The 70,605-nt window shown below is 42.0% G+C and overlaps 8 protein-coding genes across 18 annotated transcripts in view; 1 reads left to right on the forward strand and 7 right to left on the reverse strand.

The window, feature by feature from the left end:
- Window positions 1-15,005: 15,005 nt before the first annotated feature.
- On the reverse strand, window positions 15,006-16,852 carry LOC120427619 (uncharacterized). Its single transcript, XM_039592499.2, has one exon. The coding sequence runs from the start codon at window positions 16,706-16,708 to the stop codon at window positions 15,215-15,217; it is 1,494 nt and encodes a 497-aa protein (XP_039448433.1). The 5' UTR covers window positions 16,709-16,852; the 3' UTR covers window positions 15,006-15,214.
- Window positions 16,853-16,876: 24 nt separating this feature from the next.
- Window positions 16,877-18,582, reverse strand: LOC120427618 (uncharacterized). Its single transcript, XM_039592498.1, has one exon. The coding sequence runs from the start codon at window positions 18,526-18,528 to the stop codon at window positions 16,951-16,953; it is 1,578 nt and encodes a 525-aa protein (XP_039448432.1). The 5' UTR covers window positions 18,529-18,582; the 3' UTR covers window positions 16,877-16,950.
- A 4,780-nt stretch (window positions 18,583-23,362) lies between these two features.
- On the reverse strand, window positions 23,363-24,098 carry LOC120427627 (uncharacterized). Its single transcript, XM_039592511.2, has 2 exons — window positions 23,940-24,098; window positions 23,363-23,881 (listed from the first exon to the last, which is right to left on the reverse strand). The coding sequence occupies exons 1-2, from the start codon at window positions 23,943-23,945 to the stop codon at window positions 23,441-23,443; spliced, it is 447 nt and encodes a 148-aa protein (XP_039448445.1). The 5' UTR covers window positions 23,946-24,098; the 3' UTR covers window positions 23,363-23,440.
- Window positions 24,099-25,009: 911 nt separating this feature from the next.
- Window positions 25,010-27,526, reverse strand: LOC120427614 (uncharacterized). Its single transcript, XM_039592495.1, has one exon. It carries the CDS (start codon window positions 27,524-27,526, stop codon window positions 25,010-25,012), a length of 2,517 nt encoding a protein of 838 aa, XP_039448429.1.
- A 31,428-nt stretch (window positions 27,527-58,954) lies between these two features.
- LOC120427621 (protein suppressor of underreplication) lies at window positions 58,955-61,554 on the reverse strand. Of its 2 annotated transcripts, none has more exons than XM_039592502.1 (3): window positions 61,334-61,554; window positions 60,296-61,262; window positions 58,955-60,218 (listed from the first exon to the last, which is right to left on the reverse strand). In XM_039592502.1, the coding sequence occupies exons 1-3, from the start codon at window positions 61,466-61,468 to the stop codon at window positions 59,008-59,010; spliced, it is 2,313 nt and encodes a 770-aa protein (XP_039448436.1). In that variant the 5' UTR covers window positions 61,469-61,554; the 3' UTR covers window positions 58,955-59,007. The 2 variants fall into 2 exon arrangements, with proteins under 2 accessions (XP_039448436.1, XP_039448435.1); XM_039592501.2 differs by having other exon boundaries at window positions 58,955-60,236; window positions 61,334-61,548.
- A 1,073-nt stretch (window positions 61,555-62,627) lies between these two features.
- LOC120427604 (uncharacterized) lies at window positions 62,628-63,575 on the reverse strand. The gene is made up of 3 exons (XM_039592481.2): window positions 63,222-63,575; window positions 62,928-63,133; window positions 62,628-62,863 (listed from the first exon to the last, which is right to left on the reverse strand). Exons 1-3 carry the CDS (start codon window positions 63,410-63,412, stop codon window positions 62,685-62,687), a joined length of 576 nt encoding a protein of 191 aa, XP_039448415.1. The 5' UTR covers window positions 63,413-63,575; the 3' UTR covers window positions 62,628-62,684.
- Window positions 63,576-64,951: 1,376 nt separating this feature from the next.
- On the reverse strand, window positions 64,952-65,986 carry LOC120427603 (nurim homolog). Its single transcript, XM_039592480.2, has 3 exons — window positions 65,555-65,986; window positions 65,189-65,493; window positions 64,952-65,129 (listed from the first exon to the last, which is right to left on the reverse strand). Exons 1-3 carry the CDS (start codon window positions 65,879-65,881, stop codon window positions 64,994-64,996), a joined length of 768 nt encoding a protein of 255 aa, XP_039448414.1. The 5' UTR covers window positions 65,882-65,986; the 3' UTR covers window positions 64,952-64,993.
- A 216-nt stretch (window positions 65,987-66,202) lies between these two features.
- Window positions 66,203-70,605, forward strand: part of LOC120427602 (epsin-1) — a 24,456-nt gene continuing 20,053 nt past the window's right edge. For 2 of the 10 annotated variants that reach the window (XR_005606923.2, XM_039592477.2), the window contains exon 1: window positions 69,830-70,382. The gene's annotated coding sequence lies outside the window, so the exon portion shown is untranslated. Of the gene's footprint in view, window positions 66,381-66,473; window positions 66,491-69,819; window positions 70,383-70,605 lie in introns of those variants that run through there. The other 8 variants (XR_005606924.2, XM_039592478.2, XM_052709419.1 and 5 more) reach the window with 7 other exon arrangements.

Genomic DNA, 70,605 nt, shown 5'->3' on the forward strand with positions numbered 1-70,605 from the left:
GCGCTCGGAAGCAAAGACCAAATGAACTCTTCAGCGCGTTTATGACCGACATCGAGTTGATGTCCCAGCGATTGAGACGGCCCATGAGCGAGGCGGAGATTTTCGAGATCGTGGTTGAAAACATGAAGATGTCGTACAAACGTCGCCTGGCCCTCCATACAGTGGTCTCCCTGGAGCACCTGGCCCAGTTGTGTTACATGTTCGATACCCTCGAAGGTCAGTTGTACAACCCTCAAGCCAAAAACAAGAATCCCTTGGTCAACGAAGTGCTCCTGGACGACGAAGGACTTCTGCTGGAGGAAGAGTTCGGGACTGACGGCGAAGTCGATGCCATCAACGCCGCAGGCGGAAGAACGAACCGATTCCGTCAGTCTGGATCGGACCCGGCGGAGAATGGTAAAGCGACCTGCTGGAACTGTCGTAAGGTTGGGCACACCTGGCGTGAATGTGATCAGCCGAAGTCTGTTTTTTGTCACATTTGTGGCCACCAAGACACTACAGCGTTCCGGTGCCCCCAGCGACACAACATCCGTGCGGTACCGGCTGCGAAATCAAAAAACGATTAGGCGAGGAGATCAACGGGAACCAATCTCCCCAAGAGGCCAGCTGCCCGGTTCCCAGCATTAACTTTCAATACTTCAACGAAACCTGTCTCATCAACACCCGCTTCAACCGTTGTCCACATCTGACTGTGTCGGTTCTTAATCATGAGATCGAAGGACTGGCAGACACGGGAGCAAACGTGTCCATTATTAGTTCAGTACCGCTAATCAACCGTCTAGGTCTGAAGATTCAGAACTGCAGCATGCAAGTGCGAACAGCTGATCGAACTCCGTACTCCTGTCTGGGATACGTAAATATTCCGTTCAAGTACCAGAGCGTTACAAAAATCATCCCCACCCTAGTGGTCCCGGAAATCGCCAAGGATCTTATACTTGGAATCGATTTCCTTCGTGCTTTCAACTTTAAATTGACCGCCGATCCTGAAAGTGCTCCTTCTGAAGGAGTCGTTTCAACTCTCATGGACAACGAGCTGAACTTTCTATTTGCCGAAAACCACTTTGGGGAAGATGATCAACCTGTATGTTTCCACTTGATTCCCGGCGTAGAACCGATGGCCCTATCGGAACCGATAGAGGCCGATCCCAGTCTCGACATGCCAACAGTTGAGATCCCTCCTGTAGCATTCGAAAAGCCGACTGACGTGGAAACGCAGCATCAACTCACTACAGAGCAAAAAAATCTGCTGTTCGAGGCGATTCAACAACTTCCGGTTACCCGCGAGGGACGACTCGGCCGAACCCATCTCATCAAACATCCAATCGAGCTGATTCCGGGGGCGACAGGGAAGCGCATACCGTCCTATCGATGGTCTCCGGCTGTGGAGACGGTCATCGATGCCGAAATGAATCGTTTATTGAACCTGGACGTTATTGAAGAGTGCGAGGGGTCAGCGGATTTCCTCAACCCATTGTTGCCGATCAAAAAGCCTACGGGAAAGTGGCGCATTTGTTTGGATTCGCGCCGCCTCAACTCGATGACAAAGAGAGATGAGTTTCCCATCCCAAACATGTCAACCATCCTCCAGCGAATTCAGCGGGTCAAGTACTTCTCGGTAATCGACCTTACCGAATCATACTACCAGGTTGAGCTTGAGGATGAGGCAAAAAACAAGACGGCCTTCCGGACGAACAAGGGGCTATATCGGTTCAAGGTTATGCCGTTTGGCCTGTCCAACGCGCCAGCAACCATGTGCCGGTTGATGTCCAAAGTGCTCGGTCACGACTTGGAGCCATACGTCTATGTTTACTTGGATGATATAATTATCACCTCCGAGTCTTTCGAAGAGCACGTTCGCTTGATCCGGTGCGTAGCTGAACGATTGGCCGCCGCAGGCCTGACCATCAACATCCTTAAGTCCAAGTTCTGCCAGACAAGTATTAAGTATCTTGGATACGTGCTGTCAGAAGACGGCCTTGCCACCGACGTCGCCAAGATCCAACCCGTACTCGACTATCCCGCTCCGCGGACAGTTAAGGACGTGCGACGGTTGCTAGGACTGGCCGGTTTCTACCAGAAGTTCGTGCGCAACTACTCCGAGATCACTACACCAATTACCGACCTGCTGAAGAAGGGGCGTAAGAAGTTCGCCTGGACACAAGAAGCTGACGAAGCGCTCCGGAAACTGAAAGAAGCCCTAGTGTCTGCCCCAATCTTAGCGAATCCTGATTTCTCCAAGGCTTTCATCATCGAGACGGACAGTTCCGACCTAGCAATAGGTTCCGTATTAACCCAGATTCAGGACGGCGAACGAAAGTGCATCGCCTACTTCTCGAAGAAGCTGTCAAGTACGCAGAAGAAATACAGCGCCACCGAGCGGGAATGTCTCGCAGTGTTGCTCAGTATCGAGAACTTCCGGCACTTTGTAGAAGGAAGTCGATTTATCGTCCAAACGGACGCCATGAGCCTAACCTTTCTACAAACCATGTCGATTGAGTCCAAAAGTCCTCGAATTGCTCGGTGGGCGCTAAAGCTATCGAAGTACGACCTCGTCCTACAGTACAAGAAAGGTTCAGAGAACATCTCCGCCGATGCGCTCAGCCGGAGTATCTTCAAAATTGACTGGGAGTTGCCAGATCCTTACGTCGAAGGGCTGAAGAAGATGATCGAACAACATCCGGATCGCTACCGTGACTTTAAGATCGTGGACGGCGACATCTTCAAGTACATCACTAATTCAGCGTTGTTGGAAGATCCAACCTTTCGTTGGAAGCGCGTAGTGCCGCTGGCTGAACGCCGGAAGTTGGTCGAAACGGCCCATAACGAAGCTCACCTTGGTTACCTTAAGACCCTCGGCAAAGTACGGGAACGATTCTACTGGCCACGGATGGCAAGTGACGTAAAACGGGTCTGTTTCAGCTGCCAAGTCTGCAAGGAGTCGAAAGTGCCGAATCAGAATGTGCAACCGCCCTGTGGCAAACAGAAAATGTGCTCTAGGCCGTGGGAGATGATCTCGATGGATTTTCTGGGTCCATACCCCAGATCGCGCCGCGGAAATATCTGGATTCTCGTAATCTGCGATTTCTTCTCGAAATTCGTAATAGTACAGTGTATGAAGACCGCGACAGCACCGGCCGTCTGTACGGCCCTCGAGAATCTGGTGTTCAACCTTTTCGGTGCTCCGTCGATCTGTATCACCGACAACGCGAAGGTTTTTCTATCGGACGCATTCAGGAAATGTTTGGATCGATACGGTGTCTCGCACTGGAACCTAGCAGTGTATCATCCGGGGCCGAATCCGTCGGAAAGGGTAAACAGGGTCATCGTTACGGCTATCCGGTGCGCGCTGAACAGGCAGGCTGACCACCGGGATTGGGACGAAAATGTTCAGCAAATCGCGAAGGCAATCAGGACCAGCGTCCATGACAGCACCGGTTTCACGCCTTTCTTCATCAACTTTGGCCGAAACATGGTTAGTTCCGGCACTGAATATGATCATCTGCGTGACCACGGCGACGGAAAGGATCCGGATCCGGTACAGCTGAGCGAAAACCTTCGAAAGCTCTACGAGCTCGTCCGCGAAAACCTCCACAAAGCTTATCAGCGGTACTCCAAGCCATACAACCTACGGTCGAACGAGAAACACCGATTCCAAAAAGGGGACTGGGTTTACAAAAAGAACGTACACCTTTCCGACGCAGCGAAGAAATTTGTCGGGAAGTTCGGAACCAAATTTACCCGCGCTCGAGTCCGCGACGTACTCGGAACCAACACGTATGTGCTTGAAGACGAGGGTGGAAATCGTATTTCCGGCACCTTTCATGGCTCTTTTTTGAAAAAGGCCTAGCCATTGAACTGTCCTCAAATCAACGGAGAAAATTCCTTCAGCTATGAATGTGCGAATGCCTCAGCACGAACCAGTTCGCAAATCACGCCTAAACAAAACACTTTCGAGGCTCTATGGCAAAATTGTCCAACGTCGAGATGTCAGTTAGCTGTTTCCTCCGTTGTTGACCACTTCTTCCTTAAATCAGCAATAGTTTTATCCAAACCATCCTCTTTAGTTTCCCGTTAACCTAAAAATAAAGTAAATTCACCTCTGTTTAAATATAGTTACAGAAAAACAAGCCACCCAATACTTATCTTCAAAATCTCCAGTAGTTTCCGTAGAATTAGTTCGAATTTGTTGATAAAATTTGATTTCATTCTCCTTCAAAATTTCATTTGACAGATCCCAAAACTGACAGCATTCATGTTTTTTTTTTCGCAGGGTTGTGTTGTTTGTAAGCGATGTTTTGAAATTGCAGTACTAGAACGATTTGGGGTGAATGTTGCGTGCAAGCTTTAATGAAAGTGTATAATTAGTCTGAATTGGATATTTAAAATAAGTTTGTTCAGTTTTACTGAAGTAATTGGTTAAATGTTGGGATAAATAAGTTTTGCAGATATTTATTTGCAGTTATTTGGTTTTTGGGATTAAAATATTTTCAGACATTTCTGAAGTCATTGGAATTATATAAAGATACAGGCTTTCAGATATTTCTGAAGTTAATAAAAAAAATTGTAGGAAATAAGATGAATGAATGAACAAGAATGAGTGACAATGAATAGGAAAGAATAGTGAAAGCACGCTACATGGAATGACAAATGAGTTGAAAGACAGCAATTACTAAACATCCGTTTACTTTTGAATATGTTCTAATATTAAGTAAAGATACAATAAGAAAAGTTGGTCTGAGACCGTAAATGAAAAGATATTAAATTGGATTGAATTTAAATATAATTTAATACACGCCAAGGGCAAGATAGCGAGTGGACCTCTCGAGAGGTTGAGTCGTAAAAATTAGTAACAAAACCTAACACAAAAAAATTTTGAAATTTTTTCAAAATTTCAAAATTTTTATAACTTAGCATGGGCGAATGTAACAATCATTGAAACAGCCTAATTTGCGTGAGCGTTCCTCCCCTTTAACAGCGACAGCGCCGTTGGTGGTGGTAGGCCAGACTACTGTAATGAGTGCTCTCACAACCCCTCCCTCTCACGAGATCCGATAGCTCCACGAACAGCTTACAGTGGCACTCTCAAATGTTGGGCTAAAATGACTTGGATGTATTGAAGTTGATCTGTAGTATTTTTCAATACTACGAATGAGCCAATTCTGAGGACCACTTGGCACGCTCTGATTGGCTGTCTTCGCAATGGAGATACTACATGCGTAGAATGTTCACTGGTGTACGTGATGCGAAATAGTTGCTTCGGGTTCCCCACGATCATTCCCATTCCCTCGAGCCATTTCTGTCCGGACCGTCAAAAAAGTAAGTCGCGAGTGAATAAGTGGTGCCCAGAACAAAACGCCTACGGAAAGCGAGCCATTGTACAACAAGATTTGGCCCACCGGGCGATTCCAATTATACTGCCGGTCGAATAAGGCGTTGAACAAGTAGTTCTTGTAGAGTTAGCTACCCACCGTTTACCGTGGGTTCAAATCTAGGGTTCCAGAACCCCGCCAGCAGGAACCACCCGTAATTCCGTTCCTCCATCGACTCTACGTGCACCGCAAGTTCACCGCAGCGACTCGATACGCCCCTCCGTCACCATTGGGCGTGAACACGGCTCCAATCATCAAGCGGAAGTCGTACGGTTGCTTGGGACAGCTGAACGCCCCTCCTGGGCGTGGCCTAACCCGTGAGTTACTGGCCGGTTGCAACTTCTTCCTCCTGCAACCCCCGTGTCGCCACCTGTGTGTGGGCTGCACCACGCTACACCGTGCCGAAAGTCATCGCACGTCACATCCGCGCGGCGCCATTTTGACTGCCAGCCTCGTGCGAGCTAGGACTCAAACCGCCGCCGCCGCCGCCAACTCCACCGGTAGTGAAACGCACAGTGAGTGTAGTGTGACGCGTGTGTGGTCAAAAAAACTGAATATCCGCGCGCGAAATCGAAAACGCCGACAACCGGCCGAAGATACCCGGCGGTGAACAACCGCGACCCGGCTCGTTTGTGTTTGCCCTAGAAGGCTCCCATTCGCGTGTGCAAGTGTGCGAACGGTACGCGTTCCATCGGCCAGAACGTCTCTCGTGTCAGAAGAAGCCACGTGCGGCCAACCGAGCCTCGAACTTCTGCACGCGAACCATCTAGCGGCCGGCCGAGCTTCGCGTCCTGCGACTCCAGAAGCCACGTGCGGCTAAACGCAGCACACGAACCGTAAGGCAACCGGCCGATCGAAGGCGATCGACGCGTCTAGCGACTCCGGAAGCCACGTGCGGCTAAACGCAGCACACGAACCAGCTCGCAGCATCCGATCAACGTGTCCAGCGATACCAGAAGCCACGTGCGGCCAACCGCAGCACGAGTACCATCCAGCAGCGGGTCGGTCGTAGGCGATCGAAGCCTCTCGCGACTCCAGAAGCCACGTGCGGCCAACCGCACCTCAAGCCGCAGCACGTGCGCCGTCCACCATACACCTCCAGCGTCCAGGTCAGATAGCCATAAGTAGCCTGTAAGAAGGAAAACAAGCGAGTAGATCGTTGACGTCAACCGATACCTTGCCCAGCTCAGGAGCTCGGGTTAGATTCAGGAAGCTTCCACACCTGTACAGAAAATTAGAAAATAAACTCGCTAAACGGAGGTTGAAGGTCCGATTCAGTAAATGCTCGATTCGATTCTTTTAGTTTTAGTTTCGCCAACGTTCTTCGAGTGTTGATCTATTTCGGTTTCAGTTTATGATGCTCGGTGTTTGTGGTCCGTTAGTTTTTTAGCTTACCGTTTGGGATTGCCATTGTGAGAGCGAGTGTTTGAGCTTCCTAAAACCCGCCCTGAAGTAAGAGACTCTGCCGGGTCATCAAACGTGCCCCAGTAGCCTCCTAGGATCTAGGAGTGGCGCTGCTCTCTGGAGCTGAAGCTGCTGGAGTTGGGGTTTGGATCACACACAACGTTACATATCTTAGCAGGTAAATTGACCATGGAAAAAAAATAAAAAAAGTATGTGATTAAATTATTACAGTTCTCTTTTTATATTATCTTATTATCTAATAATAACAATGCTTCTAAAAGCGTTAGGAACAAATGGTTAAAATTTTACTCCATTAAAAAAAAACTGGACAAGTGACTTTCCTCTTACAAAATCATATGAAAAATTAATTAGGCTTTGAATGCTCGAGAATTCATATTCACTCATTTATTTCAGCCCTGTAATGGCGTCATCCATACAGTATGTCACGCGAAAACCAGCCAAAATCAAACCCCCCCCCCCCCCCCCCCAAAATATTAAACTTTTTTTAGCTATACTTTAAGACTGAATTTTCGGTATTCAAGAAATAGTCTAGCGTGACGTCACAGTCTCACGTACCCCCCCTCTCCCCCTTGTCACACTTTGTCACACTTGCGACAACCCCCCCTCCCCCCCTAGAGCGTGACGTACTTTGTGGATGACGCCTAATGGATAGTTAACAGTCAAATTTGACCCATTATATTAAGCAACTTGACATTTGACAATATTTTACGCCAAGTAACACTTTATTTTTCTTATTTCATTTCAGAACCAACTCACCTTTGGGGATTTTAGAAATCAAATCATACATAAACGGTATGTAAATATTTTATCTACACACACATTATACAGAACCATCATCCTCCCAGGCGAACTATTTAAAAGAAGATCTCACGTAGAGCCAAAAGTGATGACCAAGATTTCCTCCGACCTAGCAATTTGGCATAGTTGTAGAATCCTACAATCAAAACATCCCCGAGAAACTCATAGAAAGAGAGCTACAGTTAGCCTTAAAATCCCAGACACGGGACCAAAGAGCACCAAAGGAGCATCAAGGAATCCATTCCATTTAAACTTTATGATCCTTTTATTTGAATTTCCTGTGCAATGCTTACTCTAGCCTTTTTCTGTCTGCTGCTGGCGATAGCTGTAGGAGGAAAGCATTTTTCATTGGACTCCTTTTTTGTTGTTTCAGTATCCCCTCACTCTTCTCTATGCTGCATCCGCACTGAATGAGACTATGCCGCATTTTCCTTTCAGTTGTTCTACGTCGTCGTGTGTACCGCATACGGAAAAGCTTTAAATTTCATCCAGTTCCCCAGTGTCTCTCAAGCGACAGCAGCAAGAGCAACATACACAATGTGACACAAACTCATATATATAGTTTATGCTGCTTGCTCTTTTATTTTCCCGACCTCCCCCAAGGGAACACGACGCAAAGGGAAAAGTGACTTAGGAAGTTTTGTTACCATTTTTTTTTTTGTTTTACTCCTCCCTTCAGTTTACTCCACTGAGATACACTTTTTGGTGATGAAAATGAGAAAAGTGAGGAAAAGTGGTTGCGCCCTATACAACCTAAATCGACCAGTGCAAAACTGTGTGTGGTATTACTGTTGTGTAAAAGTGCTCCGTACTTGTTCAGCAGTCAGGACACACAAAAGTTAAACGCTCCTTTTTGCACCGCTCAAATAGCTGCCACTCAATGCTACATTCCGGTTCTGTGGCTGCCTTTTCCAGTTTGGTAGCTTTTCGCATATATAGCCAATGCACATTAGCATAACATCATAAAACTTTATTAAATATTTTAGTTGCTTGCTCTCTGCTCATTTATGGTAATTTTGGTTCGGTACGAACCCATACAAGTAGCTCTCTCTCTCTTGCTATTTCCGCATAGTTGCACCTCACCTTTGAGTTACCATGGGAGCTTTGGCAAAATTTATAGATCGAATCATGGCGTCAAGATGTGATGCTGAGCAGTGAGCACAACTAAAAATATTTACTAAATGCTTACTTTTTTTTAACAACAGTAAATAGAAACAAAATTTATCTATATTTGATAAGAAAGTGTCAAATCCGTTATCAAGTTTAGTTAAAGTATTTTTCCCCAGTTCTTGAGTTATATTCAGTTAAACAGTGTTTAGAATTATTTCCAACAGTAGTCATAATTCACTCTAAAATCTTAAATCACCTCTCCCTTCACGTTTGATGTAATAGTATTCGATATCTGCTGAGCTTGCGGCAGCAATCAACTCACTCAATCGACGGATCAAGATCAACGTATGCGCTTCAACGATTTGTTACGTGCTTTCCGCGGATTCGCACGTGATCGCAAAACGAATTTAAAAGAGCCAAACCCAAAAGGCGTCACGACCGTACGCACGTAAATCTTTTGAAACCTACCGCGCGAGCTCTAGTGACTTTATTTCTGACAGTTACTTATGCAAAGTGCTGAAACGACGTGGAACACTGCAATCGACGCTGCAAGTAAGGTGCATGTAATTATGCAATTATGAAACTGTTTGAGGGCCGCTAGGGGTGCGCATTTTTCACAGTGTTTTTCACACTTCCGCCAAATACAACAGTTCTAGCTTGTTCTTGTCACAGAATTAAACGTTGATTTATTCGGTACAGTCAATCCAACTTGATTGCCGACTCGTTTGGCTTCGAAAAACAACTTATCAACGCAAGGATTGCACTATGGCAACACATTTTGGTGCACTAATTCAACATTACGTGTCGCTTGGCTCACACAAAACCATCGTTATCTGGATCCGGCCGGGACCGCGGGTTCGCGAATATCCCAGAATCACTAGCAAACACTTTGGCCGCCTCCAGCCAGTCAGCCAGCCGACGGTGCTCGTTTTGGAGGATAATAACAAATTTATACAGTGTGCAAATATTGAATTAATATGTATCACGATGACGGGGATGCATCCCAGAGATTGGCCTTTTCCAAACTAGACAGAACACCCTTCAAAAAGAGGGGACTCCAAAACGTTGCAAATTTAATTCCGCACTCATTGTTCGCCGGGCTGGGTGCTGGCTGAATGGAAAATGGCGGGATGCTCTCCAAAATGATATGATTCATTCGAGTGGCACCCCTTATGATAATCATTATTGAACTAGTGCCGTACGCCGTGCTGAGCTGCAGCAAGCCTTTCCAGAGCTGCTGATGATGGTGCAATTTTGTGGAATGCAGATGTTTGTGGCAAACAGCCATCTCAGAGCTTTATTATAAACTGCTGAGTATAGACGTATGTGTGTACACAGCCAGACACCCTTCCGACTATGTAGCATAGACCGGTGATGTGGATTAGGTTGTAGAATGATGCACTAATTCGATAGTTATTCAGCATGATGGGGTACAGTTGATCCAACTTTGTACCACTTTGTAACTCTGCTCTACAAAGTAACTACATTGGCGGCTAATAACTTGTCCGATCGATCAAATGAGATTATCTCAGCAGCAATTTTATCAAATCCAGACCCATCCAGTATTTCACCGTTAACTCATCAGTACGGGGTTCCCCTCCTTTCGCAAGCGACAACCACGTGTTTTTGGCCACAAAATATTCACACGGTGCGGTTCCAATGGTGACTTTTAAAAGTGTCCTACACACCCAAACTCACATAAAGCATTCTCACTTAAATGGCTGGCAAAGGGCGGAGCCCCAGATCTAATCAAATTGCTGCAATATTGGTACCCTAGGCCGTTAGTTCCAGATAAAACCGCTCTGGTTTAGCCCACTGCCGGTCGTCGTCGTCGACTGAGGGAACAATCGCACAGAATCGTCCTCGGAAAACAAGGGTCGGTCATAAAAAACGTACCGCCAGGCTCTGGCTTATTCTGGTAAAGGCAGCATCAGGAGAATCGCCCATTGTTCTGTAGACCGGCACACAGACAGGGCAATATAGTCGCAGTCGATAAAATTTCATTGTCAGAGTGTGTTTTTTCGCACACACAATGGAAGGTCCTTTGGAACGGTTTGGGGAGAAAAAAAATCGTCGTGCCCATGATTCCTTGCCGCATTTGCGTAATTTCGAGCATTTTTTTTATTTGTGGTCTCCAAAACACCTACAAAACCCATTGATTAAAAAAAAACATAAAGCAATACGTAGCCTTTAAAAGCCTTTTTTTATTCATGCTTGTTTTGAAAAACGTTGAATATTATTTAAAAAATATATAAAAAGGGTATGCGTAAGGATACTTAACAAATAATTAAATTATAATAAGATCCAATCTAGATAAAATAGCTTAATATGCCTTTAAAAGTAAAATTATTATTGATTCAACTAAATTACTCCAAACAGTTTATTTCACGAATTGTGAAATCGACGATAGCGATTGAAGAGTACGTCGTCTGCGAAATGGGTTCAAGATAAAAATTTGCATGCTGTCTGCTATTCATTCGCCGAGGGTTTTTGGTCCAAGTGTTCAAATGGTGAGAAGACACTGGGTTTTTTTATCAGTCATCATTCTACTGTGGTTCAAGGCATCACACCCCACCGAAGGTCCGCTTGGACTGACCACAGGCTAACGCCTTACTTCGGCTCTTAGATGTCTAGGTTTATTATAGTTGTAAAATATTACCACCAATTTTATGTAGACGCTGTTTAGTGTAAGGCCATCCTGACAAGTTCTTCTTTTGAAAAGCTTATTTTTGTCTGGACACATTCCCTGCCGGGAGTAACGATTTCAGTTTTATGTAATTTACATATACGAGTAAGCATTAACAAGGATTTTTGTAAATGTTTTTTTCGATATTTATATATTTTTCAAATTAAATTCATGTTTACTTTAAGTGGTAATACAATAATATACCATCTTCTATAAACAATTTAAAAAAAGTTCTCGCGGAATTTCTACATAATTAAAAATGGTTTCAACTTTTCTCAGATTGATAATTGTTCTGCATTTTTTTATGGTAGTGTAATGAGTTGAACAATAATTTTAGTGCCTAAAAAAATTCCCACATCACAAATGATTCGTCTAGAAACTTTAAAATTAAAGATGAACTTAAAAGACCTTAAATGACCTGATGAACCCTCTACAGTTCAGAGAACACCTCAAACATTTTCCCAGTTGCTGTGAAAGTAGTCACTGGTGTGGTATCCGCCCACCCATCCTGCCCGTTCCGTTCCGGTGGGCTGCGGTTTTAGTCCGGGGAGCGAAGTCCTCCCGGTGGAACACTGGGCCACAGGAGACGATCATTAATCACGTCACCACATGGAGAATAGCCTGTCCCATTTTGAGGTCATGTCGAGGAATTTCAGGTGCTCACTTCTTAAATGATAGATTATGATGTTAGGAACAATGTTTTCTTAGACAAGAAAAAATAATAAAATACTTTCTCGCACCCCCTAGTCGATTTACTGAAAAAAGTCACTTTTTTGAACAAATTTTCTAAAATCGCTTGGAATCAATACAAAAACTGTTTCGATCAGGTGTGTATTATCTTCAAACGATAGGTTTTTGTCCATAGATTAAGATGCACTATCAATATTGGACCAAAATTTAAGTTTTTGGACTTTCTAGGCGGATTTGTGTCGAAAAAATCGCATTTTTTCGAAACTTTTTTCAGAAATGTTCATTTAATTTAGGGTAGCATATTTTTCCCAGTAAAACCAATACATGCAGCTTGTAGGAAATTTCATGGCGAACATTTTTCCCTCTGAGAAAATGCAATTTCGACACTCCAGAGCCGAGATATTTGAGTTTTAGTGAGGAAAAAAGTGCCAATTTTCAAAATTTCTCAGAATTCAGAAGCAAGGCCTACTAATTACACGATGTAGCAAGCATATGTCTCAAAGGTCAGGGTATGCTTTTTTATAGTAATTTTGGCCGCTGAATCCGAATCTGAAATCAAATTTCGTGTAAACAGTGATGTTTTGGAGCTACACCCTTTTGGAATGCTATTTGCGTGTTTAAGAGGCAGTTTTTGTAAATGCTCGGTTTGTTCTAGAGGTCGTATCGAGGTGCTCCGATTTGGATGAAACTTTCAGCGTTTGTTTGTCTATACATGAGATGAACTCATGCCAAATATGAGCCCTCTACAACAAAGGGAAGTGGGGTAAAACGGGCATTGAAGTTTGAATTTTCCGAGGATTTCGAATATGACAAAAGGGAGACTAAAAAGTGCCGCTATGGATGCCTACAGGACAATAACTAACGTTGTAAAATGTTTATTATAGAAAAATCGAAAAACTATGCGAAAAACTGCGATTGGCCAAAAAGTTATTACCGTAGGCTTATAGTCCATGAAATTCCCTAACTTGGTGTTGCTGGCTGTTGCAAAAAGATATTGAGGTTTAAAAAACCATTTTTTACAGTAATTTGCAAAAGCTATGAGAAAAAGTCAAACCAATCCTGGATGTCTATGGCTCATTTTGAAGTGCTTCAAAAGACCTTTCGAATGCATCTAAGAGAGTTGGAATTGATGAAGTTTTACGGAAATGCGAGCAATTTTAAGATTTTTTATGTTTTTTTCGACCTCAAACTTCAAAGCCCGTTTTACCCCACTTCCCTTTGTTGTAGAGGGCTCATATTTGGCATGAGTTCATCTCATGTATAGACAAACAAACGCTGAAAGTTTCATCCAAATCGGAGCACCTCGATACGACCTCTAGAACAAACCGAGCATTTACAAAAACTGCCTCTTAAACACGCAAATAGCATTCCAAAAGGGTGTAGCTCCAAAACATCACTGTTTACACGAAATTTGATTTCAGATTCGGATTCAGCGGCCAAAATTACTATAAAAAAGCATACCCTGACCTTTGAGACATATGCTTGCTACATCGTGTAATTAGTAGGCCTTGCTTCTGAATTCTGAGAAATTTTGAAAATTGGCACTTTTTTCCTCACTAAAACTCAAATATCTCGGCTCTGGAGTGTCGAAATTGCATTTTCTCAGAGGGAAAAATGTTCGCCATGAAATTTCCTACAAGCTGCATGTATTGGTTTTACTGGGAAAAATATGCTACCCTAAATTAAATGAACATTTCTGAAAAAAGTTTCGAAAAAATGCGATTTTTTCGACACAAATCCGCCTGGGAAAGTCCAAAAACTTAAATTTTGGTCCAATATTGATAGTGCATCTTAATCTATGGACAAAAACCTATCGTTTGAAGATAATACACACCTGATCGAAACAGTTTTTGTATTGATTCCAAGCGATTTTAGAAAATTTGTTCAAAAAAGTGACTTTTTTCAGTAAATCGACTAGGGGGTGCGAGAAAGTATTTTATTATTTTTTCTTGTCTAAGAAAACATTGTTCCTAACATCATAATCTATCATTTAAGAAGTGAGCACCTGAAATTCCTCGACATGACCTCAAAATGGGACAGGCTAATGGAGAAGCATAAATAACAGCAACACTTATGAACACACACGTTCCGCTTTTTCCGGGGTGAAAATCGCGAGGACTTTTCCGGGGACAAGAATTTGACCACAGTGCGGTGTGCGGTGGCCACTTGGCGAGGGCAATGGAAGCAGCCGGGTCACTGCCTGATGTCAATAGGCCTTCTCACGGGTGTGTGGCCAGCGCCGATAGTGTGATGATTCTTTGCCGTCCGCAACGCTCCGTGCCTAAACCTGTGAGGACGGTACTCGGAGAGAGGTACGTCCATCATGCCCCAGCTGACGTGCCCTGGGAATGAATAGATAGGATTTCACGACACGGTCAGGGTACAAGTGAATGTCATTAATATTGCTTGTCCTTAAGCTTGAGTCTGCAGCTGACGAAAACATGTCAAGTGTGTCAGAACTTGAATTCGGATAAATTTAAGCTATATCGAAAAGCTGTGGTAAAAAAAGTTCGCCAATCCATTGAAAAAAAAAAATAAACCACAGCTCGAGCATTCCACCAGAAAAAAAATGTTCTTGTTTACATTTGATATAAATTTTCTCCAAGCTCGAATCGAATTCAGCCAACCCCGCTGTATTAATGATCCTTATCATCGTCATCTGCCAGTTTTTCTCGATTCTTTTTTTTTCTTCAAGCCGAACCCTTCTGACGTGAGGAATAACGGATGGAAAATCCAATCCATGGGTCGTCGAGTTTTTCTGCAGAGATGTTGGCTAATGTAAATAAACCGGAACAAGAAAATGACACCCTTTTTCGGCACCAATGCTCGGGAGAATCGAATTCCAGGACAGCTGATGAAAATCTATTGATTGGGCGAATTTTTCCATTGGTTTTTTTTTTCGGCAGAAGGGACTTTCTTTTGATCGTCTGAGGGATTGAGGTTGGTTTTTTGCTTATCTTTTTATTGCATACAAAAGTGGGACAGCTCTAGGGGATTAACCTTGTGGATTGGTCCTTTTTCTGAGCAATTTAACTATCGGTATTGTGGGTAGAACTAATTTATCAGACCCTTATAGATAAAAGTCTCGATTATTTTAACTAAAATTCTTTAAAATAAAATACAACTGTTACAACTCCTAAGACTGCCCATTTCCACACTCGGTGATTGCATTGCTCAAATATGTTACCTGAGCACCAACTTGGGCAGAAGTGGAGTTTAAACAAAAGTCGTATCGCGAAGCACTATAGGTCACCTCTTTCCTAAACACCGTTTGATAGGTAGTCATTTGATCTACATATACTCGACGTGCTGTTAGATAATCTCTCGCACGTTGTATGCATTCAACCGCTTGAAATAGGGCCATTTGTGTCGTATCCTTGGTTAGTATTGAAACACACTTTTCTACAGATGTAAATTCATGTTTCAGGTCTATAAGTGCCAATCGAAATGCACAGTTTAAATTCGTAGCTACTTCTTTCAAATCAAACACTGTATCCCAAACACATGTAGTAGATTGGCTATAAACCGTTTGAGAAATTTTGTCAAATTCACGCTGATACTTGGTTAGGCATGATTCTTGAATATATCCCTGAGATATACCACGAGTAAGGTTTTTTGATAAACTAACAACCAACTCTTCACTTTCGTTCATTAATACATGCGTATAATTTTCTCTTACCACAATTCTTTCTGCTTGCTCAATGAACTTGTTGACATTTTTAGTAACGGACTCTGAAATGCTCTGGACGATCGATATAGTCTCTTGAACGCATCCACAGTTTACTTTTTCATAAAACTGTTGCAGTTGTGTCACAACGGTCTCGCCCTGCGTTGTAATTTTGCTCTCAACATCGCGAAAATTTGCTTGCACGTTGGCTATCACATTGGTTTCAATATAAGGTCGAACGCGAAGCAGATTGCTTCTGAGAGATTCACGTTCTTTATTGAAAGCTCTCCGTATCCCTGTAGTTGAGAGATCCGGTGACACCTCGAGTGACACAACACTTTTCATTACAGATTCAAGTTTAGGAACAGATTCTTCAAGAACAACACCGTAGTTTTTCACTATTTCGTTCATCTTCAACATTGCTATGTTATTCGAAGCTCTGTTTGTAGACATATCATCCATTAAATAGTTATTTTCTATCGCGATTTCATCTAGAGTCGCCATAAATTTACTGTGGGTGTTTCTTACAATTTTATAATTTCTATTGCCCAGTATTTCTCTCACCTGCTGCAGCTTTATCATGTGTTCATTCCTTTCAACTTTAGTCTGCTGAATCGTTGCTGCAACATTCCTGGACAAAACCTGAATATTTCCAGATGAAGATTTCGGCAGATTTTTCAATGCAGTATAAATGATCGATCCTGAATCGACCATTCCTCGTATAGGCGCATGGACACCTGCCGCAATGTGGTTGTACTCTGAAGCTTTTTCCAACTCCCGTGCTGATGTTCGTAAAATTTCCAAATTTTGCAAAATATAATCAGAATTGGCAACAAGGTTACATTTACAGTTCGAAACTCGCCCGGGTACACTCAATATTTTAGCATGTTGTGTAATGCCTCGTTTTGGACTAGATTTAACGAGTGACATTAATATTGCAAGTAGAACGACTATAGTTTTCATTGTGATTTCAAACACGACAACCGATACTTTAAAGTCTCCAACTGATAATGATAGTGCATGCAGAACATTTGCACCTACAGCATGACGATTATAACAAGATGATGTCTTCAGTTGAACAAACAGTAAAAATAAATATAGACGATTGCGAAATTAAGACAACAGTAGGAATTATTCAGAACTGATTCAATTATTATTTATTCATTTCATCCATGTTATAAATCAACAATGTTTTATGTTGCATTTTATTTACCAAATCCAATTGTTAGTTTTCCGTACCATTTGCGCATCGGTGTTACTGTTGGTACAATATTCAAGCATTCGTTGATTAGTTCATACAAACGGAATGATTGTGCGTACGACTGATGCAGTGTGGTGGTGAGACAGAAATTGTAACGCTCGGCACTGTAGGATACTTCCTTCTGGAACATCCGCTGATAGTCCACAAGTTGTTGCAGTGGTACCTGACGATTGGCCAAATATGATCGGGCCGACTCCAAACATGCAACTGCTTGATTTTTAGTGATATCTGGGCTGTTTCTCGATACCATATTGGTGCAACGTTCCACGATGGTAAATTCATTGTTCAATTCAATAACCATCAATCTCAGCACATAGTTCAAATTACTAGCAACTTGTGATAGATCGGAAGCCGTATCCCAGACGCAAGTGTACAATTGACTATACACATTCCGAGGGATTTTATCAAACTCGTAGTTGTATCGAGCAAAACATGTATCTGCATTTTTAACACGCTGTGTCATTGCCAATGATATCTGATGGGTGCTGGCAACCAACATTTCTTCAGTTCTGTTCAATACTTCATACGGTCCGGCAGCAGCAACTTCCAGTTTGTTGACTTCATTTACAAGGATATCTATGTTGTTTGCAACGTTATCGGCGATTCCTTGAACCACAGGAACTGTTCTGTTGGTCGTCAAATTCATTATTTCACTTGCATTCAATGCGTTCAACTTCCAAACTCCAACCAATACGTTGCTATATCTGTCCGTTGTTTGGGTCCGTACTCCTTGCAAACTTCGCCGGAAATTGCTCAAAACGTTACTTTCTATATACGAAGGCACTCGTGAGAAGCTGGCATTAAAGAGCTGGCGTTGCTGGCTGACAACAGAGCTAATACGGATTAGGAAGCTGTCCACTGTACGAACACGATTGACGACAGAACGAATTTCTGGAACCGCTGCATCTCCAATCACGATGTACTGTCTCAAAACTGCATTCAGATCTCTTATATCGTTGACAGGCACCAATGCATTTACCGCAGCCGGAGATTTTTTAGAAAGGCTTTGAATTTCCACAGCCGCTCGCTGAATGTTATCCAGTATAAGAGATACATTACTCAAGTGGATGGTCAAGTTGTTCAGCACATCCATGAAATAGTTGGTGGTGTTATCACCCAAAACCAAACGAGTTTGATTTACCAGAACTATATGGTCTTCATTGAGATCAACCGCTGTCTTGATGTTTGCACGCACTGCATTGAAAGCCTTTTCCGGATCACCGGAGGAAATTTTGGCCACGTTTGACAGTGACTGGAATATGGGACTTCCGACTTCGACCAGGCTGTCCATCACCAGACGGAAATTTTCAGAAGCATTACTAAGCTCCGGCAGCTCGAGGTAGTACAAGTTTTCGACGATTGTATGAAACTGGTTCAAGATGCCAAGGATTCGGTCATTATTTGCGACGATGTTTCCGTTTGTACCGGAGCTTCCCGTTGATGCGCCGGCTATTGTAGCAGGAACAGTGAGGTCCGACCAGACAGGAGATGCCAACAGGATCAAGACTATTAACTTGAACATTTTGTACAGTTCAACTGGTATATTCAAACAATGAAAGCTGGATGATAATTGTTGGACAATTTCGACGGCTTTTATAGTAGCCTAAACGTATTTCAAATTCATAAATTCAATTATTCAAAAACCCATCTGGCACCTGACGTCTGCCTTAATAGTGTACAGAATCTCATTATTTCATTCATTAATTGAACTTTCATAATCACCAGCCGATGTGACAGTTTGTTGCGCATTTTAATAGAACTTCAAAGATGGAAAACATTTTAACATTTTTCATCAACGAGGAAAACATTTCACGCTTACAAATGGAGGGCTAAATTTTTTGATTGATTAATAGGATAAAGTGTTTCCGTCCCTTCGCCAACCCTCGGACAACTTTCATATCTATCAAGGAGCACATTTTGCGAAAAATTTGTTACCCGAGCGCACTTTTTGCGCTTTCTTTGGCGCACATTTTTTTCCCGGGACAATTTTTTCCCCGTCGCGACGACAGCCCACCGTACGCTTGTCGTCGTTGTCGTCGTCGTTTCGTCAGCACTTTTGGCTGGGAAATTTATTTTCCCAGCTCTCGCCAACTACTGCTCAAACGTCGTTCGTCGTCGGCACTAATCCGGCTCGGAAGTGAGGGTGAACCGGCTTGGGGAAAATCCCCTCCATTTGATAGCATGTCGCCTGGGAAGAGGATGCAAATTGTGGCTGACATTTTTCAAAAGAAGGTTTCGGCAATAGGTTTGCGACTTTTATAAGAAGACGCCCGAGAATGACAAGAAACTTTTTAATCCGCCTTCATAAATAATGCTTACTTACGAGTTTAGGTGTTATATCGCAGCTTTCGGATTGTTGTTACCTTCTTAGTTTGTAAACCCATCTTTTCTACTTGTTAGTTATGCTATTAGTTTTTATTCATCAAGCTCCATTTTTTTTCAAAATTTTGGTTGAGTAAAAGGCGGAATTCATTTCTTTGATGTTCATATATTTCTTTCTTTTTACATAAGAAAGTTGTGTTTGCCAGAGAAAAACTCATTATCGCTGGTCAAACGTCAACAATTATCAGAGACACTTGTACATTTGCAAGTAAGTAACTCATTTTGCCGAACGTGTCTATGAACAATTGTTTACTGTCTGGAAAATGCAGTTTCATATATTGCATCGCCAAGTATACTTTCAATATGCAAAATCGAACTTGAAAGTGAAAACTATTCTTTATAGGTATTTCAGTCTAAGTAAAAAATGCGGTCTAAAAAGTTATATATAAAAATATTATTAGTGTGTCTAACAACAGCGATCAATTATAAAGTTATTTGAAGAGATTCCTTCTTTTAAGCAGAGTTTCTCACACAAAATTAATAAGACCCATTTTGTTGTTGAAAGTTATCTGCAAATATTATTAACAACATTTTCTTATTAAGTAACCGTCAACAATGTGTAACAGATTTGCCCCAGTCCCATGTACCACAGAAAGACAATTAAGTGAAAGCTTTAAAATGGGTTTCCATTTGGCATTTCCCCTTCCTTCCAGCTGGGACCATGTCTTCCCAGAACATCGGCATGGTCAGCATCTCCAGCTGCCAGAACCGGGGCCTGAACATGAACATTCAACTCCCAGTGTTCGGTGGTGCAAAGGAAGCAAAAAAGAAAACTTTCACCAACTGTCCGTTCGTCGTCGACTCGGAAGTAATTGCTGGTCCAGCTCCGTTGTTGGTTCGGGGTGCGGATTCCAATTTCGCCGTTTCTCGTTTTCATTAAATTTTAAGTGCCCCAGCGGCAGTTCTCCAGTGGGCAATTTTGTGCCACGTTCCTATCAAGATTCGACTTTCTCGAGCAGCATTCGTACAGTTCGATTCAAACGTTGCAAACAATATGACACCGATCGAGTATCCTTTCGTAGGAAGTTAAAAAAATAATATATAACGTATTCGGTAAAGTCGCCACATTTGTCATCCCAAATTGAACAATAAATGCTTTTCGGTTTGTATAACAATCCAGCTCACGTATCCAAATTAAAACGGTACAATTTCAGTGATGCCACACGATTAACCCATTAAACCCCCATTCACATAACCTTTCGTGCCCAGTTTTGAGCCCTGTGGGATGAGATGGTTGAATCAACCAACAACAATATTGTGACTCAAACAATCGGAATCACAGCCAATCACCATTAAGCCGAAAATAGCTTAATCCACTCCCGTGAGTTATCGGTATGGGTGGTAAACTTTAACACCTCCGGCATCCGAACCTTTTGGCAGACCATTACAGTGCAGGAAAAAAGTGATAATTTTAATCGGTTTATCGCCATTATTTCACAAACCCATAATCATTACCATAAAGCACATTAAACGAAGCGTCACCGATGAAAAACGTTAATAACCAATGTAATCTCTCTCTTTTTCTGAATCTTTTTTTTTGCAGTTGTTTCTGAAACGTGATAACAAACATCTGTCAGCGGCGAATGACACGTTTTGAAAGGACTACATTCTATGTCGCGCCAAACACCAGTCTGGGGCTACAACTGTTCGAAATGTTGTAAGCATTATTTATTGATAGGCTTTTAGAGCTGGTGGTATTGACCATCCCCGGAGCGGCCGTTCGAAGGTGCGGTGTCACACACTTTGGCAACAACACCGGATATCAATAGAGGGTAAGTGAATTTTCACTAAATCTATAATTAATTATAATTAATGTTTTCATAAATTTATAATGACCCCAAAGGATGACGGTGGCCCGATGACATGGCCCGCGAGGGTTCATAAATGGAACACGGTTCTCTGGTGTGACCGCTCGTTTCCGGCCACACTTTTGGTGCAGCAGGGTGTGGCCTGGCGTGGGTGCGTATAATGGCTAAAAGGGGTCCATAAATCGATTTAACTGTACAAGCCATCCCCACTCGCTACGTCTCCAATCTCCACCCCAGCAAAGCTCGCTTGGCACACACATATTTTACAATTCATTCACTATTTTGTGGCTTTTGATTAATTTTTATTTTTATAATAAATTTCACTTTAGCCCTCCGGTCGACAGGACAGGAAGCCAGCGTAAAAACCCCGCGCACATAAAAATAACAACGACAACCTGTTTCACTGTCCACTCGACTCGAGTACTGGCAAAAAAAACGAAATCTATGGTTCACCGTGTGAAAATCGAAGCCACAAAATCGGTGAATCCGCTCATTCGTTCAAGCCTCACTCTCACACAATATCAGTGCTGATAGCGCGGATTGGGGGTTGGTCGGTTGGTTGATAGAAAACACCAGCACTGGGTCATAAATATTAAACAAAATTGAACAGCTTCCGCACGATCGGAAGGATTTTTGCTTTTCTTTTTTTTTTGTTTTTGCTGTTATTTTTATTCCCAGTTGCCGCACTCCCCTACAGTTCCGTCATAAATCTGATTCTGTTCCACCCACCAACCCACAACGTCAACTGAAAAATGTCACCATTCGGCAAAAAAATGATTTATTAATTGTTTTGGCGGGCAATCGAGTGCGGTGAAAATTGGTTAAAAAGGCATTGCTATTTCATTGTTGTTTAAACGTGAGTTAGACCTCATTTGTTTTAAAAGAAATGTGTCATCATTTTAATATTAAATATCTCTATCTAATCTAACCCTAGCGCAGCCATCCTTTCGGAAGCATCCTGGAGAATGTCGGGATGATTTCTTCCAAATCCTTCTTTTCTAAACGACCAGGCCAACTGTGTGAAGTTAACCGCAAAGATGATTCGTTGATTTGAATTGCGTTTGAGCATGAACGTTCAAACAACAATACAGTTCTGAATCTACAGAGGAGGAAGAAACGTGGAGATTCCCCGCTCACGTTTCTGCTAGTTATAGCAATGTATCGTTGGAAGCACCATGCTAAGATGTTTTGATGCCAGGGACCCTCTGAGATGGGACATTGTATTTCCACAAATGCCCTGGACACTAATTGCTGTAGTTATTGCGCCACAATTCGCTCCATAATTTTAATATCTATTTTTTACACAATAGGCAATTTAACGATTTTATTTTCGATTCTTGCTTCAAATAAACATAATTGAAAAAACGGTACTGAAGTACAAGGAAAATGGTGACTAAAATTATATCAAAATTATAAAGGGCTGACATAGCATCATGCACATGCAAACGAAAATCTCCTTCATAAAATAAAACTCGTGATTGTCCTAGCATGCGCATTTAAGGCCAAATTGAGAAACACCTAAACTATAAAGCTCGCGAAATTGTTGGTAATCTCATACAAATCACCACCATTTTGAGCGATTTGATATTAATTGACTGTTTTTCATTGGTTTGGATATTGACATATTTGACTCACAAAGGTTTAAAAAATGTAAAGTATCGAATTTATGTAAAATGAGAATTTTACCCAAAACTAAAGCGACGTATTCATACTCTAATAGAAAAGTTTGTAGCATGCACGGGTCCTCCTAAATGGAGCAAGTTTTTAACTATGCAGCAAAAAAGGCACCACAAACCCGAACGATCGAGAGCACTCAGTCCGTGTGGCAAAGTGAAATAAATTACACAACCGCACTCGTTCGCGTTGCTGCCCCCCTTCGGGATAACCGGGAGTTGGTCTGATGGTCCTGATTCAAGGGCCTCGACTCGTGTTGTAAATTGTTTTAAATATTAATTTCTATTCCGGAGTGCGCGTGGGCACGAAATTTAATTTCATTTGCACAATGGTTTTCATTTGCTTTATTCTGATTAAGTGATTCAAATGGAAGTGCGTTGTTCACACGGTTTTGCGGTCAAATGGGTGGCGAATTTTAACAAGTGCACTCTAATGGGAGTTGGGAGAAATAAACGCTTGGGGAACTTTGGATGGGTTTTGGTAAAACAAGAGTTATTTTTAAAAAATATAATAGCTTTTTTATTATTTCAGTCTACATTATGATATCTATATCAAGCACTCTAACTCTTCTTAGCCCCAGAAGCTGTGCTTCTTGTGCTCCTTGATCTTGATGGTAACGGGGACAGCCTTTTCGATGTACACTGGCTTGTGGATGACTACAGGCACTTCCTTCTCAACATGAACTGCGTATGGTTTTGGCACTTCGACGTATTCCTTCTGGATAACGGGGACCTTCACCTCAACTGGGTACGGGACTGGTCGGTCAACGTGAACGGGAACCTTCTTTTCCACATAAACTGGAACCTTCTTCTCAATGGTCACATACTTGACTTCCGGCTCCTTGTGCTCAATGTGATGATGTTCAAAGTCGTACTCGGGGAATTTGAAGGATTCCTGATCGAAAGATCCATGGTCCGAGCCCAGATCCCACAGGCCACGTTTTTCCTTCTTGGAATCTTCGACTGCTGCGCTGGCTGTGATGGCCAGAGCCATAGAAAACACGATAAACGCCTGGAAAAGAGAATAATTCGGTTCAGTATGGTTCTAAAATCCGCTCGAGATCACCTACCTTCATATTAGAATTCGCGCTACTAGCAGAACTGCGCTTTGTGCACTGGAGTTGATTTGGTGGATGGACGATACTAAGCCGATGCGTTGAGCTCAAGTGAATGATGTCTTTCTCACCGGCGGTTCGTGGTTTTATACACGTCTTTCAGGCTCTCACTCTAAATCGAAAGATCTAAATGATTTTATTTCGGTAATGTTTCTGCCACGCTTCTTTGGACCGTTGTTCGTCGTCGCACATGTCGCCGTCCGTCGTCGGTCCCCGGTCGGCTTCGCGAAGTGCATGCGCCGAATCAAATTGCACACCACACGTCGTCGCCCGCGAGCAAAACAGTGCGTTTTTACGTAAAGTTGGTTAAATCGCTTAGTTGACTGATGGTTTGTACCGGGCACATTAGTCCTCGGTGGGCACCGGCCGCGTCCACCACCCTGGCACTGTTGGGCATCGAACCGATTGTCATGATCAGTTAAGAGCGCACAACTTGGCCAATCAGCGAAACCAGCCAAAGGTGCAACATTGTTGCTGACCTTGCAGCGTTGAAGCCGTTATTAGCAGTATCAACCTGTTTCAATAATCCTATAAACTTGACTGGATTTAAACCAAATTGCAATTTGGTACCGACCAAAATCAACATGGAAATTGGATTTTTGGGTTATGAAACAACAAAGTTTGTTATTATCTTTGTTGAGGCCAAATTCCCCAACTTCGATTCTGCAGGTGGACTGTATGGGACTGTTTTATTCGGCGTGTGATCAAAACACTTGGAAAATCTCTTTTCTACTTCAAAAACTTTATTCCGATCATATTTACACCAAAACTTGACCTTACTCGATCACGTCTCAAACAGGAGTGGAAATTTTCCCTTTCTCTCTCTCCTTCCTTTCTTTGCGCGCGCTTCGTTGCGCGCCAAATCGCACCGCAACGACCGTTGCTCAGCTGTCAAAAACAGGCTGCGTTTGATCGCAGCAACCAGTGCGGCCGAATCGCTCGATTTTCACTTTTGCGTCAAATATTTTTTCGGAGGCAGATGTCCATCGCCGACATTCTCCCCCGCGGCTGCAAACTCCGGCAACTCAGAAGAACCGAAGTCCTCCTGAAGCAGGTCGCTGTCTTCGGTTGGCAGAGTTGCCAACAGGCCTACGCGCACCAGCGCGCTCCTTCCTGGGTAGGTTGCGGTTCGCCGTCACAGCACCAGCGTAAGCCACGCCGTGCGGAAAGCTCACCGGACGTCCACCGACTCTTGGCAGGCCGTCGTCGTTGTCTCTCAGGGCACTTCTTTTGAGTTCAATCACTTTCTCTTCCTTACACCTCAACACTTGCTTCGAATTGAAGCAGCACCTTTTTACCGGTTCTTCATGCAGGAACGTCTTCTCTCCCAGCTGCTTCACTGCTGCTTCCTTGGAGCTGGTTCCGGACGGTTCCTTCTTCGCGATCTTGGTGGCAGTTGAGAACCGGTCTTTCACCGACTCTGCTTTCTGCACCAGACGTCGCGCTCCATGGAACGGGACACGTTCCGTTCTTTGCGTAGCGGCGTTCAGCACGTGGACGACTTGGCAACTCAACTGCGGAGACGAGTCGTACGAGCCGGTCACGATCCAGCCCAGATCGGTCTCTCGCAGTGTCACCGTGCCGTTTGCAAGCTTGAACTCTTCCGATCGCAACAAATCCCACACGTAATCTGATCCCATCACCAGATCGATCTCGTGCGGCTCGTTGAAGTGTGGATCTGCCAGCTGCAATCCCCGTGGGACGCGCCAGGCAGAGATGTCGATCTTCTCAGACGGGATCCGTCCCGTCGGTTTCTCGGTGACAAGGCACGAAATTTTGTCGCTGAAGTTAACGTACCTGGACGCAAAACTCAGGGTGACACCCTTTTTCACTTGCGTCTTTGCTGCGTTAGCTCCGATGACCGTAACGTTGCACTTCTCGAAGGGTAGGCCGAGTTTCCGCGCCATCGCCTCCGACAGAATGTGCGCTTGTGAGCCGGAATCCAGCAACGTGCGACACGGATGGAATCTACCGGATGCGTCCACAACGTTGATAACAGCAGTCTGCAGAAGTACTCTCCGGGACGACTTCTGTGCTCCGCTGCTGAAACAAGACGTTGTCTGTTGCTCGTCGTCGGCGTCAGAGACAACAGGACTTGTTCCACTTGTCCAAGCCTCACCACGGGGGGTCGGTACTTGTGGAAGAGCCTCGACCGGCACGGAGAGAGCTGGGGTTTCTCCGGGATTGATCCGTGGGGGCTGCTGAGTCCGCTCATAATGCAGCAAACTGTTGTGCTTCTGGCCGCACTTGCAGGTACGCTCTGATGGACAGCTTTCCACTCGATGACCCTTGCGCAGGCAGTTGAAGCACATCCGCTCATCACGGATCTTGGCCCATCTCTCCGCGACACTCATGCCACGGAACGAGCCACATCGAAAGTTGGCGTGCGATCCACCACACAGCTCACATTCCACGTCGTTGGAAGTCATGGCTGCCGAGGCGATCCTCGTCGTTGGTTTCGATGACGTCTCTGGAAGAACCAGTTCGCCAGCAGACGTTGCGGTAGCGGCAGACTCACACCGTTCCAGTATGTCGCACCGCTTCTTCAGGAAGTCCATGGTCTCCTGATACTTAGGGAGCTGCTTTCGCTGAATGGAAGCCTCCCACAACTCTCGCGTTTCTCCGTCCAGGGCAGAGGACAGAATGTGGATCACGATCAGCTCCGAGACACCAAGCAGTTCCTGCTTGTGGAACCGCAAGTTCTCCACGTGTCTGGCGCACTCCTCAATCAGGTTCCGCAGTTCTTTCGACGACTTCTTCGTCATCTGCTTCAGCTGCAGAATTCCGCTGATATGGAGGTCAATGATCAGCCGTTGATTTTCGTAGCGCTCCTCAAGAGTCTCCCACGCAAGCTGGTAGTTGTTGTCCTTTATCGTTTGGGCATCGATGCTCCCTGAAGCCGCATCAACGAGCGACTTCTCCAGGTGGTACAGCTTTATGGCGTCCGAGTCTAACGATTTCTGCATCAGATCGGTGAAAATCGCTTTAAACTTGGGCCAGTTCTCGTACTGCCCGTCAAACGTCGGCAGGGGTACACTCAGTGGCTGCTGTTGAACGATGATCTGCTGGCCGGCTTGTCCAGCGCGGACAACCGCCTGGTTGCGTTCCAGTGGTGCCGTGAGCTCCCTGAGCTTCACCAACACCTCGTCGTACAGATGCTCGTACTCCAAATACCGAGCATCATTCTCGCTCGCCTGTTCCTCCGTTAGTTTGGAATCCAAAATCTTATTGTTCAGGTCGTCGTACTCACCGTAGTACTTCTCGATGTTAGCCTTGTAGACCTCGAACTGCGCTGCCGATATCACTGGCTGGGCTAGGGCAGTCTTGATCCGGGTTAGCTTGCCCTTAACGTGCCCTCGCCGGTTCAGCAACGCTTTCACCTCTTCGTCCGCCATTTTCCGCTTTTTCTCCGCGTACCGTTGCTTCGGAGTGAGCAGAAGTTGTTCGACCACGGGCTTGCGATCTTCTGGTTCGGATTCCGAATCGGTTTTCAGCTCGACGTTTTCTCCCGGGACCACGAACCCAAAAAAACTACGCCACATCCGCCGATTTCACTTCGCTTTTTCCTCTTCGTGTGCCAAGATGGCGACGCACGCTTCTTGTTGTCGCACACACACACACGCACTTTTCTCTGCTGCTCGAATGGCCAATGGGACCACCTTCTGCGCGCACTTCTTCTGCCGTGGCCAATGGGACCACTTTTCACTACCGGTGGCCAATGGGACCACTCCGGTTCACTTTTCACTGCCGGTGGCCAATGGGACCACTCACGGCTCACTTTCTGCTTCCGGCGGCCAATGGGACCACATCCGGAGCACTCCGCGTCGCTGGTTCTCCCACACGCGCGTCACTTCACGCTGTTCAAGGCCACGTGAAACGCCCTCCGGGAATGACGTCTTCCGGAACAGTTCACGGTCTTCTTTTCTATCCGTGCACTTCACTCCACGAGACACTCGCGACGTTCCAAACTTCCGCCGGTCTATTCGGGTCGAAAGGACCAAATGTTGAGGCCAAATTCCCCAACTTCGATTCTGCAGGTGGACTGTATGGGACTGTTTTATTCGGCGTGTGATCAAAACACTTGGAAAATCTCTTTTCTACTTCAAAAACTTTATTCCGATCATATTTACACCAAAACTTGACCTTACTCGATCACGTCTCAAACAGGAGTGGAAATTTTCCCTTTCTCTCTCTCCTTCCTTTCTTTGCGCGCGCTTCGTTGCGCGCCAAATCGCACCGCAACGACCGTTGCTCAGCTGTCAAAAACAGGCTGCGTTTGATCGCAGCAACCAGTGCGGCCGAATCGCTCGATTTTCACTTTTGCGTCAAATATTTTTTCGGAGGCAGATGTCCATCGCCGACAATCTTAATATCTTTTAATAAAAAGATCGTACCCGTACTTTTCTGCAGACAGAATTTTCTCTCTCTTGTTTGCCAGCTTCTTATGAAAATTTGGTCGCTCTCTTATGGAACTTCTCAAAGAGAAGTTACTTTTGCAGATGTTGCAAGTACGCGAACAGACCTAATAAGGAAAAATAAATTGTAAAAAAGTGCACTTCAACCATGCAATACAGGTAGAGTTGGTGATTCACGAATATGCCGATTGATGCAACTATCGATCATTTTCACCTTCGATAACATTTTGCTCGCAGGCAAGTGAGATTAATTTTTGGTCCATAGATGAAACTTTGGTAGAAGAAACAATAATTGGAAACATGATGTATTTAGATGTATACAACTTTATATGTTTGGAATTTGCTGTTTCAAACAATTAATTTTGGATTTCTTTATTTTTATTCGAAATGTATCGATATCATATGTCTTTACCCTAAGTTCCGTTCCACCGCAACCAGCGGCCAATTTGTTTTTCTTCATTGCTCCGGCAGAAGTCTCAGCGGTTAGTCGTGTTTTTTCGCGGTGTGTTTGGCGCGTTTTTCACGGCGATTCCGAGGCGTGTGCGAGCGGATAAGCCCGTTCCGGTGGTCTGAGAGGCCACAATCTGGTCGTCGTGGACACGGCGGCGGTGCAGCAGCGGAAGAGGAACGAGTTCCTGCATCCGAGCAGCAGCAGCAGGAGGAGTGAGCAGCAGCGGCCGCGGAGGCAGCTGAGGCGAGAGACGGTCGTTGGTCGGTGGAATCGGCCCAGGAGAGTCGACTGCGGTCGGCGGACCAGTTTTCGGCCAGGCCAGGTCGGAGACAACCCCGTTGTTTACGTGGCTGGCAGCAGGCAGCACAACAACAACAACAAGCGCGCGAAAACGAGCTTCCCGCGCATCCCGCTGCGGGCGGCAGCCAGTGCGGCCAATTCGGCGGTGAGTGCGAAAGGCGAGTTTTTTGTTAGCGTTTAGTTTTTTTTTTTTTTTTCTCACAGTTTTTTTTTTCGGTTAGTTTTTTTTTTTCTTTCTCCTTTTTTATTTTTGCGATTAGTTTCATCACTTTCATTTTCGTTTAGTTTATCGCGTTTCTTCGCAAACATGGATCCGACCGAGTCGGACCATGAGGAATTCGACTCCGATTCAACCCTTGAGGGTGACGAGGACGTGGAAATGGAGGACTCTGTTTTGGGAGTTCCTTCAAACACCACCAACAGGGACCTCTTCCTGAAGGATAAGGATCCTGGCGGTAAAGGGGGATCCTCGGACGGGTCTAAGAGGACGAAGCGAAAGCGTTCTAAATCAGATCCGAATCCGGTTCCCCCTCAACCACCGATTCCTCCCTTGACTCCAGACCCGATTCCTCCCAATCCAGATCCAATTCCTCCCAATCCAGATCCAATTCCTCCTAAAACACCGGTGCCGAATCCGGATCCAAATCCCCCCCCGCCCCTGAATCCTCATTCCCAAAAACCGATTCCTCGTCCTCGTCAGTATCAAGAGGGATCGCAAACGGAATGGGTGGTCTTCTTCCGGCCCAAACAGAAGCCGTTAAACTTTGTACAGATCACCAAGGATTTGCAGAAGCACTATCCTGGGGTGGTCGAATGTACCAAGCTGAACAAGAGCAAGCTCCGCGTGATCGTGAACTCCGCGGTGCAAGCTAATCAGATCGTAACTGATCTGCGGTTCAGCATTGAGTACCGTGTTTGGATTCCGGCCCACAAAGTCGAGATCGACGGCGTGGTGACCGATGACAGTCTGTCGCTTGTCGACCTCTCAAGGGCGGTGGGACGCTTCAAGAACCCTAAACTTCCAGCTGTGGAGGTACTCGAGTGCCGGCAACTGGGCAACGTCACCACCGAGGGTGGCCAGAAGAAGTTCATTCCTTCTGCCTCGTTCCGGGTGACTTTTGCAGGGTCAGCTCTGCCGGACTACATTGAGCTGTACAAGCTTCGGCTTCCAGTTCGATTGTACGTTCCGCGAGTGATGTGCTGCGAAAACTGCCAGCAGTTGGGACACACCAAAACCTACTGCAGCAACAAGAGCAAGTGCTCAAAGTGCGCCGGCCCCCACAAGGACGTGGATTGCCAAAAGCAGGCTGAAAAATGCCTGCTTTGTGGCGGGGAACCGCACAAAACTCGACAGTGCCCAAAGTACAAGGAGCGCGAGGACAAGATGAAGCGATCCTTGAGGGAACGCTCCAAGAAGTCCTTCGCGGAAATCCTTAGTCAGGTGACCCACCCCAATCGCTTCGCTCCTTTGGCGGACGAAGATTCGGGGGACGAAGATTCCGATGTGGAGGTCCTCTTCCAGAGAGACGAGGAAAGTGACTCTTCCGGGCCAAACCCGAAGCGCAACAAGGCTTCCAAGTCCAAAAAAGCCGCTGGCGGCAAGGGTAAGGAAAGTGACTCGTTGAACTTCGAGGAGGATTTTCCTTTCGGTCCGTCGGGTAAGCCCGCTCCGAAGCCGGCACCGAAGCCCGTTCCCAAGCCGCTGAAGCCCGTTCCCAAGCTGCCAAAGATCCCCCTGAAACCGGTTCCTCAACCGAATCCGATCACCGATGCCTTCAAAGGAGTCCTTCCTTTTTCCACAATCGTGGAATGGCTGTGCTCTTTTGTGAGTGAACCGACGCGTTTAATCATAAAGCGGTTTGAGCCTCTCGCTAGACACATCGGGAAACAGCTTGCTAGCACGATGCCCCTCTTGTCGTTCATTTCCTTTGATGGGTAATACACCAAAAACGAAAAACGGCATCTCCTTTCTACAATGGAATTGTAGAAGTTTAACCCCCAAGTTAAACGATTTTCAACAATTCGCATTCGAACGGGGCTGTGATGTGTTTGCGCTGAGCGAAACGTTTCTTATCGGAGATGAGACGCCAGCTTTCCGGGGGTACAACATCATCACAGAGAGCAGGGCAGGACCAAATAGAGGTGGAGGCGTACTGATTGGGATCAGGAAATGCCACACTTTTAGAAAGGTCACGCTCCCGAAGCTAGGAGGAATCGAAGCAGTCGCAGTACAGGCCAGGATCAGAGGACTGGACATTTGCATTGTGTCCGTCTACGTTCCTCCACAGGTGTCGTTAACTCGACAAAAGTTGTGGGGTATGCTTGAGCTGTTGCAGGCACCGCGACTGGTTCTGGGTGACTTTAATCTTCACAGCACCGAGTGGGGAAGTCACAAGACAGACCCTCAAGCATACCTGATTCATGAACTGTGCGACGACTTCCAGATGACCCTCCTAAACAGGGACAAGCAAGTTACGCGCATTGCAACACCACCAACGCCAACCACGTCCGGTACGAAGGCGAGTGCCATCGACTTGTCGCTCTGTTCCAACAGTCTGGCAGTTCTCTGTGACTGGAACGTGCTCCAAGATCCTCGTGGCAGTGATCATTTGCCGATCGCTATTCTGGTTAGCCATGGCCCACAGCAATCGACAACGGTGGAGATGCCTTACGATCTGACGCGAAATATCGACTGGAAACAGTACGCGGAGGCAGTCTCCATTGGAGTTGAGTTGCGAGCAGGGTTGGCACCGCTTGAAGAATATGCGTATCTGGCTAATTTGATCTATGACAGTGCGTTACAAGCTCAGACGAAACCCGTCCCGGGACCATACATCCGAACGCGCCCTCCACTTCCCTGGTGGGACAAGGAGTGTACGGATCTCTCGGCGGCCAGGTCAGAAGCTTATGTGGACTTCTGCAAGTGTGGAATCCGAGCGAACTTCCAAAAGTACAGAGCTCTTGATCGCAGGTACAGTAATACTCTGAAGCGAAAGAAGCGAATGTACTGGCGGGAGTTCGTTGAAGGACTACCAGCAGATACGTCCATGAGCACTCTGTGGCGCGTTGCGAGGGCCATGCGTAGAGGTTCCGTTCCGAACGAGAGTGTGGAAAAATCGGACAAGTGGATATTGGATTTCGCCAAGAAGGTGTGCCCGGACTCGGTGCCGACACAACCATCATTCGACGTTGTTGATGGGAGCGATTCTAATCCTCCCTTCTCGATGGTAGAGCTCTCCATAGCACTATTGACGGGCAACAACACTGCTCCTGGTCCGGACAAGATCAAGTTCAGCTTGCTGAAGAATCTTCCGGACGTCGCCAAGCAGCGTCTGTTGAAACTGTTCAACACGTTCGTGGAGCAGAACGTAATTCCACACGAATGGCGACAGGTCCGGGTGGTTGCCATTCAAAAGCCCGGTAAGCCGGCGTCCGACCACAACTCGTATCGTCCAATCAGCTTGCTGTCATGTCTACGAAAGTTGCTGGAGAAGATGATCCTCGACCGCCTCGAACCATGGATGGAACGAGAGCACTTGCTGTCAGACACGCAGTATGGCTTCCGGAGAGGCAAGGGAACAAGCGACTGTCTAGCCTTGCTGGCCACAGGAATCGACATAGCCCGTGGTAAAAAACAGCAAATGGCTTCTGTCTTCCTAGACATCAAGGGTGCATTCGATTCAGTCTCCATCGAGGTGTTGGGAGTAAAGCTGCGGCGGAGCGGTCTCAATCCGACGATGTGCAACTTCCTCATCAACCTGTTGTCTGAAAAACACATGCACTTTGTGCAAGGTGATCTGGCAATCACCCGGATAAGTTACATGGGTTTGGCACAAGGCTCACGCCTTAGTCCATCCATGTATAACTTCTACGTCAGCGATATCGATGATTGCTTGACCGGAGACTGCACCCTTATACAGTACGCAGATGACGCAGTGGTTTCAATCGCTGCCAAGAAGGAAGTCGATCTGCTAGAACCCTTGCAAGATACCCTGAACAACTTGGCCCATTGGGCAGTTGGAAAGGGTATTGAATTCTCTCCGGAGAAGACGGAACTGGTCGTTTTTACGGGGAAGCATGAACCGCCGCAGCTCAATCTTTCTCTCTCGGGAAAGACTATCGAGCAGTCGGACCACTTCATGTACATGGGTACCATCTTCGATCAAAAGGGAACATGGGGGAAGCACATCAACTACCTGAAGCAAAAGTGCCTGCAAAGAACTAATTTTCTGCGCAGCGTCTCTGGCAATCGGTGGGGTGCTCATCCTTCTGACCTGCTTCGACTGTACAAGACAACGATACTCTCGGTGCTGGAATATGGCAGTTTTTGCTTCCAATCAGCTGCGAAATCACGCTTGTTGGTTCTCCAGCGGATACAGTACCGATGTCTTCGCATTGTCTTGGGATGCATGCACTCAACTCACAACATGACCCTCGAGGTCTTGGCGGGAGTGTTGCCTCTGCGAACTCGTTACTACGAACTGTCTTACCGGTTCCTGATCCGGTGTGATTACAGGAATAAACTGGTAATTGACAACTTTGAAACGTTGCTGAACCTTCACGTTGAGTCTCGGCACATGCTTCTATATTATGACTTTATGTCATCGTGGGAGTGGAGCCCGAGCACAACGGTACAGCGCACGCCTCCGTTAACCAGCAGCACCCTGATTGGCTTCGACACGTCCATGAAAGCCGATACTCGCGGTATCCCAAACCATCTTCTGCGGGGAGTTGTACCGTCGATCTTCGCATCAAAGTACAGCCATGTTCCTCCACACAACAGATTCTTCACCGATGGCTCCAAGCTCGACGGCTGTACGGGCTTCGGTGTTTATCATGAATCTCATCAGCTGTTCTTTAAGCTGAAGGACCCGAGTTCGGTTTACGTCGCAGAGTTAGCCGCGGTTTACTGCGCACTGCGAATCATCGAGACCATGCCACCTGACCACTACTTCATCTTCACCGATAGCTTTAGCTCTGTTGAGGCTATCCGGTCTCTGAAGCCGACCAGGGAGTCTACGTTTTTCCTCACGGAAATACGCAAGACTTTAAACAACCTGGCGGCTCAGTCCTTCAGCATCACGGTGGTGTGGGTCCGCGCTCATTGCTCGATTCCGGGTAATGAGAAAGCGGACTTGCTCGCCAAGAAGGGTGCTGAGAGTGGGAACATTTTTGAAAGGCCAATTAGCCTACAAGAATGCTACGGTTTTCCGAGGCAGCGTGCGCTTCTGGATTGGCAAAATCAATGGGACGGCGACACCAAGGGACGTTGGATGTATTCCATACGACCTAAGGTGCAAAGAAAAGCCTGGTTCAAGGGGATGGACTTGACGCGTGGATTCATCAGAACGATGTCCCGCCTTATGTCGAACCATTACTCGTCCAAGGCTCATCTTTACCGTATCAACATGAGTGATACGAACCTTTGCGACTGTGGGCAGGGTTATCAGGACATCGACCATCTCGTATGGGCGTGTCCAGATCACCAGGCTCACAGAATTAAGTTGAAAGATACCCTCAGGGCCCGAGGAAGACCACCAGAAATCCCGATGCGAGACGCGCTATCTCAACTAGACCTTGATGTTCTCTATCCTATCTATCAGTTCCTCTCAGATTCCAAAATATCTATTTAGTTTTCTTCCAGTTAGTTTTCTTTCAGTTAGTTTTCCTCTATTTAGTATAACTCGCCTTCACACAAAGCCGTCGTTTCTGGTTTGCACCGGATGCAAAGCAAGATCGCCCCAGCAGCTGGACACCGAGTTGCGGCTGAGGACAAAACGCAAAGGCCAGCAGAGCCAACCAAGACCCCTACACAATCCCCCTTCCCTTCCCACGCCTTGTATTTAACATCAATCCCTTCCCTACTAACCCCGAGTAGGCCGCGGGTAATCGGCTCCCCTCCCACTAACATTTACACACAAGATCCTCTGTAATTATTAAGTCAAATGTAATTACAAAAGCCGACTCGGTCCTAACCAGGTCCCAGTACCGAAAAGGACCTAATAAAAATAATTTTATGAAAAAAAAAAAAAAAAAAAAAAAATTTGTTTTTCTTCGTGGTTCCATCTTCAAGGTTACACAGCACGCTGCTGGCTGGAGTTTTGAACTTTTGCTCTGCCATATTGAATTTCTCTCGTTCGTAGTCGACGTGAATGACGATGCAGTTGTTCCGATTAGCTGAAACATTTGCACCCTTCCAAGTTCGAGTGAGCTAATCGATCCGTCATCACCGCACCGTGAACCTTCCATCAACACCGGCGTTATGGTTTTAGGTTTTCTTTTAACTTTTCATTGCCGTTGATGCATTGTGCATCTCGAGAAGCTCACGATTCATTGAGCGATTAATTTACGGTGCGTGATGGCGGCCTGAAAGGCTCCGACCTAATTGGTACCTGTGGTAATTGTGATTTAGCAATAAAACGACTCTTCGGCAGTGGTTTACGATTATTGCGTCACTGCCGCGAAATAGTTCACGTCAAGCTCCCGACGACATCCACGCAAAGTGCTTATAATAAATTTTAATAACAGCTGCATTAGGTTTCATTTATGCATTTATCATTAAGATATTGTGTAGTCCTAACATTTGTTGGATGAGCTGCCAACATCAAACAAATTATCGTTAACTAAATCGTGTAATTACCTGCCGTAGCAAACCAGAGTTTACTCCAATCGAATCAAGGCCTAATTCAAACGAAGGAAACGATTATGTCTTTCTTTCGTCTACTTATCCTTACCATCGCGGAAAACGTGTCCCCCCTGCAATCCCTTATTGAATCTATAAATCCATTCAACCTCTATTGCTGAATACTTTTGCCAGCCTGGTGATGAAAAGACATCCTTTCAACTGAAGACCCCTCACTCCACCCCCGCAATGAGAAATGGGACTCCAGTGGCGTTCCCAACCAAGGTAGCTAGGGGTTATATTCCTTTAATAAAATTACAGCCCGATTACGTGCTCCACGTGCTTACGACGGATAACAAGGGCGCCGTCGTGGTTCACCTTTGCTCAAGTAGTGTTCCCTCAAACGGCCAGCCGACCGACCGCTCCAGAGTGGTAATCACTGTGAAGGTTTCTTCTTTTTTTGGGAACTCTGTTTGGACCATTTCTTGCCTTCCTCATTCTTTCTTTTGACCGAGATATGATTTGATGTTTGTGTGTGGGTGTGGTTTTTATTCGGAAAGAGGAACCACCGAAAACCCACTTCCGATTCCGATCACGCACGCCACCTGTACAAGCTCGTTATGACGGTTGGCTTTGACCGTAGGGGGTGTACAATGAGAAAAGCTTGTCAGAATTTGAGAATGAATGTAGTTTTTTTGGCATGGGGTTTTGTCACTGTTTGAACAGAGGATAAAAACAACTTTATTTCATTAATGCCTTTTGCCTATTCATTAATTCATTCATAAAAAATCAGCATTTTTTCATTATTTTATTATTTGTTTCTTTTTTTTTTTTTTGTTGGAAAATGTTTACTAATCTCTATCATTTAGAAAACATTCTTCATAGTTCTGCGAAAACTTCTCAAACAGATCCTAGAGATCACTCTTTTTGGGACTATGAAAGGCACTTGTCACATGTCACTCCAGAAGGACAGGAAAGAAACTAGTTTACAACCGGAAAAAATCCTTTCACACGTTATATATATTTTTCGTGCTAGTTCACAGTTGATTCGCTAGATTCTCTAAGTTTCAATTGTAATCGGTAAAATTCCATGATGAAAATTGTAAACAAACTGTAATCAAACATACATTATATATTTTTTCCATTTGTTCAAAAGCTCTGTTAAAAACGTTAAATGTTTATTTTGATTTTATTATTTACTCGTGTTAAGTATATTAAAAAAAACGCCATTAAGCAATTTCGATGCAGTTTGATAATCGGTTTATTGTTTTTCTTTCGTGGTAATGCTATAATTATATTTTGTTTGTTCAACAAAGAAAAATCATTTAAGCTCATTTCGCCAAGCTTCTCACGAGGAAATAATTTGCGCTCCCAATTAAAAGCAGTGAGTTGAATTCGACGAAAACCCGTAAGAACCGAGAAACACTCTTTCACTTTTGCTCTCGATGTTTTGTTCGTATTTTCGTAACAAACATCAGCAAAAGCCAACCAAATACGTCAGCAGTGAGAATCGGTGAGTTGGTTCAAGGCGGTATGGCACCAGCAATAGCCTTCACATCTGGCACGTGTATAAAATTTCTTATAGCACCTCATCTGATGAAGTCAGTCATTCTGTAACTGCACCACACTCCACATCTGACAAAGCGCTAAATTATTATGTTTGTTTCATTAAGCACCGAACAAGTCATATATCGCGAGGCATGAAATTCAATTTCACACATACAACCCGCTCCCCTTACCCCCCAAATACATACACAATCTTGATAATAAAGTGCTCCGTAATTTCTCCCTTCGACACTTTATTCAACCCCTAACACGGTGGTGGCAAACAATCAGTCACGTGTGTGGGTGCTTGTGAAAAACACCCAACACATGTACCTATTAAGGCTCAGTCACCTGCCCTGGCGACCTCTTCATTCAGTAGCAAAAAAAAGCTCCCTCTCCAATCCGGACAGGTAAAGCGTTTAATAACGTGACCAAGTGTAATTTATATCTTTCACCTCTTGATTTTTATCTCACCTTTCTTACACTTTTTTTTTTTTGCTGACTTTTTCCTTTTGCTGTGGCAGGCTGCCGGTTTGCTTCTTTCGGGTCGGCAAAGTCGAAAATCTTTCCAAATTGGGAAAGAGGGGGTGGCTCAGGTGTTAAATGATTTGTGTCCACCGAAAAATCCTGCCGTAGTAGGTGTTGGTGTTTTGCCAACATTGCCTCCGACCGTGCCCTCAACAACGATTCCTGAACCTGATTAGGGTTGTTTTCACGAAACTGGTACTTGATACAGGTGCTGAGTTCATTTCCGAGATTGACTTTTGCGCCGTTCTGGTATAACTGTGAACGAAAGTGACGTTTGAGCAGGGGGAAAATTGAGAATGTTTGGACTATGGGATCATTACGAACATTCTAACGAATTTTTTTTTCCTTCGAATCTGCGTAATTGCAATGACGTTATGTGAAGCAACAATCAAATGTTAATACTAAAAAAAAAACGAGCAAATTAATTACTCTACACTGTTTTTGATAAAGCCTCATGATTGAAATGAATGTTGTAGGTTTACACACCATTGAATAACTGTCAAGCAAATCAATTTATTTATTTCAATGAATCTCAGTCCTAAACACGCTGCCATGTCACATGACACCCCGGCGGGCTAATTAGAAATGTATTTTATTTCCCACGCCATCATGAAGTATTACAGTCTGCAACTAATTGACATCAATTCGAAGCTGACGCAAATTTTAAAGTGATAAATTTATTGGCCGGAATACGTCATTTCCGAAATGCCAATCGAGTTTGCCGAACAAATATTAAAAAGAGTCCTACATTGTTAAAATTAATTGTCACACGAATAATAAATTAATCCAATCAAGTGGTGTATATTTGGTCGTTTTCCTGCCGCATTCGAGTATTTGAATGAAAAGTGGCCCCGACTACAAACTCTGAAAACAATCGAGCTTAAGCCACCCTTTCCTTCCGCGATTTTCATCCCATTTTTGCATTTGTGTGCATGTGTGTATGCATCGATCCAGAGTAAAAAAAAAACAATTTCAAATAATGGAACAAGCCCCCACTCCTGGCCTGGGGCGATCTCCCACACTTGGACAGTTTGCTCACAAACAGCAATTTTATCAGTCGCTGCAAGTTTTGTTTGCATTTTCACCGTCTGATCGTCGCCGGCCGATATCGATATTTAACTCTCGACTTTTCGTAGTCGATTCTTTATTGTTTCGCTCGAAATCCGTTGGTTTCTGCTTTTTGGAACGAAACAAAATTCCCAAATCCATTCATCTGGCTTTTTTTTGCGCCCGTCAGGACACTCCCCCAAGGAGTCATATTTATGTGCGAGTGGAAATCTGAACATAAATAAATAAATCTTGTCGACCAAAGGAGAGCCTTGAATGAAACATATTTTTGAGCGTTTGGTCCATCCTAAAATGGCTTATATTTGAAAATATACATGTTCAAAATTTATACATTGTAAACTTGTGATAAAATCATCAAATATTACCAATGTTATTATAACTCTACATTTCTCGGGTTAGTTTTCAAAAGGTCGTAAGCGCCAGTTGTCCAAAATTGAGTTTTTGGCACGGTTGCACTCTTCAAACGCACTACTAACGATCTACTCGAGCAGAATTTCCAAAAAAATAATTTTAAACAAAAATATAGCCCGCATATAAAAGGTCGAATGTGCATTTCATACGGAGGAGTCACATACGTCCTTGGTGATGCAAGGTCGTAAGTACTGATAATTTGAAAAATGTACTTACGCTCATAGAAAAAGGACGTAAGTTCAGTTATAATTGCTTTATTATTATGCACACATGAGTTTTAACGAAAAATGATGAAAATTTGTTACCCAGTAAAATCACAGCGCTGATTAAATGACTTAAAAGATGCGCAAAGAATATTTTCCTATTGCCCAGCCAACAAAACGAAGTTTCAGCCATTCATTCCGGCAGAAACGGCTAGCTTCCCCCAAAATCATCATATTGTGTGGCAGCCTGAATCAACACAAAATCAAGAGGAACAGAATCTGTTCAGGAACGAGCGATAATGACCGCATCCATCTTATCACGCATAAACGCCCTCTGAAAACTCCAGGAACCCCGAGTTCTTCAAGGTCCTATGGACCACTGAAGAAAAGATAAACAAATCAGTGGTAATTCGTCCTTTTGTTCGTGCTCTCAGCTAGCGTATGAGCCAACGCGAGAGAGAGAATAAAATCTGTCAGACGGACCTTTCTCCTCTGCGATGTTTTCTCCCAATCTCCTCCAAAAACACAAAACATCGACTGCTCTCTTTGCGGGGGGTGTTGAAACGATGTTCAAAATAAGAATTATTGATTCTAATGTGTTTTAGTAGCAAAAAAAATAAATTTTACTAATGGTCGTATTGTCATTCTTACTCAAAAAAAGTCCCAAGTACAGGGACGTAAGAAACAATTTGCACAATGTGCATGTAAAAGGTCGAATCAACCTTGTGTGATAAAACAAGGCTAAAACACACATTAATTGTTAACAAATTTAATTCACTTGATATGGCTACTATAGCTTATAGTCAATGCAATGATTTTGACTAAAAATATAACCTTGAAACCCACTTACATGTTAATACGAATTAAAATAAAGGTCGAAAACTTGTTCATCATTTTTCTCCGCTTAAGGGGTTTGGTTCTTACGACGTTTTGAAAACTAAACCGAGATTTTAACGTTATCATTTTCTCTTTTAATTTCAGGTAACGTTCTGTACGAATAGTGCTCCTTAAAAATGCGCTAATCGACATATTTTCATTATTGTGCATTTCAAACCGGTACTACAATTTTCATGCATAAATGGTAAGCAATCATTCTAAGAAACCAAACACCTCCATTTAATCACCATTTCTTAGAACAAATCTATGTAGGCGCCTGATTTGCTTAGAATATAATCATTTGCTTTTGTTTGATACGAAACTCGAATTTTTTGAATTTTATGTCAGTAAACGCTTCGATATGTCAAGGTATGATAGCTTTGACCTCCTTGAACACACTCCAAATGATTGAAATGAGTTCTAATGCATTTCCTGTAAATAAATAAAATTGTAAATGTCTAGTATAAAATTACTAAAATACTATGCAGTTAACTTAACCAACCATGCGCTGTCACGTGTTTCTGTGAGGTATAAAGAATAAAGGGATGCGCATGGCTGCGTATGTTGCGCTTGCGTTTCGGTTTAAACATTTCGTCAGCTGTGTGCTATCTTGTGACATAGACCATTTTGGTCGAAAATGAGTTAATGATGACGTTTTGCTATACTTAACAAAAACTACAAGATGCTTTAACCCGATTTTGGGAACTCGCTTCCGTTCCCCGGATATCGCAATGCACACTTGTGACATAGACCATTTTATCATCAAAATGATCGTGCACACTTGTGACACGTCATACATGTTGTTGGAAAATGTGGAAAATTTCTCTTGTTTTTCACAAATTTATGTTGATACACATTTTCTAAAGGCAATGCAATGTTTTGTTTTTGAAAATATACTGATTAGGTCGGTTAAACTATTCATTAAAGCTTATTTTAGTTTATATGGGAATTCTGTGCACACTTGTGACACGTAGTACAATTTTACTTTCAAAACACACTTGTGACACGTGCTTTTCGGATTTTTGTTTACATAATTTATTGTATCTTTTAACTGGTGTAACCAAATAAGTTGAAACTTGGAGCGATTGTTTAGCGATAGTATACGAACTGATTGCTTCAAAAAGTTTGACTCTATCATTCATAGTTTTGAATATATTTATCGTCAAACTTTAAAAATCGATTTTCTTGAATAGTACTAAATGGTCGTTGTCACAAGATAGCACACTGCTGACGATTTACTGACATAAAATTCAAAAATGTCAAGAATCAAAAGCAAATAACATCGAAACCAAAAACAAGTTTTGAAAATAAATGATTGGAAAAAATGCCATCATAATCATTACACTATCAGTTTTTCTTCAAACGCTAAACCATTCCTTACAAAACCGTACGTGACAGAATAAAACACCATAAAACCTCAGAAACCCAGAAAAACAAATGATTGCGGTGGCTACCTTCACCAACGGAATTGTCCGAGAAAAACGTGCTCGTGCCGATTTCTTCTCCTCTCTCAATGAGTGTGTGGGAAAAACCCCTGACCACAGGGAGAGGGAAAGGGAATGGAAAACCACGTGCACGCCCCCACCTCCACCAGGGTGCTCCGGACCGGATTGTGCATGCAAATTGCTGGCGGCAAAAATCCTCCAGGAAAAACAAATAAAAATCCATCACGAATGGCACAGATAGGGGTGATTAATTAAAAAAAATTAAACACAAACCAGGAGAAGGACCAGAATCGACCGGCCGCAAGCCAACAGGACACGAACAAGGGACAATCGAGTAAAAATAACAACAGTGAAAATTATTCTTTGTTTATTTTGTCATTCAGCTTTTCAACCCCCTCGCCCCATTCCACATAGTTGGTCACAACTCGAGAAGCCTATTAGCATTCGAGCTCGTATTTTTTTTTGCGAACCCGATTGTGAGTAAAATGTTTGTAGTGACACATTGTTAGCAAGCTTTTTGATCAACGGTTTTTACCCCGTTTCCTTCCCACCTGGTTTGATACTGATTGCAAAAATCTGTGGCAATTTCGCTTCCCATTAGACATGTTAGTTTGGATCATTGATTTGCATGTGCATGAAAAAAGTACTTCAAAAACTTTTCTGCCAATGCACTCGTAATGAGCGATAATTCACTAAACTTGCTAATGAAGTGGATTCGGTTTATAAAAGTGGAGGGAAAAAACCTAGTACTTCTTCCGCTCAATGAAACAGAACGAAAGCTTACGAAAACATTTACAAAGCCATCGAATCGCACATATTTTGCAATCACTGCAAAACCAGTTAGAATCACGTACAAGCACCTCGCATGCGTCCAGCCTGGATTATTTATTAGATTAAAATAGATAAATAATAGTGATCTGATTCGATTTCCCTGGTGCGGGTCCGGTAGGGGGTTCGATTCTATTCCAACAGTAAAGTACAACCCAGCCCCACTCACCTGTCTGCGTCAACATAAGCTCGAGCTCGAGCTCGATGTCACATTGGCATCGATGATTTAAATGCATACAGCATCCATACTGGTACCCTGAGTACGGTCATCTCGCGTCGGTGACATGAAACGTATCCTGATGGGGAACCAAGAGTGAACCAACAACGAGGACACTCGTTGGTGGTGGAATGAGATTGGAAATGAATTTTAATTTTGTTTCACGCTGATTGAGTATTGTGCGTATGCTATCTCGAAACAGGAAAATAAAATGTTGTGGTAAAGGTGAAGAGTTGACGGGAGATTGCTAAGTGCTTGAATACTTTAAAAGCTATTTTCAGTGCCTGTGTCTTCTTTTTTTAATCTAAAGTTTAATTTGTATTAAAATCTTTTGAGGGCAATTTTCATCACTTTTGAGTTACTGATGCCTGATGCCAAACCAAAAATATCCAATACTTTGTTCTAGAAATATTAAGGAAATCCATTTTTTTTTCGAGAAAACAGTTATGTATGCTTGCGTTTTTCTCAGCATGCTGTTTTTGCACATGGGACATTTATGCGATCATGTTCAGAATGGTGCTCATAATCCGTCTGCCTGTTTGGATCAATCGGACCGCGCACTGGACTCACAATTCAGAGGTCGCCAGTTCGAATCCCGAGGCGGACGCAAAAAAATAATCAAAGTTCGTTTCGGTGCCCTCTCCCCGTGCCATACCTTCACACTGTGGATCCGTTGACGAAACCGCATGGTTTAAGAGGGCCACATTATAAGGTGTTATGTCGATTCCGTTCCGCTCATAATCCGAAAAACATAAATATTTACTTCACATGCATCAGACTACTAATGGATTCCATGCAAATAATGTTATTTGGGTGGAGGGTATTACACTGAAAATTATTTTTCTATTTCCCCTTTTCGATATGGAAACTTCTAATTCCAGCCGAGGATGATCCCTCGCAAACAACATTATCCAGTGCATCGTTTGACCATTATCGAGCACCAAACTCGTAGCCATACATTATTGGACTCTACCACCTCCTGACCACTTCAGCCATCCCTAGTCCAACGCTTATCGGGGACGGTTCCACCGTGGCGGACAAAAGGCATCAAGATTTACTACCCCCGGACTGCGTTCGCCTGATTTAGTACTGGCCAGTAGAATAGACAGGAGTGCGTCAGTTTGGAATTTATTTGTGACCTAATGGAACAACACCGCGGATGATGGCACGCGTTCAACCCCGTCCCGTCACACAGGGTGGTGTTGGTGGTCAATGGCTGAGTTTTGATCAAATCCCTCGCGGTGCTGCTGCCGTGATTTATGGCAACAATTTAATTAACTATCATGAGTCGAATTGAATTTTAAGTATGTTTCCGCACCGTCAATATGCGGTCGGTGTGGCACATCAGGTCACCATTAGTTCCAAATTTTGATGAATGACTGTGGCATGCATTGATTAATTTTAACCCGAGCAAAACTAGGCCACGAACGTTTCGTCTTCAAAGAATTCGCTTTGATCATTCCCTGCGGTGAAAGGTTCACCTTGGGACCGAACATACAGCTCGCTAATTTTCACACCGGGTCGTCACCCCGGTCGCCTTTGCCACAGTTGAAATTAATTTAAATTTTAATTTGAACTTAATGAACGATTAATTAAAATTAATTGAACGACAAAGTGCTCGTGAGCAGGGCAAGGTACGACTCGATTCGTCGTTACAGGCCCACCGAGACTTGGAGCACTAATAGCCTCTCGAACGAGCTAGGACCACTGACTACCGCGGTGAACTTTGTCCTTGTTCCTGCCAATAAAGGACGGTTCCGGTAAAGGGTTATGTAAAAGGGGGGTGGAGTGGGAACGTGCAAAAGGACTACAACCAGCGGACAAACCCGGCCCTAGTTGCCGTTTAATTACTTTCTAACATGCATCATCGCCTTTTACCGTCCAAGTTCTGCTTCTTGGAGAAGTTACTTCCTCGGCAGTAACCCGTTACAGGCACTTGCGCAAGAAAAGAAGCCTTGAAGTGGGTAAGGTGTCTTACCTCGAAATTCGGGAAGAAACGAGTTTTGATTCGACGGTTTTACGTTCGGTAATGCTTATTTATTGCGTCTTTTCGAGGTCATTACGGAAATTTACTCCCCAATTAATAAGTTTGGAAAATGTAGTATGCGGAAAACGTAGTAATGCTATAAACATTCAATAGTCCACTAGTCAAGCTAGGTTATATCCAACAAATGTCAATATCAGGTAAACTTAAAATTTCTATCGAAAATTTATAATGTAAATATTTAGTTTTTTAAGCAAATTTGGGTAAATGTTGTCTCTTTACCAGAAAAAATTTAAAGATGTTTTACGTTGGACTCAATTATCCGAAGTCCTCACATACAACTTTAATTTAGAAAAACGCATCTACGAATAGCTTTGGAACTTTGGATAATTCAAAACATCGTCGAGGCTTCGTTAAATCTAGGCTTTAAGGTGAAGCCGTTGATCATTTTCGCAGAAAATTGATCATCACTACAAAATATTCTTTATTAAATTCAATTTAACGAATTTCAGCACCAAAATTAATCAGCTTATGCTAGTTGAACCCTTCTTGAAGGTGCTGAAGGAATTTTTGATCTAAATCAAATGTGTCTCAAAATTTATATGATTTTGTGGCACAGTCATTGACGTCCTAGTTGGCAATCATTGATTAATGACGATTTCCATAACTTTACAAGGAATATTCTTTATTAAATTCAATTTAACGAATTTCAGCACCAAAATGAATCAGCTTATGCTAGTTGTACCCTTCTTGAAGGTGCTGAAGGAATTTTTGATCTATATCAAATGTGTCTCAAAATTTATATAATTTTGTGGCACAGTCATTGACGTCCTAGTTGGCAATCATTGATTAATGACGATTTCCATAACTTTACAAGGAATGGGATAATCGTTACCAAAAGGAATCAGCATGTGTAGGGCACTATTCTAAACAACTTGCTGAAGGAATTTTGTCAAAATATTGAAAGCGACGCAACATTTATACATTCGTCGATTTATATCTTTGAACGAAAAATCATGGCAATGATGGAAGTCTTCACGTTAACTATCTAATATTTTTATCAAGTCTAAAAAAATCAAGCTAAAAAATTATAAACATACAAAAAACTATCGTTCAGTTTCACAAAGTTATACACAATGGAGCTCACTTGGACGGAAAATTTTCTTATTGAAGCATTCATCACAGCAAATTATACAACAGTGGCTCAACAAGAAATAAAAAAAATAAAACTACAAACTTCATTACGATTTGTTTCGTTCGCCATCAGTCGAGACGGCCTCTACTTCCATGGGCCGAGGGAGAAGGGACGGCCGCGGCCATTCCGGCAGAGATCTCTCCCCGGGAGCTTTGTAAACAGCATTCGCAACAGCAAGGCAAACACACGCTTGTATGCGATGTATACGATGTTGTGTACGCAATTCGCGAACCATGGAACGGAACGTCCTGCGGATGGACACCCCGGCAGCCGGCCATTCAATGTATCACAAAAAAATGGTTTTAATGCCAACAATAAACATTTAAAATTTTTGTTTACTCCGCCATGGCCCAAAGTTATATTTTCATTTAGCACCCCAACGCCACACGATGAACGAAACCATTGCGAGGACGAAGTCAAAATTTTGCAGCATTGAGCCCAACTTTGGACGGGGAAATGTGGAAAACTGGCACGGGAGTTATGCTTAGTAGGGGGACGACGTGCCGAAATATATGTACTCGTGTTTCCTGGTTTTTGTACGGAAATGAAGTCACACTCTGGCGGGTGTTTATGTGTGCCACTAGCAAGGCATCCACTTGACGAAAACAGGCTCACGTGGGAAAGTTAGATGTATTACAAATTGGGATGCAGTTTCAACAGCACCAGCGCAACCTCGCTGGTATATTGTGAAATCAGAAGGATCGGGAAAAGCACGCTAGCGTGAATAAATTCCATCTCGTACTCATCAAAAGTTGGATACGAAATGAACGACGCTGGTTCGTGCAAACTTTGTTGTTTATGGAGTGGATCGCAGAGATGTTCAATTTAATTTTTCTTTTATAAATTTGAAATCTCAGAATTATTCTTATCGAAAAACATCATAAAAATGTTTGAAGTAACTGTCGAGATAATAAATTTTTCGGTAAAAAGAGCATTATTGAGATCGAGAAGATCGACTCGACAACCAAAGAGTCGACTGTATATAGTTTGTACTTGGTTTTAAAATAGAATTATTATATATTTCTATCTAATTATGCGTTTTTTTTTTTTTTTTTTTTTTTTGAATGAAACTACATCAAAAGAAATCATTTGCTTCATTTGCCTTCATACTAAATTTGTATAATTAATAAAGAAATATATATAAAACAAAAGCTTCATTTAAACGCCATGTTCAAGATGATACAAAATCTAATCGGAAGCAATGATTTAATTTATGTGCGCACCAACATTTATCTACACAGTAAAAAATTGTGTAAATTACGAAGCTGTAAATTCACAAGGTTGAACCTCAATTTAGACTAAAAAAGTGACATTACACCAGAAAAGTGATAAAATTACACATTTTCAGAGGTAAAATTACACATTTGTTCCGACGTGAAAAATGTACCCCTTCCCAGATGTAATATTACCATGATTTTTTTACTGTGGATGGGGGTAGCAAAAATAAGGGAGTGCCCATGGTTGCTTAAGATGATTCCTTAGCATTTATACCGAAATTTACCATTTTATTTATTGACAGAGAATTCTTTAAAATTCAATACTGTCGATTGAAGCGTGTTCAGGGATCCCAAATCTATCATATCTTGAAGAAAGTGAATCGTTTACTATCATCAACTTGAAAAATATCGAGTTGTGTAATTTGTTCAATTTTGATGATTGTAAAAATGTTACATTTTTTTTTCTATGATAAAGGTATTACTTTTATATTTTATTTGAGAAATTACAAAATGTGCTTCCCTAGTTTCAATGAGTACCTGGTAAAACATTTTCGTATGATTCCCATGCGTTTTTCCACTTTTGGAAAAGCTGTCAAAACTTTAACCAGGCAGTGATTTTCGAAACGATGCAGAACACTGTTCATCATTGTGTTGCTCCTACTTCCCATGAGGTGGGGGTTGATGGGGAATATTTTCAGAACCATTCAAATATGTATGCAGGTTCTCCCAAAAGCTATCCAGCGTAAACGAAGCAACAACTTTTGCTTCACATTCCATCGAGGGATTTCTGCTGCGTGTAGTTTTGCTTCATTCTGCGTAATTAAATCCCAATTATTTGTGCAATAATGAAAATGAAAAATTAAATTAAAATTTAATTGTTTTTCTTCATCACCGCTGTGCGGGAAGAGCTTAACTGCTCCTGGGAGTAATCACTCTTTCTCCCTTTCTCTCTGTCTCTCTGTCTCTCTTTCCCAGTGCTCTACATTTGTCCATATCCGCTTCCGCCCTGCGAGTGCGCCCCGTGCCAGGCCCCAAAACAGCAAGTGGTCTTGGTCTTGGTCGTCGTTGTAAATAAGTGCCCACACCCTTCTTCGCTCGAAACTGTCGATTTCCTTGGGAAAGCTCGCCTCGGAGTTGTTTACCAGAAAACGTCCCCTTCCCTCCCGTCCACCCCCAAACAGTAACGTCACCACCAGCACCAGATCAGGGAGAGACGGCTGACGCCAACAATCACGACGACCACCACCGCCACCCAAAGGGGAAATGGCACGTTCAACTTTTGCAATTATTTATGCGCGCAGTTTTATTATTGCTCTCCGGCATCCTTCCTCTCAAAAGTGCTTACAGTTTCCCCTGCCTCCTTCCGTTTCCGCCCCCAGCAGCAGCACACACACAGTCGCAAACTTGGGCTTTGATTGCTCCTGCTGGTGCCATTAAAAACTAGCTTCATTATCTGCTCTTGTCTGTCGGCGATTTTTGTTTTTTTTTTGTCGCTGTATACGGCACCCTTTTAACACTTCCGGTTGTCGGCAAACCACCTTGCGTCTCCATCGAAGCTCACACGAGCTTCACGACTGTTGCGAAACTTTTTCAACAAAAGCTCAAATTAAAATGTCGCACTACACACACACACACACATGAGAGTGCTTTAAACCGGAAGTCGACACCCAACGACGTCTTGGCGGTGGCGGCAGGCATGTGTCAGAGGTTGGAAACGTAAGTCGATTCCTTCTGGGTGGTATCAAATTTGCATAATCTCTGTCTTCTAATCCGCACATAAGCGATGCAATCGAGCAGAACAGCAGCGTTTTGTGTGAATACCATCTATTACTCTACACTCGATGGTTGTTGGGGGCGGTGCAAGAATAACTGCATAAGTGGAAACATTAGCCGAGAGCAACAATGTGGGGAAAGAAAAACGGATCGTTTAATCAAAATACAGTTCAGACTCGATTGTTCGAAGGCCTCGCAAAAATTTCTCTTTGAATAATCGAATCCGATTACGACCCCTAAATTACTCTAAACTGCCCATGTTTGCATGAATGTCCCATATGCAAAAACAGCAAGCTGAGAAAAACGCATTTGAAGTTTGTCCCACACATAAGGCTACGTGTTGAGTTTTCTAATCTAATCTAATCTAATCAGACCCTAGCGCAGCCAATCTTTCGAATGGATCCTGGAGAGTGCCTTAGGTTAGATGACGCCTAGCACTCTTCTTGTCATTTATTAACATTTGTAGTGCGCCATTGCATTAGAATGCATTGAAACATCACAAGCGTTAAAGCGGCCAGGCCTACTGCGTAAAGCCGTATCGCAGAGATGACTCGTAATTGGGTTGAGTTTGAGCACTGAGTGTTCGAACAACAACACAATTCTGAATCGACAGGGGAGGAAGAAGCGTGGGGACACACCACCATACGCTCCGAGATTTGGTTGTATTCGTTGGGAGCACCATGCTAAGAAGGTTTGGTACTCCGGGACCCTCTGGGATGGGACATTGTATTTCCACGAATGCCCTGGACACTATTTGCCGTGGTTATAGCGCCACAACTCGCTCTACATAAGGCTACGTGTTAAGTTTTCACGAAAAAACTGGATTTCCTCCTGATTTCTAGAACAAAGTACTGGATGTTATAGGCTCTTTTGAAAGAGCACACGATTTTGAACCAAACTGCATCATTAACTCAAAAGTGATGGAAATGCATATGGGACATTTATGCGATCATGGGCAGTAAAGTGATTTTTAATCCAAGATGGCGGCTAAAATGGCAATGATGATGTGTTGAGAAAATGCACCTGGAAATTTATAAGGAAATCAACCATTCAAAATTGACTAAAATGGGATCGCAGAATCGAATTTAATGTTAAGAGCGAGTCCACGTACAGGGCATACCCCTTTGTATGGGACGTCGTTTGGACCTCACCAATCTGCCTGAAATTTTCAGGGGTTGTTTGTACATATAAAACTAGCATCTGACCAAAATTTGAGCATTCTAGGTCAACGGGAAGTGGGGCAAATCGGGACACAAAGTTTGAAGGTTCAAAAATCTTAAAATTCTTAAAAAGGCTATAACTTAGTTAAAATTCAATTTATTTTCAAAATTCAAAATGCGTCTGAAAGGGCTTGAAAAATGTAACAAAATGCAGGGAGAAGCATCTCAATTGGTTAAATCTAAAGGGAGTTATTGGCATTTAAGTGAAAAAATAGCATAATTTTCAAACTCAAGTAAAAAAATGTTCCATCCAGATATCAACTCGGTTTGACCTGCTGTTTGTAGGGGACATCTGGGGCTACCATCTGAGACTGCGAACGCTCTGGGTAAGGCAGTTTAACATATTAAATGGACACTTTTACTTTTAGTGAATTTTTTGGTTGTAATTTTTTGCTCGGGGGACCCCTTAGACCCCTTAGAAAATAAAAGTTAAAAAAACTCTTCGATTCACATTTATTGAAAATCAAGCTCGTTTCCAAAGATACTAGATGACACCAGAAATAGCAGCTTTTTAATTTTTTTTTTACTTTTATTTTTTAAAGGGTTAAAATGGATCAAAATAAACATTTTTATGCATGTTTCTATTGTGAAATTGTCTCAGGAACACGAATATGATAAAATTATCACCAGAAAATGGACCAAAAAAATCACTAAAAGTAAAAGTGTCTATTCAATATGTTAAACTGCCTTATCCAAAGCGTTCTCAGTCTCAGATGGTAGTCCCAGATGTCCCTTACAAGCTGCAGGTCGAACCGAGTTGATATCTGGATGGAACACTTTTTTATTTGAGTTTGAAAATTATGCTATTTTTTCACTAAAATGCCAATAACTCCCTTTAGATTTAACCAATTGGGATGCTCTATCCTGCATTTTGTTGCATTTTTAAGCCCTTTCAGATGCATTTTGAATTTTGAAAATAAATTGAATTTTGCCTAAGTTAAAGCCTTTTTAAGAATTTTGAGATTTTTGAACCTTCAAACTTTGTGTCCCGATTTGCCCCACTTCCCGTTGACCTAGAATGCTCATATTTTGGTCAGATGCTAGTTTTATATGTACAAACAACCCCTGAAAATTTCAGGCAGATTGGTGAGGTCAATGCGAGATGGTTATGCTTTGCTCGTGGACTCGCTCTTAAAATAAAAAAAAATACGAAAATAAATATATTTTTTATAATTTTAACATCCGAAGTCCAATACCAACTACGCATAAACTCGATGTTTTTATGGACCTGGCACTTTATGTGTAAACAGTAGCTTAACAACTTAGTTTAATTAAGTTTATTTACGGACAATGTTTGATTAAAAAAAAAACGATATTAAAAAACACATTTGCGCAAGATTATGTAACAGTTGATCATCATCAATAAAACTTACCGCTCTCTTTCTTATCTGTGAGGCAATCATCAATTAAGTCGGTTTCTTTCTCCCCTAACTTCTTTGCAGATAAGTCCACACTGAATATGGAAAAACGGAAAATCCATGTCACCAACCAAATCCTGTAAGCTTTTCCCGCCCTGCCAACCGGAACGAAGCCCCAAACCCAACAAGATGAGGGCGTGTGAACGTTCAGCTCGATTTCTAATTTTCACCCGAGGAAGACATCATTAGGCGGAGACTTCCAACCGGAATGACGTGAAAGACGGAGTGAAAATTTTAAATCCCCCGGATTTCCCCGACATGGCACACTCCCTCTCGGTGGCCGTTAGGATGCGAAAGGTGGGGGAGTGAAAATAGTTTTCCTCTGTGGTATTTGGGTCGTCGTTTGTGGAATAATCGCATGCCAGCACGAGTTCTCAGACAGTCAGTCAGAGGTGTTGGTAAAAAGGTTCGAATCCGATTAAAGCGCAAATGGGAACAAGTGTGAAGGCCAATCAGATAAGCAAAAGTTTCAAATGATTGAGATGTTCGACATAATGACTGCAAAATCAACTTGAGTAGCAACCCGCCTGGGAACTGTTATTGTGGATAGAAAGCATTAGAAACTTAAATTCTTAAGCCTTTAAAAGTTCTTCCTACTGTCTACCCCGAATAACATACAACAGAACAAAGCTATGCCTTAGCCATGTGTGTCTTTTCATCCTCTGGTTTAATGATAGGCTTATCAAAGTTTCTCATTTGCTCCAACTACTTTAAGGTTTGCTCCTGGTTCTTCCACATCCTATGGACATTCAAGCATCATGTTACTAGTCCGAGCTTCGAGCAGCCATTTTTGCCAAGTCAAAAGTTTTGCCCCTTGATCGTTTGCGAATAAGAAGAAGAAGAAAAAAACAATTCAAACTCTCACCCAGCGTGATCAAAAAACACCCAAACATCATACAACACCGAGGAGACAATATTAATAAAATGAAATAAACAGACACTTCTCCGTAGACTGCACAAATTGTTTGCAGCGTTGGAACGAGGGGGCAAACTTTTTCCGAAATCTCCATAAAAATACCGTTCGGTGGAAAGTTTTTCTTCCCTAGACGGTGAAAATAATACCCAACCCTAGCCAGCCAGAACGTGAAAAAAAGAAACTAAAACTAGATTTTCCCAGCAATCATGGTTCAGCAGAAGATAAAAGCCAGCAGGGAACGAGAACAATCTCGATTCGACAGAAGTCCAAAGTTTTGAAAACAAACATTTGATTCAGACACATTCGCTTCTCCATTTTAACCGGTGGAATAAAAAAAATATACTCTCTTTTATCTCAATATCTATAATCGAAAATAGACAGAAAAAAATAAAGTTTTTACCCCATATTCAAACACCATAAGCAAACACCCACTGAATCCAGTTGAAAGTGAGAAACACTAACCCTAAACACTCCAACCTTTTCTTGTTGCAGGCAATGAAAAAGCAATCAAAACCAACTTTAAAACTCGACCCTTCTTGGATGGCGCGCGCATTAGGGTGTTCTTACGGTTATTGTCGAGAGTCAACGATGGCTGGCAAATATCACCACCACCCGAACGAAAATCCCCAAAATAGCTCTTCGGGAGAGTCCACGTGGGGGCGAGAGGTCGTTATCGTCGATGCTTTTGTCACGTGGCACTAGCCACCAGGTGCAATCGGAGTCACGTGTCGTAAAACGGAATCATCTCCCTACGTTTTTTTTTTCCTCACATGTGTGATTGCGGGAGGAAGAAGCAGTGTTGTGTCGGAAATTTTCTAGCTCTGATTGTCCAAACGCAATTCTTGTATGATTCAAGATACCCAAGAGTTGTGACTGGACATCCGTGGCTCGGAATAATTAAACAACAGAAAATGAAGTGATTTTAAAAATAAATTTAAAGATGTATGGATTAGCTTTCAACAGCGCACAAAGTCAGTTCAGTGCTTACTAATGTTAAACGGAACAAGTGAATGAACTGAAAAAAATACATAAAAAATCCTTTAAAAATAGATTTACTTTTTTGTGATGACAATTCCATATAAGATCTGAAAGTCCCAAAAAAGGGAGAATATAAGCAACATTCAATGCCAATGCCAATTTTCTTTCAATTTTTGTCCCCTCTCTAAAATTTCCCTAAGAAGTCGAGGATCATAAAAAAAATATTGTTAAAAAAATAAATGTCTATAGAGAAAGTTGTACAATAAGGTTACAAGTAGAGCGTCCAATTTCCCGTCCCGGGAAAAAAGTTCCCGGGAATTCCCGGGATTTCCCGAAAAAAAATATTTCCCGTTTCGCGGGAAATTTGTAAATTTCCCGGGAATTCCCGAAATTCAAGCGGAAGTATACATTTTCTTAAATTTTTGGAACTATTTTTTGAAAATGCTCTGAAAAATATTAAATGAACAAACTCAACATGATTTTGTTCAATTAAATGTATTGTTTGGTTTATATATAACAATTCAGATTATCAAAAATTATGATATCAGAATTATTTCTGATAATATTAATTTTTGAAGCAACTGGGAATAGATCTTGCTTATAAAGTATTAAATTATTACAATTAGGTATTTTTTTATTAGATTGATGTTATTTCATCAAAAAAATATTAACTCCTTACCTCCAAATTAAAATTGAGATTTTTTTTTCGTTTTTGTTTACCATGATCAAATGAGATGAAAATCTAATTTGTGCAAAAAGAATTAATTCAATTGGTTGAATACCTAGTACTAAAGAAATTATAATTTCAAGTAAAAGAATTATGGAGCACTGGTGCAACTACAGGTGTTAGAGGGTTAAATGTGAAAAAATAGAAGATTTTTTGTGGAATGAAGTTAATTCTCGATTAAATTTTCAAAAGGTCCTATCTGCATAGGAAACCCATGAGGGATAGGTTGTTTTGAAAATTTAATCTAGAATTTATCATATAATTTAAATCTTGATGCATAATAATACCAAAAAAATCATTGAAAAATTACTTTGTATTGTTTGTTCTCAAAAAATGCAAATATATATTCAAAGCTTGCTTCAAATATTTGAAAACATTTACTTTACCATTTGTTTAAGAGCTGAAACCAGTAGCTGTTAGTTGATCTTCACACTCATTTAAACCATTAATGTTGATGTCCAATACAATTTTGTTGCATAATATTAATTAAAACCAAGACCATAACTTTTTTCAATAAATTTAAGATTTTCCGGGATTTCCCGGGAAATTGGCTGAAAATTTCCCGTTTCCCGGGAAATTTGTAATCCCGGGAAATTGGACGCTCTATTGACAAGAAAAATAGGAACTAAGAACTTCATTAAGTTTGGAAAAACTTTCCCGAAGACACCATATTTTAGGATTTTTTGCTAAAAAGTTTATCGAAAGCCTTTTATAAAAAAAAAACAATAAAAAAAAATGATGTCTTCAGGAATTGGCAAGAATTGGAAGAATTGGAGTATTGCGGCTTCCACAGGTAAAAAACTGAAACTGTTGCTTTTCTCCATACATTTTGACGATTTTTCCCATATAAACATCAAGAGGGAGGGGTTCCCTTGTTCAGAATAAGCTCAAATTCGGAATTTAACCTAGTGATGGGTCATTCTTTGATTTCAGGGGGTAGCCCCGAGTAAGCCCGGATTTGAACCAACCCAATGCATGACTATTTTTTAATGTATGGAAAATGGCCAAATTTTCGATTCCTCTCCGGAAGGTGGTGTAAATAGTGCGGAAATTTTGTCAATGGTAAGTCAATAGTATTTCCTTAATTTAAAAAAAAATCAAGATCTTCAAATATTTCATTTTTTGATTTAGATGAATCATTGTCTGTGCATTCCCTATGTCAAAAGAAGTCATTATGCATAATTTGTTTTTCCATACAAGTCTTTATACAATTTTGGGGATGGTCATACAAAATGGGTACGAAACTGTATGAAATTCTGTATCCTGAGAAGTGATTTTCTGAGCGATGTTTTCGGCAAAGTTGTAGGTTATGATTGAGACTTTTTGGAAAAATAAGTACAGGATTTTTTATTTTATATTTAAATTTTTATCACTAAAAGTTCAATTCCAAAAATACGTTTCTTTTTTATTTTTCGAATTTATTTGACGTGTTTTGGGTTCCTAAAAAATACACGTTTTGAGCCATAGTGCGTGGTGTTCCAAAATCTGGTTGAGAGTAATGATTATTTAACACTGGAATGCCCAACGCATGTCCATTTAGCGTGGCTCACGGATATATGAAAAAGACAAAAGTGTTCAATTTCGAACGCCTCAACCGGAATTTTGTAGCAATATGGCCCCAAAACATAGCCTGAAATTTTGAGCGCATTTGGTTAAGGTTTAGAACTTCCACCATTGACCTGAAGTTATAAAGAAATTTCAATAAATTTAATTTATTTATTTCCAACTTTTTAACTCTTCTTCGAGTATATTTTCCTATGCCCTATGAATTTTTCTCAAAGTAGTGGTTTCTTATAGGTTTCGATCCGGGGAACAACTTTGTAGAACATCACAAAGCGCTAGGAATTAATCCCGGAAAGATACAGGCAAATTTTTAGAGCACGTTAAAAAAAAAAATCCTAGCTCCAAAAAATATCCTGTATCTTTTCAGGATCAATTCCTAGCGCTTTGCGATGTTCTACAAAGTTGTTCCCCGGATCAAAACCTATAAGAAACTTGAGAATAAGAAAATTTGATTGGGTTTTGGGAAACTTTATCTAAGAAGAGGTTAAAAGTGAAAATTTCCCATAGTAAATCTTTAAAAGTTCCATACTAACTTCAGGTCAATGGTGGAAGTACTAAACCTTAACCAAATGCGCTCAAAGTTTCAGGCTATGTTCTGGGGCCATATTGCTACAAAAATCCGGTCGAGGCGTTTGGAATTGAACACTTTTGTCTTTTTCATATATCCGTGAGCCACGCTATGTCCAACTTACACGGACGCCCAAGCCTCCCAAAAATAGTGTTTTTTGGAAAATTTCGGGCAATTAGTTGCTGAGACCCAAAATAAAAAGAATTCAAATCGATGAAAATGAATTTCTCCAAGCGTCACGTAGTTAGCCTGTAATTTTTGACTGAAGATATCTTGGAAATTATTAATTCGATTTTTAATGTTAAAAAATTTAACTGTTTTCTGATAATTCTGTAATTCTGTAATTTCGGAATACATTCGTCCGGCTTCAGCTGAAGATTCATGCTGTCCCATGTTGCATGTTCGAGTGTAGACCTACGGAAAACCTTGCCGCGAGGAGAGGTGAGTGAACCTGTACACGAGCCACCTACGACATAATTCCTCGGGCGGCCCAGGTCAACTCGAAGTTACCCCAGGCACCCCCAGTGCAGGACACATTGGGGGTAGAAAGCGGATAGAATAAGCAAAACATCAAAGCAGAGCGCGAGCCATACTTTTAAAGTGGTATCTGCAAAGAAATTTGTATTAACAAAATGGTCAAAAATAAAAAGGCGATACTAATTAATACTTCCCTGTGACCTTGGAGGTCTCTCGGTTGGACATATAGCCGTGGACACCAAGCTTGGTAGCAATCCTCGTCAGTCGGTGTGGTATTGATCACAGCTGATGTTAATTTGTCCTGCAGCTCAGATGCTCGCTCACTCGGTTTGAAACGAAAAGAACAAAAGAGAACACAAGAAAACATTAGATTCTGATAGTGAGTTTTACACAGATATAAAGTGTAATATAATATTAAATATATTTATAATAATATTTTCACTTCACGATTATTTATTGATACTTTATTTAGTTAGCTTTCACTATCACTTTCACTATTTCTTCGGGTCGTCTAATTTTCGTCGTGTTCCCGCACTTGAAGAATTCCGCATAACTTATCATTGCTAGTTAGAAGTGTCATGTCGAACATGTTACAAGCTAACACAACAGTGACACAGAAACAGAACTTCACAAGCACGGGAATTTGCACACGACCTCCCAGTGGATTAATACCGAGCTTTAACTATTTTTATACTACTATTACCTAAAATGTCCAAAGCAGCTCAGTTAAACTCACTGGGAGCGTTCCACATTTTAGCCCCATCCGGGGGGAGCTTATCCCTTTGTACCCTCGTGTTTGTTTCCTTCGATCAGTAGTCTAGGTAGTCCAACAATGTTCAGCACAAGTTTGAATCGAAAGCAATTGCTTCAACAGCTGAACGGATCAAACTATTGCTTCCCTTGCTGAACTAACTATGCTACTGTTACTAAGGAAACAAAAGGATAAAACATCATGATTTGATGTTCTAACAGGTACGTTCAACTAGCCAGCTGCGAGACCCATCAGCCCGGCCGGGAACCAGTCCATATCTGTCGAGTACAGCATACGGTGTGGTTCACAAAATATCAAATACAGCAAACACAACACTAAGGCACTAAGGCATATGGACTGGCGGGATGGAAGCACGTGGACACCTCCCCCCTTTAACTGTTTTCTGATAATTCTAAATATATTCAATGTTCTATTTCTGCGGAAATATTTTTTTGGAAATTTGAAAAAAAAAATAATCAGAGCCGATGGACAAAACTATAATTTTGACCATTCGATATCAATACATTTTATAAACATTTCAAATTAAATTCAAGCTGTGAAAACAATCGTTACACTAAAACAAAATACCCACTTTTTTATTATACTTTTTATTACTTAAAGTGAATTTTCCAAATTTATCAACGAGGTTTACCGAGTTTGATAAGTTCGACGAGTGCTGGAAAAATCATGTTTTACAACGAGCTACATACAATTTTTTTTTGCAATTCCAAAAAACGCTATTTGAATGGAATTTTATGTCAAACTTACATGTGCCGGGTCCGGTGGTTTAGTGGTTAACGTGGTAGCCTCTAAATCCCAGTATGGCCTGGGTTCAATCCCAGACGGACCCGGTGGCATTTTTCGAGACGAGATTTGCCTGATCACGCCTTCTATCGGATGGGGAAGTAAAAACGTCGGTCCATTTGCGTAAAAGAGGTTTTGGGTGACTCACCACACATAACCTTCGGACGCCTAGAAATGAGCAGAAACTTGCAACAGAGACCACAAAAGACCCGGGGGTCGTTAAAGTGGATTGCTTTGCTTTTTTTTTTACATATGTTAAATAAATTCACCGTTCAAATAAAAAAAATATTTTGGGTCTAAATAAGGAGCGTGAGCATGGTTGCTCAGAATCCGAGGAAGTTGTCTTCATATCATATTTATATCAAATAATAGAAATGTCATTCAAATCGCTTTGTTTCGTTAAAAATCCTATTTAATCGAATAAAGTATTATTTTAGAGTAGTAGCAAGGAAACACATTGCAATGCTTTATTGTAGGTAAACATGTTTTATTAATAATACTCAACTGCAAAAAACAGACACACTTATTCAAAGTCACTATCAAACCCCGTTGGTGACACTAGAATTTGATTAAATCGGTGTAAAACCCTCTCCTGGAAACACTTTTTCCGCGGCGAGACCTTCCTACTGCCACCTCCGCTTCCTCCCGGAGCCGATTTTCGTTTGTTCACGCTCGTCGAAGCTCGTTCGCCGTCCGCACCGCGATCGTCATCGTCTTGGAACCAGTTATCAAGTTTCTTACGCTTGAAGCCACTTCCACTGCCGTGGTCGCTTCGGCGGCACTTGGTTGAGCGTTTTGAGTTTGTTGGTGTACGCGGCGAACCACCGTCCGATGAGTGGCGGCTACTCTTGGTCAACCAGCCACGGGGAGTTCCGCCCGAACCGGTCGTCGATGGCGTTTTGTGCACATTTCTTCCGGTTTGACTTTTCGGTGTGCTCACTTCCGTGTCTAGATCTACGATCTCGATCGGATCGTCCGGTTGGCGAACCACACTTACGAATTGAACATCGGATTCCGAGTCTTGCTGCAGCGGGGACATGCAGGCTCGTTCGGTGTGTACTAAAATTTGGTTGCCAAACGCGTTGTTGTCGGTTATTTCGAACACGTCCGTGCGGTTGGGATCTGCAGCTTTTCGTACCGTTACATCGGCAAACATGTCATCGGACGAGGCGTCTTGGGTTGAACTTCCGGGTGTTGTTTGCAGTTGTGCGTGAATGAGCTTAGATATTGGCGTGCTTACGTTATTCTTTGGGAATTTGGGGGCGGGTTGAGACACTGTTTTGTCCAAATCAACAGGACTTTTCATAAGCAGCTTTGTTATCGTATCGTCGATTGAGTCATTCTTTGCCGTCTCATCCAGCTCATCTTCGGTATCGGTAAACAAATCAGGCGATTTTTCCCGTGCTGGACCGTTCGAGCTTGAGCTGGACACAAATACGGCTGGGCTTTTGGCGACACTTTCTTTTGACACAATCTGAGCCTCACTCGAGGACGAGGACTTTCGGCGCAGAAAACGATCGATCGGAAAGTTGTACTTTTCCTCTAGAATCGAGGGCTGGTTATCGGCTTTGCCAATGACTGTATCCGCGGAAATTTCCGATTCCGAGTTGCAACAGCCCAGGGCCTGTCCGAACTCGAGGTAGCCTTCCGAGTCCGTTTGTTGTTCAGTCTTCTGTGAGGATGATTCCGTTTCAGGTACTTCAAAGTTTGTGGCCGGAGATCTGGATGGAGAGCCTGGAATAAAGTGCAAGACTGTTGGGATTTTTGAACAAAATTTTGGAATAAATATAACTTATAACTTCAAAACTAACCTTGTGGCATCTCAGGAACGGTGCAGGTGGAAACTTTGCTCTCGGAATCCGAGCTTTCCACTACCAAGTGTGGCATATCCTCCGTGCTTGCTTCAAAATCGAAAAGCGGTTCGCTCTCTTTGTGAACCAATGTGGCTGCTTCCACGGCATCGGCATCTTCGTTGCCTTCCTCTCCAATCAGTGCTCGATTCAAGCTAGCATCTTCGTCGGCTTCAGTCGCGTGTTCTCCTCCGTCGAATGGTTCCAAGGCGGGTTTCTTCGCTTCAGTGTTGTCCATGGTGAACTCAGCAAATCTTTGAGTTGGTACGGCTTCCGGTTCAATTTGCAATCCTCTTGCAAGTTTCCAAGCCTCAAGGTTAGACTTGAACGTGCCCTTTTCGACCAAAGGAAGATCTCGCTTGTAGTTTGACTTGAAACGCCGGATGTAGACACTTCTGGTCAGGAAGAAAAGCTTTAACTTGTGCGCCTTTTTGGGCGATCGCTTCGAGAGAAGTATCTGGTCAATTAAATCTCGCAGTATTCCGGCAAAATACTGCACTCGGCAAATCTTCAGTCTTGTTGAAAAATCTGGGAGATCGTCTATCAAACTATTGCTTTGGAGAAACAACTTTTTTGCCGTGGTGAAATTTGCGATTGCTTTGAGCAACGCGGTGTCAAATTTGGTTCCTTTTGTTTCATCAATTACGAGCAATTTGATTGCAACTTGCTTAGATAGATGATGGAAATTTTCGCTCGTTGTAAGAACTATCTGATGATATGCATAATCTGATAAACCAATGTTTTCTCCAGCAACAGTAAAGTCCAATTTAGTAAGCAGTTCAATGTGATAAATCCAGTGATGTATCCTCTGCAAACTGCTGCAGATTATTGCACTCTTATCAGAGCTTGCACTTACGGCCGATAAATACCCGATTACCTGGTGCGTTTTCCCCAGGCCTGATTCATCGTTCAGAATAAACCCGTTATTCTGTAAAACGCAATCAAAATAAGTCCATTTCACCATTTGGCTTAGCCTAATTTTTAAAGTCAAGTTTTTACCTGTGCCAGTCCGCGGTGAATAATCCGAATTCCTTCGAGCTGATGGGGCGCCAATTTCTCAACCACCGATCCCGGAATCGCAGTCGAGTGGTCCAGGTTGACTGTTTCTCGAAACAGCTGATTGGGTCCTTCCATTGAGCGGAACTGAATGAATCACGGAAGAAGACCCTGGACCAGCATGATTTTGGTGGCAATCGAATATTTACAAACACAAAGACAACTGTCAAAAGTGCAACCGTGAATCACCCCTTGCACGCAAAATCCACATAACACAGATCTGTGTAAAATTTGACACAGATCGCCCAAAACCGGGAATACACAGAATCTGTGTAAAAGGCATGTACACAGAAGTGTGTACAGCCGTTGTCTGTCAAATCTGTGTAATTTTTCAACCAGCGACCTGTGTAAAATTTTACACAGATCTGGGTAAATTATTTAAGGCACAATTTTTACTTCTGGATTAATAAAAAATCGTCTTAAATACTTAAATTAAATCAAAATAAAACAAGATTGATGTTTATTGATGTTCAACAGTGTCTGTCGCTAGGTTAGTTGCTGAATTATTTTACATCTTCCGGAAGATATCATATTAGACGATGTTGGAGCTAGTTTGGTCCCGGAAAGTGAACTAGTTTTCTTAGAGCGATGATGCATACGTTCCTGGCAGAGCATTCCACTTCAGGGCCTGCACATCTAGGCTCTCGGACGCAGGAATTTGGCTTTATTGACATCATTCATTCAATCAACGCTATGAAAAAATATAAAGTTAGGTTAGGGTAAGACTGTGAATATAAAGTATAATTTTCTTACCATCATCCGCCGACTCTTGACCAACTAACAATTCCTTGGACACCGCATCGATTCCAGTGCAACAGGTCCGATATCTGGAAAGTTGAACTTGTTTAATAAAAGCAATTAATGTAATATTTTTTAGAAAAATTACTCACCATCTTTGCTAACTGCTGGTTGCTCTGACTGCTGAAAAAATGCCAACACTTTTTTACTCAGATTTAAAAGGGAAGCTGATCGAAAATCTGTGTAACTTTTTACACAGATCTGTGTTGAAAAATTACACAGTTTTGACAGCTAGAACATGTTCAACAACCTGTGTAATTTTTTTACACAGATCTGTGTTATCAGGATTTTGCGTGTGCAGTGTGGGAGAGAGCTTTTTGGCTGGCAGTGCTGCCAGTTTCCGATCGAGTGGCTACCGTACTTTACCAATAAATGGCAGATTGTACTAAATTGAACAAAATAAAAAAAAAACTTCCAGCAATTTCGAAAAAAGTTGAAACATCAAAATTATTTTATTTAATCTAAATTCAAGAATGGCAAGAATTTCACTAACTTTTCAATGCGTTTTTACTTTGAAATGCTTCTGCAGGTTCCCCATGATGGCCGTTCGCTGATATTCCACTTCTCGCCGGCAGAATCGTCCAAACAAAAACGGACACTGATATTTCACAGTCTCCTGGCAGTACGTGTCGTGCTCGTTGAGGTACGATATCTTGAATTCGCCTTCAGAGTTTACTGTAAAAAAAATCAAATTTTATTACCATCTGGATTCTATAAAAATGACCTTTAAAACACCTACAGCAAAACAGTCCCAAAAGAAAGCAGGTTTTATGAGTTGAAGCCACAGAATACTGTCCGCCCTCTGCTTCCGGTAGCTTACGCACGGAGAAATGGCCAAGTGCTACGTTTTTCGAGTACGGCCAGTGGGACAGTCGTTCCGTATACTCTACCGAGTACTGCCAGTGATGGACGTTGCCGTGATCTTTCACAATGTTGAAATCCAAGCTGTAACGACATTCCTCCAAATTGTTATCAAATTTCTCCTCCGCCCCGCTCAAACAGGAAGTGTTTGCGCATGCGACTTTTCACTTACATGGTGGGATTCAGGGTTTTCATTTTGCTGAAATCGGCCACGTATTCCCACACGACTTCCGGCTTGGTCCGGTGCAGGACGATTTCGGTTTCGAACGTGTTGTACGGCGACGAAAGTATCCAGTATAAAATTATGGACAATGCTGCAAGTGTGAAACGGCGTTTGAGGAATCGCGATACGATGCTGGCCATGATTTAAGTCACTCTCCGATCTGACTGGATAAACCGACTAACGAACACTGGAGGGCGTAGAATATGTGAGCGTCAAGATGCTTGGGAGAGGAAGAGTGCGAGAGAATACTAAAATCAACGCATATGTTGATCAGTAGCTTTTGTTCCATCCGTTTTGAGTCCATTCTTGTTTCAATGTTTATTCATACACTGTTCGTAGTGAGCAAATGTGCTTCACATTAAATATTTGTCTTGAGACGCAGGGTGGCCACTCATGTCGGGAAATCGGGAAAGTCGGGAAAAAGTCGGGAATTCGCCAAAATCCGCCAAAAATCGGGAAAAAGTCGGGAATTTATGATTTTTTGTCAAAAAGTCGGGAAAAGTCGGGAATTCAAAGCAAACTTGTTTGAAAATTAGTTTTAACTCTTGAATAATTTTGTTATATTTTGTACAATTTTCGAATTAAATTCACTCAATTCTGCTCTTGTGAATGACTTTAAATTTAAGGATCTTTCCACAATTTCAATATATTTGAGTATGGAATAGCTGTTTAAGACATTCAAAATCTTAATAAATACTGGATGCAGCTGACACCGATTTTTATAATTTTTTAGATGAATCTAATGATCTATATTCATTTTTGTTTATCAACAAGAGGTAAAGTTAATGAAAAACTAATATAAAAATAGAGCCTGGTGCCCAGTTTAGAGTTACGATTCTATTTAATTTTGTCACATAGATTGTATATTTGAAAACTGATTTCAACTTGAGTTTGGCAATGTTTTTTTTTTGTAAATATTTTTAATTGTTTAACTAAATTCATTAAGTAATTTCAAATATATTTTTTTCCAAATATTGCCCTTGAACTTTTTTTGTGAGTATAAGTATAAGCGTTGAAACATGATGAAAATATTGAAATTGCAAAAAAAACGAGAAATTTTGAGTTATGGTAAAATTGTTTAAACCTTTTTTCTCTTCAAACAAACATGGGAGAAATAGGAATAAAATTTTAAATTCAGTTATCTTTAACTTTTTGCAATTTCCAGTTGAAACGGAGTATCAAAAACTATACGTTTGTCAATTTAAAAAATAACATGAAAGTTATAAGTATTGTTGAACTCTCGATTTTTTTGAAGACTAATTGTTTGTGTTTCTACTCAGTCATAATAATGAATTTCCATTTTTGAAGTATTTTTTTATTTGTTGTTTAGTTTCTGTGTTTACAAAAATTGCCAATAGTTGTATGTTTTTAAATTAATTTAATAAATTTCGGTGGTTGATTTTGACTTTTCTTAAAGAGAGTTTTTGTTTGAAATCATTATTCAGATAAGAAATGCCTATTATTTGAGCTTTCTGGCAAAGTCTGGAAAAAAGTCGGGAAAAAGTCGGGAATTTGAAAATTGGATTTGAGTGATCACCCTGTGAGACGCGGTCAAAGGATTTCTCAAATTGGTGTAGAAAATACAAGATTTTTTAAAAGGAAATATATTGTTAATATTAATGGCAGCGCGTGGAAAAAAAAAGTTATGATTTGGTAGCCTTAGAAATTAGTTTTTGATATAAATAAATAAGTAAATATTTATTCAAGAGGCACACAATATTTCACTCGCTAACTCCGGCCAATTCGACCTTCTTTCTAGAGAGCTGGTATTTTTGGTATTCCAAGTCTGTTCTGTTTGTATTCCAAGACAAATACATGTAGGCGGTCCAAATAACGGCGAGCAAAAGACGATCAAGACTACAAAAATAATTACAAAAATTTAAAATCAGGTTCGCTACAGATTCTCGTAAACTCACCTCATACAATTGGTAATCCACAGAACTACGGATAATCCCACGAAGGAAGGATGGCGCATACGGTTGTATAAACTGCGGAGTTCGCGCGATTTGTAGCTCATCGGAGGTGCAAGATCGTTCACGTCGTAGTAGATCTGTTTAAGCCCAATCATTTCCGGCAAATCCATCAGCAAACTTCCGGCGTAGACAACGACCCAGGAGAGGATGTGAGCGGCGACGAATGTCCACCAAAGCGTGGAACTGGATTGAACGTCTACAAACCACAGTTGGTACGATTGAGTGGTTTTCCAATTTTTAAGCAGAATCTGAAATTATTAATGTGATTTTAAATGCATGAATGTAAAGTTTCTTAGATCCAAAACTTACCAGCAAGCAATACGCCGAACAGATGTTGTAGATGCTTCGTTCCGCCAGTTCGAGGCCCAGCTTCCGCCACACATTTTTCACCGCTTCCGTTTTCATGAAGCTGTGCTGCAGCACAAACAAAACTATCCAAATTGCGTTAAAAAGCAGCGAAAAAAGCGTAACTTTTAGTAAAGATTGATCGTCAAGCAGATTCTGAAGCAGGACATCTTTGGAATTCCTCTGCACGGGCGCGGCCAAAAATAAAGCCAATCGGCCTACCGAATAAAATACCGAAATAAACGATAAAAGCGACAGAATAAAACACACGATTTGCCGAAACGACATCATTTTGATTTTTCCCTAATTTTTGAACTAATAAAATATTTTTTTAAATTGTGGTTCCAAAATCAGGAACCGACGCCGACCCGTAACGAAACAAACTTCAAAGTAAACAGAAAACTACACTGAAACAAAAGTTAGTAAAATTATCTTAGTTGAATCACCCCTTCAGCAAGTTTGACGCGAGCTTTTTTTACGCACAACAACTCGGAATCCTCCACATATTACGAAACGTTTCATTGCCTTTATTTTAAACCAACAACCCTACGTATTTTAACGGCGACCCCCCGCGATGACAGTCCGATTCCATCAGTGGAGCCAGTACTACAGAGAGACACCAACCAGTCAGTCCGTGTTTGTACGCAATCGAGAGAGCTTCACACAAGAAATTCCCAATTAGTCAGCGAGGAAATTTTAATTTACCGTTTCATTTCGGGACACCGCCGCCGTGTTTAGAACATATTGTGCAAATTTAAAGTGCCAGCAAATCGTTCCGGTTGTGTTGAAGGTTGGCAGCAAGGAAAATGCTTGAGATTTAGGCGTTTTTGACCGTGGGAAGCGCCTGTTTTGTTCGAAAAAAGTGGGCTGAAAAATTTTTTGCTCACGAGAGTGGTCACGGTAGTGCAAGAGGGGGTGGGGGAGGTGTGAATATTTTTCTTGGGCCAGTCTTCTGTCGCCGTCACCAGCTCCGCGCAGTGTTGCCAGAAGAAAGTTGAATGATGATCAACATTGACTTTTTTAATTAAATTGTTTGAAATATTGAATCAAATTGACTTACCAAAAAACAAAAATAATTGCAATTATTAATGTTTCTTGCAACTATTTTTCATTTACATTTACCGCTTGGTAACTTAAGTACACTGAAACACCGATGGTTTGACACCAACTGTTGTCAATCGAACGGGGTCACTTTTTAGTTTGACACCCTCTTTACACAGAGCTCACACTAACTACTAAATATTGGGTTTGATAGTAAATGTGAGTCCCGTGTAAAATGTCAGTTCGTCACATTTCAGTTTGACTTTGTCAAACCACCGGGGTACCAATTGGGTACTAAAGCCCTATGTAAATTTTTATGTACAACGGTAAAAAACACGATTAAAAACCATTTCTGATCACTTTTTTTCATTTTAATGCAAAATTATTTTTTTACAAGACAACATTTTTTCGATGGATCAACTATGGTCCCCTTGGAACGAGCTGTCAAGTAGGAGCTTTTCTGTCAAGAAGGACCGTGAAGTTAATTTTTCAAAATTGATTTAAAAATCCATTTTAAACTCTTTGTGGTCGTACAAAGGGTCAATGTACTCAGAAAAACAAGCTTTATCGCTGTAAACAATAATATCAGCAATCCAAGCTTCATTTTAGGACCCAATTAACAAGTGTCAGACAAAAAAGTGACCAAATTTTTTTAAACTAAATATTGAGAAACAATGAAATAAAAAAAAACGCAAATTAAAACAAAATCTTTGACCTTTAAATTTTTTTAAAATTAAAACCAGAAAGTTCTGCAATTTTTTGATTACTAAGTTTTGGGATCCTGTAATTTTGAAAATTAAAATAAATTTTAACCCTTTCGAGCCTGATGGGTCATATATGACCCGAATATCAAAATTTCCAAAACTAGCCTATAATTTTCGTATGGTAATAAAAATCATTTTCCCATCATTGACTAAACTTTTTTTTTTGAAATTCAGGCCTCAAAGGGTTTAACAAGATTAAAAATACAGTCCAGACTCGATCATCCGAAGGTTTTTATGAAACTTCGGATAATCGATCACGACCAAACAATTTTTATTGTTTTTGTTTTTACTTTTGACATCAAACTCGAGTTCTACGACTTCGTTTTAGTCATATTTGAACATTTGATTGCTTTTTAAATTAAAAATTGCATTTTTCAATATGTTATCACAACCATTTTGGCCGCCATCTTGGATTGAAAGTTCTAAATCTTTTCAGAGTAGTTATGCTCTACAATCAAAAATAATGCAAAGAAAAAATAGTTTTTTCATTATTCGATTATCCGAAGTGATTTTTTTCCGAGATCTTCGGGTCGTGCTTCGGATAATCGAGACTGTATATAAAATTTGAAGTTTATGAATTTATGGATTTTATAATCAGACCTGAAAAAATCAAAAACTAAAGAACCAAAATAAAATTAGATTTTTTTTAACTTTTTCTAGAAATTTTAAAAATATAGACACATTTTGTACTCGATTATCCAAAGTCCTCGTCAAAATTTTGCTCCAGATAATATAATCACGCAATTTTTATTTTTCTCAAAATTTGGGTCTCCAACTAATAATATGACTCTAAAAAGATGATAATAAAAAGAGCGGCATTGAAAAATTTAGGATTTTTTTAATGTTACAATTTTTGAGTTTTTATTTATTATGATCGATTTTTATTTATTAAGGGGTAGGCGTGGCTGAATGGTTACGCTGTTCGCTTTGTAAGCGGAAGGTTCTGGGTTCGATTCCCATCTGCTCCTATCGGGAAATTATGGAAAGAAGGAATTCTGAACATTTGAATATGAACGAAAAATTCATTAGCTCGCGGCGGGGTTCGATCCCCCGTCCTTTGGGTCAGCAGACAAAAATGCTTACCACCAGACCATCGAGGCTTAGTTTACTTGAAGGATTAAGAATGCTATAAGAATCCAAGAAACTTGATTGGAATCTGTGTGAACCTAAGAACAGGAAAATGCAATATTGAATGCAAGTTGAATTCAAGGACACCGGTTGCATAATTGTTAGGCGAATATTGAACTTTCAACACGACCAGAATTCACCACAAAAAGCGTGGTGAACCGAATTGGAAAGCTTCCAAAAATGAATCCAAGAACATACCAAGAGTTTTTTTTGATTAGGTCCTATAAACATATGAAAGACAATAGTTTATTGGTCCTTTTCAAAAAAAAAACTCTGGATACGAAGAATTAAGGACTATAAATAGATTTGACCGGCCGCATCACTTACCACGGGGAATCCTGACTTCACACCCATCTTACTAACACCCTCAAACCTCGCGTGATACTTTGTCGAAGACGCAGCCGATTTAGCGGTCTTCATCTCTCAAGTATCGGACTAAAATTCCTATCCACTTCCCCGTGTCTTACAACTGGTCGTGGCCGGCGCTGTGATTGGCTATCATGATAGGGACATTTGAAAGTTGCGAAGTGGTGATGATTGGTTCATACTCTTCATCTGTGGTCCACGGAGCAAATTTTTGGAGGTCCTGGCCAATAACAGAGTAGCAACTACGGGTAGACAACAATGCTATGCTATGCTATTATGAACGATTTTTATTTATTTTTTTATATTCGTTTTTTTTTATTTTCTATGGGTCACGAAAAGAATGCGCAATTTTTCTTGACCGTGTTCCTTCCAAGCTTCATACATCGCTTACAAGAGGAGAAAATCAATCAACCTCTTCTTTAAAATATACATTTAAAAAAAACCATTCTGGGCCAGTTTCAAAACAAGCTTAAATTGGGTACTAAAGCCCTAAGTCAATTTTTATGTACAACGATAAAAAACACGATAAAAAACCATTTCTGATCACTTTTTTTCATTTTAATGCAAATTTTTTTTTTTGACAAGACAACATTTTTTCGATGAATCAACTATGGTCCCCTTGGAGCTAGCTGTCAAGTAGGAGCTTTTCTGTCAAGAAGGACCGCGAGGTTAATTTTTCAAAAGTGATTTAAAAATCCATTTTAAACTCTTTGTGGTCGTACAAAGGGTCATTGTACTCAGAAAAATAAGCTTTATCGCTGTGAACAATAATATCAGCAATCTAAGCTTCATTTTAGGACCCAATTGGATTAAATTTGTCACAACAAAATTTGTTAGTCTTTGATAAACCTTACTTTTGGCAACACTGTTGGTGCATCAATCTCGCCACCGAAAGCTCCTTTTTGGAATGAATGAATGTGTCTGTGGTAGTGTGAGTGTTGTTTGAAGCAAACGTCAAAATGATGCGCACCTGTGTGGGTGTCTGACAGCAGAGCTTTTATTCAATCGCGTTGTAAATATACCGTATGTTGTGTGTAATTGTGGTGGCGACGTAAAAAAAAAGGAGAGCTGAGCTCCACCGTGGAAAACAAATTGAGGAAGTGACCAGTGGGACGGGGACGGCGACCAAATTCCTCCTGAATCATTCAAGTTCAACGCTAGAAGAAGGACTCGTTTTTACTTTTGCAGAGTGCATCTCCGACAAAGAAACAGTGAAAATCCCGTTCCAAAAGTGTGGCCTCCGCAGCATTAGAAGAGGAGGGGCAAACCAGCAGCGGAGGTTGTAGAAATATCTGGACTTTAGTTGATGTAATTGTGTGCGCCAGTGTGAGCAAGCAAAAGGCAAGAAGAGCACACACGTCCATCATCGAAAGTAAGCGACTGCTTACAGTTTCCTGCCGTGGCCCCCCGGAACATCGCCGGACACCTACGCAAATTCCAAATTTTGCATGATTTTGGCTCGTACCACAAAGCTGCTGCTTCGGAGACGTTCGGTAAGTGTGCCTTTGCTGCACTTTTACTTTCACTTTCTCAAGCGTGAATCATGGTTCTTCCGGATAAAGGATTTATTTTGCTTCCGGTAGGTGGGCGTCACTTTTCATGGCTAACGGGAACATTAACAACACCCATTTTACTGGTTATTTCTCACGCAACTCACAAATACAAAACACTAATGAATTAAATTGACACTGTCCGGTCGTATCTGCAATGCCAAAA

This window comes from Culex pipiens, chromosome 3, assembly GCF_016801865.2.
Source record: "Culex pipiens pallens isolate TS chromosome 3, TS_CPP_V2, whole genome shotgun sequence".
NCBI lineage: Eukaryota > Metazoa > Arthropoda > Insecta > Diptera > Culicidae > Culex > Culex pipiens.

Bases quoted from the DNA above. Each gene is read 5' to 3' on its own strand.
- LOC120427619 (XM_039592499.2), bottom strand. From the start codon at position 16,708: ATGAAAACTATAGTCGTTCTACTTGCAATATTAATGTCACTCGTTAAA.
- LOC120427618 (XM_039592498.1), bottom strand. From the start codon at position 18,528: ATGTTCAAGTTAATAGTCTTGATCCTGTTGGCATCTCCTGTCTGGTCG.
- LOC120427614 (XM_039592495.1), bottom strand. From the start codon at position 27,526: ATGTGGCGTAGTTTTTTTGGGTTCGTGGTCCCGGGAGAAAACGTCGAG.
- LOC120427621 (XM_039592501.2), bottom strand. From the start codon at position 61,468: ATGGAAGGACCCAATCAGCTGTTTCGAGAAACAGTCAACCTGGACCAC. The intron at 61,263-61,333 runs GTAAAAACTTGA...TGCGTTTTACAG, and splicing joins TTCACCGCGGACTGGCACAG to AATAACGGGTTTATTCTGAA. The intron at 60,237-60,295 runs GTTAGTTTTGAA...AAATCCCAACAG, and splicing joins CGTTCCTGAGATGCCACAAG to TCTTGCACTTTATTCCAGGC.
- LOC120427604 (XM_039592481.2), bottom strand. From the start codon at position 63,412: ATGGCCAGCATCGTATCGCGATTCCTCAAACGCCGTTTCACACTTGCA. The intron at 63,134-63,221 runs GTAAGTGAAAAG...ATGTCGTTACAG, and splicing joins AAAACCCTGAATCCCACCAT to CTTGGATTTCAACATTGTGA. The intron at 62,864-62,927 runs GTAGGTGTTTTA...TTTTTTTTACAG, and splicing joins TCTTTTGGGACTGTTTTGCT to TAAACTCTGAAGGCGAATTC.
- LOC120427603 (XM_039592480.2), bottom strand. From the start codon at position 65,881: ATGATGTCGTTTCGGCAAATCGTGTGTTTTATTCTGTCGCTTTTATCG. The intron at 65,494-65,554 runs GTAAGTTTTGGA...TAATAATTTCAG, and splicing joins GTTCGGCGTATTGCTTGCTG to ATTCTGCTTAAAAATTGGAA. The intron at 65,130-65,188 runs GTGAGTTTACGA...TTATTTTTGTAG, and splicing joins TGGATTACCAATTGTATGAG to TCTTGATCGTCTTTTGCTCG.